The 72089-nt window shown below is 36.7% G+C and overlaps 2 protein-coding genes, 1 long non-coding RNA gene and 2 other non-coding genes across 6 annotated transcripts; 2 read left to right on the top strand and 3 right to left on the bottom strand.

The window, feature by feature from the left end:
- Positions 1-2434: 2434 nt before the first annotated feature.
- Positions 2435-3271, bottom strand: LOC145068409 (photosystem I reaction center subunit IV A, chloroplastic-like). The gene is made up of 3 exons (XM_079015372.1): positions 2932-3271; positions 2692-2757; positions 2435-2619 (listed from the first exon to the last, which is right to left on the bottom strand). The coding sequence occupies exons 1-3, from the start codon at positions 3169-3171 to the stop codon at positions 2518-2520; spliced, it is 408 nt and encodes a 135-aa protein (XP_078871498.1). The 5' UTR covers positions 3172-3271; the 3' UTR covers positions 2435-2517.
- Positions 3272-42006: 38735 nt separating this feature from the next.
- LOC145071204 (uncharacterized) lies at positions 42007-43503 on the top strand. 2 transcript variants are annotated; one of them, XR_013690297.1, is made up of 4 exons: positions 42007-42066; positions 42147-42267; positions 42406-42478; positions 43402-43503. It is a non-coding gene; the product is annotated as an uncharacterized LOC145071204 (long non-coding RNA). The 2 variants fall into 2 exon arrangements; XR_013690296.1 differs by lacking the exon at positions 42007-42066 and having other exon boundaries at positions 42090-42267.
- Positions 43504-54491: 10988 nt separating this feature from the next.
- TRNAL-AAG (transfer RNA leucine (anticodon AAG)) lies at positions 54492-54572 on the bottom strand. Its single transcript has one exon. It is a non-coding gene; the product is annotated as a tRNA-Leu (tRNA).
- Positions 54573-54670: 98 nt separating this feature from the next.
- Positions 54671-54751, top strand: TRNAL-AAG (transfer RNA leucine (anticodon AAG)). Its single transcript has one exon. It is a non-coding gene; the product is annotated as a tRNA-Leu (tRNA).
- A 4925-nt stretch (positions 54752-59676) lies between these two features.
- On the bottom strand, positions 59677-62011 carry LOC145068935 (uncharacterized). Its single transcript, XM_079015902.1, has 7 exons — positions 61860-62011; positions 60924-60958; positions 60690-60839; positions 60522-60595; positions 60332-60450; positions 60174-60257; positions 59677-59925 (listed from the first exon to the last, which is right to left on the bottom strand). The coding sequence occupies exons 2-7, from the start codon at positions 60928-60930 to the stop codon at positions 59817-59819; spliced, it is 543 nt and encodes a 180-aa protein (XP_078872028.1). The 5' UTR covers positions 60931-60958; positions 61860-62011; the 3' UTR covers positions 59677-59816.
- Positions 62012-72089: the final 10078 nt, after the last annotated feature.

Genomic DNA, 72089 nt, shown 5'->3' with positions numbered 1-72089 from the left:
TGCGACTTAGTGTATGTTGTATAAACCCTAGTGACTATGCGTCTTAGTGCCTTTTGTATAAACCTTGGCGACTATGAGACTTAGTGCCTAAACCCTGGCGACTATGCGACTTAGTGCCTGTTGTATAAACCCTGGCGACTATGAGACTTAGTGCCTAAACCTTAGTGACTATGCGACTTAGTTCCTGTTGTATAAACCCTGACGACTATGAGACTTAGTGCCTAAACCCTGGCGACTATGCGACTTAGTGCATGTTAAGTAAAGCCTGACAACGATGGATTTCGTGTTGATTCCTTAGGATGATCCTTAGGAATGAATGAACGAGGAATAGCTAATTCTTAGGGTAGATCCTTAGTAGTAAAAAAGATAATGGAGATGGGAAATTGGGTTGATTGTTTGATGTTTAAACATAATAATTATATTATTGTGGGTTGAAAACCCTATGTACTCACCAGGTTTCCCAACCTGACCCACTCAAGCTTATTTGAATCACAGATGCCGATATGAAGTTACATTACACTGAGAGATTAAAGAGGTGTAGATCACTAGTGTAAATGAATGTAAGTTCTGTTTATGCTTATGTTTCTGTATTGACAATGACATCTCAAATGTTTTGAAAATGAATAAAATACATTTCTTCGGAAATGATTTGATAACGTATTTATCATGTTTTACTGGGAACAAAATCCACAACATTTTTATTAAAAGAAGTACTCTGATTTTTATAAAGCATAAACAAAATCGGTCTTTTCTGGCGGTGAAAATGGGGATGTCACAGGAACCGTTGCCATGAAGGTCTCAGTTCCGCAGTAGAGTCGGTAGCGTGAAAGGTAGTCGGAGACTACTGAAAAGAACCTGTTGATAAAGTACGTTGACCGAGCATGCCAGCCGAGTCAGCAGGATGAGTCGGCCGTGGGGCAGTAGGTTGTTGTTTGCGAGGCTACTGATAGGCAACAGTAGTATACGAGGACTTCTAATAAGCAGCAGCAGGGTGCAAAGGGTGCCAAGGGGAAGCAGACTATCCGAAGGTGCTCCATTGCGAGGCAGCAAGAGGCCATCGCATCAGCGGGTACGAGAAGTGCAGAAAGGGAGGTTACAAAGGGCGAGATGCAGCAGCTGGTTGACCACACTGATCTTGACCCAACTGTCGGTGGTTGTAATGGGACTCGTTGTGATTGTTGTTGCGGTTATTTTTTGTTTCGGTTTCCGTTGTTGCTGCAGTTTGAAGATCGAGATGGAGATCTCGTGTAGAGAACCGTGGGTGTAGAGCCGTGATCGGTGTGTGAAGCATTGACTTGACAGGGTCAAGAGAAACACCGTTCTTCCAACAGGAGGATGGATCAAGTTTGGACAAGAGTGGGAAAAGGATCCTTGTGTCTAATCGTAGTGGACATGTGATCAAATTTTGGAGAGACACCATTGAGAAAATGGGACAAAAGCGTTCGTTCGGGTAATGGGAATCCAATATTAGCAAGTAAATCAGTTGTGACCTTCATTTTTTCATAAAATTCATTAACAAAATGATCTCCCATGGACATGAGACGAGGTTCATTGTCCGGTTCCATAACCCTAGCTTCTTTGTTGTCCTGAAATAATGCTTTAATTGATAGCTAAAGAGAGTTTGCAGCGGACCGTGTTTAGTGACTATGTTGAGAAGGGATTGGGTCAAGGTTCCATATATCCACATCTTGACAAGAGAGTCAAGTGTATACCATTCTTCATCATCGGCATTTTCAGGTTTGGAGGATCCGTCCAAATGGCCAAGGACTCCAAAACCAGTATCGTGGGTTTGAAAGAGTTCACGCCAAGAATCGTGATTGAGTTGGTTCAAATCGATGATCAATGGGATGAATGTTTTGATGTTAGTGATGGCGTATGGTTTCACATTTGCTGAGGAGTGCTTGATTCTGGCATGGTGACAATGACAAGATGAAGTAGAAGATGGAGAACAGCGACTAAGAGGCAGCAAGAAAGAAAACAGGCGGCAGTAGGGAGGATCGGTGGTGAGATGTAATCACAGAGCTTGTTATTGTGTTGATGCCATTTTAAGGCTTGTATAATTTTCCCATAATCGAGACTTATATTACGGATCACTATAAATACAAAATACAATGCATACCCTACTGGGCCTATACAATTGTGGGCTAAATACATTGGGCTGATACAATACTACATATACACTAATACATTTAACCGCAATGAAGTTTTTGATTTGTTATCCTTCATTTCTACAATAGATCCATTAGAAATTTCTTTATCTTTTTTTCTTTTTTTGCACAAGTTAATACCGGGGACTGATAGCTACCATTTAAACTAATCGGTTCTTCACAACATGCACTTTAGTTTGATCCAATAAAAGTGTGTATGAAGTATGATATCTAAATCAATGGTTAGTGAAACCATATATTTGACCAAATCCAGGCACCAAAGAAACTTTAGATAATATGATACAAATTCATTGATTAAATATGTAGCAAAAGATTAAAATGGGAGGACAGGAGGAACAAGAAACTAAATCTAAACTTCTTGAATCTCATCCAATGCATAGTTGTTGGTTGAAACATTTGCATAATTCACTTTGGTAAAACGCACAACAACTGGGTATCGAGACTTTGGGTCCTGCAAATCATATGAACATCAAATCCCATGCTCAAAACACATTCATTATTCACACCAAGCATATCATCTTACCTGATCTACAGTAACAACCGATCCCACTCCCTTAAACCAGTACGACTCCTTCCTCAAGATTTTCACCTGCGTCCACGAAATCATATTATATATCAACCACTCAGCTCCTTTCGTTATATATATGCATGTATATATATATATATATATATATATATATATATATATATATATATATATATATATATGTGTGTGTGTGTGCGCGCGCGCGCGCGTGTGTTCAGTGTGTAAGTGTTTATATACCTTAGCTCCTCTCTTGGGTCCAATCGGCGGTGGCTTAGGCTTAGGCGTCTCTGCCTTGGCTGGTTCAGCAGTGGCAGCCGGTGGTTCCGTATCTTCAGCAGCCCTAACAACCAGTCTTGAAACTCTTTTGTCTTGGAAAGGTAAGGAAACCATATGACACTTGACGGTGGATGTGTTGGAAGTGACATTTGGTGTCACCAAGAATCTTGAAGCAGCAGATGCCATACTGCAACTTGCCATTATCAACGGATTTGAAGGTGTTGACTGTTTGAGATGATGAAGAAGCAGGTTAGTAATTGAAGTTCAAAGGTTTTGATTTGATGTGGTTTGAGGATTTTGAGTGAATGGTGTTGTTCTTGTTTGAGAGAGCCAGTAGTGTGTTGCCACGTGGGTAGTCATATCCTTCTTCTGGATAGATAATGTTGCCCCACGCCATTTGGTTTCTAAACTTAGCCCGCTCGCTACCTATCCAAATCTCTCGTTAGAATATACCTGATATTCCGATCATAATTCGTAGATTAAGGTTATATGTATAACTTTACAACATTTGTGTAAGCTTAAGTTATTTTCCAACTTTCTTATATCATAATTTTTGACAAACTAAAAAATTAATTTATAAGTATAACATTCCAAGGTGTTTGGGAAAACTTTTAAAATAATTTTTTTGTATTTTAACTTTTTTAAAAGCTAAGCTATTATAAAAGATCTTTTATAATGATTTTTTGGCAAAAAGAAAAAGTTATGGTTTTAAAAGTAGAATTTATGATTTTTGATGATTTTTGGTTTTTTAGTCTTTGCTCCTTCAAAAGTTAATCCAAACATATTTTAAAACCTATTTTTTGGGAAAAAAACAATAGATAAGAGTAAAAAAAAACTATAGATAGAGTAAATTACGCGAATGGTCTCTATGGTTTAAGATAATTTACGGGTTTTTGTTACGCGTTTGGTCCCTGTCTTACCTAAAAAAACTATTTTGCCCTTGATTTTCTAATTTATTTAAATAAATACACCCTCAATCCCACCCATTCACCTTATCTTACATATTCCACCATTTTTCTCTATTTAAATAATAGTGTTTTTTTAGATAAGACAGGGGACCAAACGCGTAACAAAAACAAACAGTAGGGACTTTCCGAGTTAAAAAAAATAAGTTATGGACTAAGCGCGCAAATTACCCCAAACTATAGGGATCATTCGTGTAGTTTACTCTATAAATACTATGTATGCTTAAAATTTGACAAAACTATAAAATTAGTTCCTATGGTTTGCGAAAACTATAAAATTAGTTCCTATGGTTTGCAAAAACTATGGATAGGGTCCAAAAAGTTTCTGCATGGAAAGTTCAAAATCGAAAAATTCATTACGATTATACCTTTTTATTTTATTTTTTGTAATTTTTATAATTATTCTAATACCATTTTAACTTAAAAATAAAAAGAAAAGAAAAGAAAAAAAAATTATCCCCCACCTACCCCCACCGTTTTATTTCTCTTTATCTATCTCTTTCTCTCTCACACATAGAGAGTACAAACAGTCACCTCTTTATCTTCTCCGACCATCCCTCCAAAAAACCTTAAATTCATAATTAAACCCACATACGGTGGCTCATAGATATGATGAAAATTCAAAATGCCCTAAATCCTTAATTAAGCTCTTTTTTTCGGCTTTCTCCGATTCCATGCGTACTACAAGAATCTTATGGGTTTACAACTGTGTTTATCATCTCTAATAGCAAGCTTCAACAGAAAGTATCAATCCTACCACATTTTTAGATAAACCAAGATTCAAGATTCAGTTTTTGAAGATCTTAATGACTTTCAAGAACATTTACCTAAATCTTTGAGTTGATAACATGTGTACAGGACCCTGCTGAGATTAGGGCTTCTTTAACGTAAAGATTCAAATCAAGATTACGATTCAAGAAGCAAAGCAACCGCACTTTGAATTTAAAACCCGATTGAAGATAAAAAAAAGAGCAATACATTCAAAATGCATAAACTTTAAAAACAGTCAACAAAGCTGATAAAAAGCATCAAATCAAACTCAGATCTCTACATACAAAATCAAAAACCTGGAAATTGTAGAGAGAAAAAATCAAAAACCACACACATCGTCGACCTTCCATTCACATCGGGCATTAGGAACTTACCACAACCACCATTGCCATCTCCGCAATTGCATCCACCGGTTGTAACACCCCAAATTTTTTTAAACTTTAATATTTTATGGTTTTAAAAACATTTGGGAGTTAACCCATATTTAACAAAAACCGGTCCCACAAAAACATTTACAAATTTAAAACAATAGGTGTTACCATTAAGCATCAATACAACCATAGCAAGCAAATAAGAATTACATCAATACAATTAATAAAGAACTTAACAAGTTCCACTTCATTCTCTATCACTTGACTTTTAGCTTCCATCTACCATTTTCTCTTCTTAAGTGTAACCTGAGATACATGACATTAAAAAAATACGTAAGACAATAATGTCTCATGAGCTACGTGGGTTTGAGACCCAAAACATTTATCACATTTTCATCAAAAACGTTTCATCTTTGCAAAACATAGTTTTAGACCATAAAACATTTTCAGTCATTTTCAAGGAAAACTCATTTCATACATTTCATAAATATCATTTCATATCTTCTCATTCGATTTCCTTTTATTTCATTTCAAAAGCCATATTTCCATATTTCATTTTCTTTTATCATTAATGGCTAATTCCGATATTATACAGTTGCCATTTTTATACTTAGGGTCTACGTCCAATAAAGGAACCACTCCCAAGTCTAAACCAAGGTGGAAAAACAAATCAATCCACCAAGGCATCATTTCCAAGGCTAAGGTACAAAGAACAAATCAATCCACCAAGGTATCATAATAGGACATCTATCTCGTGAAGGGGAGGCGCCACCCTGATAGATTCCTCTAGTGCCTCTTACGATATATCATGGTCCGGGCAGTTTTCATTTCATTACTTTCCAATTCCTTTCATTACTTTCCATTCCTTTTCATTACGTTACATTTCTTTTCATTACTTTCCATGCTTTAAACATTTCATACATTAGTATCATAAAATCATTTCAAAAGTAAAGCATCTATATTTCAAAACATTTCAATCATATTTGTAAGGCATTCGATCTTCCAAAACGTTCTTTTCTTTCAAAAACATTCATTCCGTTAAGGCACTCTTTCAAAATACCGTTTCCAAAAACATTTGACGCTTTCGTTTCAAAACAATTCATATATCAAAGCATTGAATTTCATTATCATAAAATCATTTTTCCATGTACCCCAAAGTAGGAAAAGGCCAACACGTACTCACCTCAATCACACGTAGGCTAGCTAGTCTTCTTCTAGTTCCTTTCCTTATAGAAACACTCTCAATCAACACCTATATAACATGGACACAAGTCATTAAAATAACCAAAATACCCCTCAAAGTTACCATTACTAAATTTTATTGTTTCATACTATTCCTTATGTAAAAATATGAATGTAGGTGAAAACCGCGTGTAAATCCGAGTCCTTATGCAAAAGTTATGAGGAAAATATTAAAGTTTTGTCTAGCCGGGCAATCTGTTGTATGTGCGCGGGCCGTGTGCATGACCATGCGGGCCGAGTCCCGTAGTAGCTCAAACACCCCCAAAAACCCACTTTTTGAGTCCTAAACTTGCTTGGCTGGTTTTGGTCTTTTAGGTAACCATTTATAACACTTTTAAAGGTTTCCAAGCACTACTAAAGGATGTTTTTGTTGGGTTTTGAACATTCTAACACTCCTAAGTGTACATGCAACCCTAAATACCTTGGATCTATGTTTTCTCTATTATACATGCAAATATGAACATCCAAGGTATTATCCTAATCTAGCATACAAACAATGAATATAACAAGATAGAATACATACCTCTTTTAACGTAGAATGACTTCATGAAGCTTGAGTGCCTAGTGCCCCAAGTGTGACACCTCAAATGGTTCACACAACATCATATGCACTTAGAAGACTTAGAGAGAAACACCACACTTCATGAAAATCGGCTAGCCCTTTCTTTACCTTACTTAGTGGCCGATTTTTCCAAGAGTATGATCTTTATATAGTTGTTACAATTAGGGTAAACCCTAATTGTCATGGCTTTCCATTTCCTTGGATCCATAGGTTCAAATACACCATGGAGCACCCATGAAGCATCATATGGGTTTTAGCCCAACTTGATAATCCATGGAGCGTTAGCCCACTATACAAGTATGGATGATTTACACAATCAACCCATATATTTAATTAGTATTCTTTTGATCACTTAATTAATTCTTGATCAATACTAATTAAATAATCTTATTAATATATTATAACTTAAATATATTAACAAGCCTTAAGTGTTATTTCTCTCATTATAGTCTATCCAAATGCATGATGCCATGCAACCCAAATGGACCATGCCGGGTCGGGTCAAGTCTTACCAATTATAGTTATGGACTTAGACATTAATCCAACAGTCTCCCACTTGGATAAGTCTAAAACTATTATTGCGTATGACTTCAAGAACCAACTGGCAATCGTAGCTCTCAAAAGCTTCCGTCGAACTTTGACCTCGCCGATGATCTCTGACCTTTGTCAATGACTTGTCCGTTAGATAAGGGATCATATATTCCTCCATTCTAAATATCATATGGACTGAGACATGGATTGTAAATCATTCTCTCTGTCCATCTGTTGTTTCCCGATTTCCGATTTATGACGACTGACTGATTGAACAAATCAAATCAGTCCTGGCTTGGCCAAGCACTCACATGTGTCATCGCTAAATCATCTAGGGGCCCACAGATTTCACTTTTATCCCGAAGGTAAAAGGAATGGATAAACTTCGACTCATATGGCTTGTTCTACTACTTGTTGAATCATACACAAAGGCACGTTTTATAACATCAAGTTACCAATGCGGTTTCGTGCAATCAATGTATAACCAACTCATAGTAACAACTCATATCTCTAGTTTTGAAGAATATAAGATATTATCGTCTCATGATCACTCGTGATAAAATCCATGAAGTGATTCAAATGAGCACGGGTTGAATCCAATACTCAGAAGTTATGAGCACTCATGAGCGTTGTAGCACAACTTTGTCCACCAACTTGGACCTCTACAAGCCAACCCATGACAGTCTTGATTCATATCTACTTCCAACATATGACCGACTTTGGATGGTTTGAATAACTTAGTCATTCCGAAAGAATAACCTAGTTATTATGGAAGTCAAAACATGCAAAGTGAAACACAAGAATAAATGAATCTAATATGGTATCAAAACCATTGAATATAAATAAAACACTTTCTATTTATCACCATATTGATTACTCATTATTCATTGTTTTGGTTTTATCAACTTTATACTTGAATTAAAAACACTAGTTGTCCCATGCTCCAAGCATGAACACTATGTTTTTCTAAACAATAGCTTTTCCATACACCAAGTATGCACTCTATGTTTATCTATGATCCTTACTTTGTGAAATAAACCACTTGACCAAACTTTCAATGATTCTAATTTCACACTCCCAAATAAAAATCTTGTTAGGCTTTAAACTTAAATGCACTACCCTCTTGCAATGAATGTGTACAAAGTCACAAAGACTTGTCAACAACCATTACAGGGTATTCCAATAAAGACCTACTCCATGGACACAACGCCTGATGTTCAAAGTATGCATTTCTTTGAACATGCTTCTTGCACTAAGTTCTTTCTAATCTTACACAGATTGCTTCTATCTATGGAGACAACTCTATTTCCCATTTTGACTACTACTTCTGAACAAGAGTTGCCTCTTTTCAGACTATGTCAATATGGCCCATTCAAAATTCACACTATACTTCCAACTGTCCTTGAGCAACCAATCTTTGGTAAACCTTAGATTGTCCTCGACAATTACTTAATCACTTTAGTCATATCCAATTCTAGACATTTTCCTCCTTAATGCCCCAAGGCATTTGGAAATTCAGAAAGAATAAATATTATTGCACAAGTAATCGATCTTGTACCCAAAGTAAATGGGACACGATTCATGATGTTTCACATAAAGACATGGTTCTAGACCAGTCTTTTGCCATCATAATTTTTTGTTTGCCATATTCTCAAAATTTTACTATGAAAAGGGATGTCGTAATCATAATCGAATTTTGAGAACGCAATATATAGAATTTTCTTAAGTTGAACCAATCCAACATGAAATTCATATATATATTCTTGACTAAAGGTGATTAAAATCTCAATATAAGCTCTTTAGAATGATTATAAACTCAATCTAAGCTTTTCATAATTGAAATGAAGTATAATTTCCTCTCCCTTAATTATAGCAAAACAACTTTTTCAACCCCTACAACCTCACAAATTGAAACTTTTGTTTTCTATAATTAACATTGCTAATTTGCAATACTTATCATAATTATCATGTTCCCACTAACATGATGATTATTAGCATAACACTTATGCTCCCACTAGCTTTGACATGTACACAGAAATCAGCTATTGACTTTTTTACCAAAGTTCAGATTTCTGATACTAGATTGCTTTGATAAGACTTTATCAAAATCATACACCTTATCTTAGATAGCTCACAGGTGTGTCTAAACAATTTCAAAACTATGAAAAGGGATCCCGTAATCATAGTCTTAATTGTTTAGACCTTTGTTATTTCTCATAAGTCCATGTTAGTGTGCCTACTAACAACTTTGAGAATGCAAAGATTACTATCTACTTACAAATCTACTTAGTGGAAGTGTTTCCTCGCCATCATTTTCATGAATCGGAGAGAAACCTAATGACACTTAGATTTTTATGGTGTATGAGTTCCTACCCATATGAATTTGTCAAAACCATAATCACAAGACAAGGTTAGTGACAAATCCAAACTCATATGGATTCAACTTGTGCAATCTTAAGTTCTTGCCATTTGGCAGCACAAGGGCCTGCCATAGCTTCCAAGTAGTTGTGCAACCAATTGAGGACTCTAAGAACTCATATGCAAAGCCAACTTTAACTGGAATGGGCACAGAAATGTCAACACGATAGGTTATACACCTCAAGTCGTGTGCTAGTGAATAATTCCAGGTTTTATTAGACCTTGAGATTTTCAAGACCTTTAAGACTCCCACTGTCCTCTTGACATATAAGACTCTCTTGTCACATATTCAAGGGATAGTTCAGATTCTTTATCAAGACAAACACTTCACACAACTGGTCTAAGTTGGTCTCTGTTTTATCCAAAACATCACAACTTACCAATTTCAAATGTACAAGAGTAGATAACCTTTTACTCTTACATTTGACTAGTGTTAATAAACTTTCTTTAAGATATGTCACTTAAGTTACAATCTTCGAGTATGACTCTAAGAATTGCTTTGGAATGAAGTATGACTCATCTTCTTGATTTGACCACTTCAACAATACATAGCTCCTCTTCTTAGCTATCAGAATGCACTTAGAGGATGAACCGTGATAAGGTCTCTTAATCATTAAAATGATCATATAACATGATACTAAAGTACTATCCCATCTTTATCCTTCTGCCTAATTTGATTCTTCTCATTCGTTCTGCCATACATCGAAAATTTTCCAATGTATCAGAATTACACTTAAGCCTGTAAGTATAACCATATTTACTAAACTTTAGTAAATCATGACGAATAGTCTTATCGATTATTTGTGGTGGGCTTGATCAGTGCACAAGAATGTGTACTCGATCCCTTAGTCCTTTACTTGACTCACACATCCATGTGAACAAGTAATCAGTCTTAATTTTCCAATGCTTGAAAGTTCTCATTCATCATACTATACAACTTGCATGATTCCAAGTTTCGGTCCAATTGAAACTTGGGTGATGAGAAATTTTCTTTATTTGGTAAATTTAGACACTACCACAAATGAAATAATCAATTTCATATTTCCAGTCTTGCTATTAATGGAATCTTATAAGCAACAAAAATTTTCACAGATGCCATTGTAAGGATATTTTAAAATAAATAAAATCAGAAATTTTCCTTTTATTTTAAAAACTTTGTGGAAGAACTTATCCTTACAATCCATATGAAAACTTGTTGTTATCTATTCCTAAGCAATATCTCATAACTCCTAAGAAGTAGCTCAATAATCCAATCTTCAAACTATGCGATAGAAATCCATCTACGCGATCAGATTCAGCATATTCTTTAAGTTTCTTTACTTTTCTTAGATTCTTAAAACACCAAGATGTGACCCAGTCAAATCATGTAATAAAAATCTCCAAATAGGAACTTAATAGAGTTAGACAATGGACTTTACCTGAAATAAAGTCAAACTCATTGACTTTACCATCCTTAGGTAAGTTTAGCAGCTTTGTAACCAAAGCCCTTTCCTTTGGCAACAGAAACATATGGACCCTTAGGTAATAGTACATGGGACTATCTCAGACTTAGCCTTTCTCTTTACCATTTTGTCAACCAAGTTAACTATGGCCAATCCCTTTCCATTGGGAAGAGAATGCTTTTCTGGATTTCCTGTGTCACCATTGTCCCTGTCATAAAGTTTTGGAAAGTTGATCTCCTAATCACATTTGCTTTACTAGCCTTCCAAATCATTGTTGATTCAGCAGTACCAAGCAAATAGATAAGATCATTAAGGGTCGTGTCATACTCTGTTTCATAGGAGTCCCAAAGGAACTCACTATGTGACTTAGAAAGTGATTGAACCACCAACTTTCTCAAGACTTTGACACCCAACTCTCCCGGCTTGTCAATATGTGACTTCATTTCCAAGATGTGATCACACCTAGAACTTGCCTTGCCAATAGGGCTTGAGTGACCTTGAACTTGTGGGTTAGGGAGAATAATTGTAGGAAGTGGAGGAATTGAAGTTCCAAGAGATTTGGGAAGATCATAGATGTCTGAACTAGACATCTTTTGGGAGATATTCAAGTTGAGTTGATTTAAAAGTCCTTAATATAACACCCAATATGAAATATTAAGGCTAGGACCCTACAAACTATTTTATAACTCAGAAGAGGGATGCCGTAATCCAAGCTATAAAATATTTGAAGGTAGGTAAATGACAATTTACCAATTTCCACCATGAAAAACGAAATATAATTAAGTTTTAATTGGATTTGAAACTCCTAGATCTTTTGAGATTCATTGAACTTTTCAATGGCATGTTTCAATCTCGAGTGTGCCCTTCAGGTTTTGTGACTGGGATGCCGAGGATCACAAAACAAGGTGTGAAGTAACCATGCAAATTACTTGGTACTCTTAAATGTTTATCACCCAACCAATGTGCCGGTAAACCACACACGCTCCACCAGCCTATGATAAACTTTAAGAAAACCCTTTTCCTACCTTGTTAAGTCAAGCCAGTGTGTCGGTAAACCACACACGCTCCACCAACTGACTTAAGCAAAGTACAAAGTGTAATTTCATGGGTTAGCACCTTATTCACATTTTTCCTAAGTAACTAAGATTGGGAATTATAAGTGTTTAGTTACTTAGTATTTATCATTAATACTTTTAATGAAGGGAGAACTTATAGTCTTTGTCCTACCCGTTCGGCTAACGACCCTCCACCAGTCAAGGAAGTGGTGGGTGTGAGTGGACACCTATTAAACTGTCATTTTATAGGCAGTAACCTTTTACCCCCCCCCCCCCCCTTATAGATCGGCTTCGTGAATAAGTCATACTAACGGTAAGACTGACTTTTACTCTTATACATACATATATATATATATATATATATATATATATATATATATATATATATATATATTATTAACTTATAATATTATAAAGTATAAGGATTGAATTTTAACTTTTAAAATTCTAAGGGCTTAACTTGGAATTAAAGTATTCGTAAGAGAAAAATTTTCAAATTCCAAAACTTGAGGGCAAGTTTTGAAACTATTCAAAACTAATTAATTCCATAACTTATGTGTTTAAATTAGTTTTAATTAAAAGACTCTTCAAGTTCCATAACTTGAGGACAAGTTATGGAAGACTTTAAACTATTAAAGAATGTAACTTTTCTTTATTTTGTAACTTATGGAATTAATTAAATTTACATATTTTATTACTTAATGAAGTGACTCTTGACTCTCCATAACTTGAGGACAAGTTATGGGGTCATAAAACCATTTAATGAAAACAAGAATCTTCATATTTGTAACCATTGCCAACTTTTATGAGTTTTAAGAAACTTTAATGTGACTTTTCATGTAACTTGAGGACAAGTTACACAAACACATTTTAGAATCAATTCTTAGATTAAAATGGATCAAAGACACATAATCAATCAACCTTTTCTATTAATCTAAGCAACTCATATGAACATGATAATTGGAATCAAACTTTTTCATGTAATTAGCATAACACTTAAACTAATACAAAACATGAATCTATTGACAATTATCTTTGAAATTGGATTAGTATGAACATTACCACATAAAAAAAATAAGTTTATAAGTCCAAAAACAGCTTAGGGTAATGTTCCTAATCCATTTCTAGCCAAAACAAAGTCGAATATATGCTGTCTGGAGCTCCTACTCGTCGAGTGTAGGAACCTACTCGACGAGTAGGATGATTTTCCTCATGGACTCGGCGAGTTCATCAGTGGACTCGGCGAGTCCAGTGCCCAGAATGCCCGAAATTCGACTTTTTCAGCAATTTGCATCAAGTATAATTGAAAACAAGCCTAGGCTCTGATAACACTGTTGGGTTTTGAGCATTCTAACACTCCTAAGTGTACATGCAACCCTAAATCCCTTGGATCTATGTTTTCTCTATTATACATGCAAATATGAACATCCAAGGTATTATCCTAATCTAGCATACAAACAATGAATATAACAAGATAGAATACATACCTCTTTTAACGTAGAATGGCTTCATGAAGCTTGAGTGCCTAGTGCCCCAAGTGTGACACCTCAAATGGTTCACACAACATCATATGCACTTGGAAGACTTAGAGAGAAACACCACACTTCATGAAAATCGATCTTTATATAGTTGTTACAATTAGGGTAAACCCTAATTGTCATGGCTTTCCATTTCCTTGGATCCATGGGTTCAAATACACTATGGAGCATCCATGAAGCATCATATGGGTTTTAGCCCAACTTGATAATCCATGGAACATTAGCTCACTATACAAGTATGGATGATTTACACAATCAACCCACATATTTAATTAGTCTTCTTTTGATCACTTAATTAATTCTAGATTAATTCTTGATCAATACTAATTAAATAATCTTATTAATATATTATAACTTTAAATATATTAACAAACCTTAAGTGTTATTTCTCTCATTATAGTCTATCCAAATGCATGATGCCATGCAACCCAAATGGACTATGCCGGGTCGGGTCAAGTCTTACCAATTATAGTTATGGACTTAGACATTAATCCAACAGTTTTATCATGTCTACACATTCAACTTAATTCATCAATCCCTCTATCAAAGTGTTATGTTCATAATGTTTACAAACACTCAAATGAAAGGGTTAAGAACTCAAGTTGCTCAAAAACACTCTTGAACCAATATGACTTATTCCCAAATCATTTAGTACATCATTGGGTGTTGTTAAGTACATATAACCACAATTTATCTCATTGCAATTACTTCATCCAACTATGGAATCCTCAATTCCATTCCATGTTCCCAAATTACCCTTGGGTCAAAACAATCATTAGAGCTAGAACTTCAATAGCAATCATTCATGTTAATGTTCCAATAACATATCTAGAGTGTCAATTCATGTTCATGAATGTCATTCACTTCTTATATGTCAATCAACATATAATTATCCCTAGATTTCCCAAAATACCCTTATGGACAATTATTCCATAAATTCAACTATAGATCACTTAATACTTCATGTTATTTCATTCAAATCATATTTTTAGTATCAACTCATGATTATGAGTATCATATACTCATCAAATGCTCACATTCCAAGAATTTCATTTTTTTCATCACAATTTCTCACATAACCATCTAAAACCCAAGTTTATGCTTGTCTCTACCATCATGGATGAATTTGAGCATTCCAATTGGCTTTATTTCTATCAAATATCATCTATGTCATAGAATCCAATCTCATTTCATCATCAATTGCATTATCCATAGTTTTGGGTTTTCTAGGGTTCATGGTTGACTTTTTACCCAAATCACCAAAACCATCAATGGAATGATTGGTTTGAGATTGGAACCATTGAAATCACCCAATGGAGGTTAAAAAACAAAACCCCAATCATCAATTCAATCCAAATTCGACATTGGGGTCCAACCCCAATCATGAACTCGAAAATAGAGTTAGAGGAGGAGAAATTATACCTAAAAAGTCTTTGATCCCATTTTCTTTTGCGTGGATACTCAACTCCCCACTTGAATCAAACCCTAGATGTAGAAGCATGAAGAAATCACCATTAGTCTCATATAAATCGCCACTTCCTTCTTCCTTTCCCTTAATCACATTTCTCCTCTCTTCAAATGAAGAGAACCCCATCTAACTAGTGATTATTTTCGACAATTGGTAGAAATGGCCCTAACCTTCCTTGTTCTCATGTTTAACACCATTTGATCAATAACTAAAAGAGAACTTACATATTTCACTTTGACCCCAAAATAATTCATTTTATCTAATTAGTTAAATGAGTATGTTAACACTCACAAAGTTTGCTATTTGTCAAAACTAGTCCCTCAACTTTACAATTTTTGTAAATTTTACCATTACTTCAATTATTTTCATATTTGCTTCAAAGGTTGACATAATGAGTCCTTGACCATCTAATTTTTTAACATTCCACATCCATTTAACCTTGGTGAGTCAACTCTTGGTCAAACATACTTTTCCAAATTGACACTTTGGGTCCCTTAACTTTGAAATGATAACATCTCAACCTTTAACTTTGCAAGCTTCATATCGACTAATGATATGATTATCCCTTGATTATTTATTTAAATAATTCACTTATTATTTATTTATCCATATTAACTTAAGAACCCGATCTTAAATTTTAGGATGCTACACTGGTGATTACAACTCATCTTAGATCTTTGATTGTGTGTGTGTATTGAACCAAGTTGAAAGCTTGAAAGAAAAAATCTAGTTCAAATCTTGTTAATTTTGATGGACCATATGACGATTAAGAAGAATAAAACCTAAATTAGTCGTAGGTATGGCGGTCCATAGAGTCGGAGATGTAGCCATATGGAGCGAAATAACTCTTCATCAGTGAGATGATTCCATCGAGGCTTGGTCTACTAATGGTTTAGGGAAGAACAATGGATCAAAAATGTTGCAGGTTCTTGATTTTTTATGTATTCATCGATGATGAAGGTTGGGTCAGTTTTTCCCTTTAAATTCTCAAAGTGTGTATGTGTGATGTGTGTGTGTGTGTTTGAGTTGTTGATCAATCAAATACATGTTATTTGTAACTTCAATGTGTGTTTGTATGTGATTTTCTTGTATATATATGTATGTGTTTTTCACTTTTCTTGCATATGAAATAAAGAAGACGAAACTAAGAATTCTGATCAATTGAGTAGTCATCCAGGTTGTTACAATTCTGATCAATTGTTACATATGAAATAAGAATTCTTAGATACTATGTTTACCAATTTGTTCCAATTCTGATCAATTGTCAGATACTCTGTTTACCAATTTGTTACAATTCTGATCAATTGACTAGTCATCCAGGTTGTCTCCTGATGTTGCATGATGATGTGTTATTTTTTATGACGTGACACTATTTGATGACATTATATTATGAGTGTCAAAAAAAACAAAAAGCAAAAAAACAAAAAAAAAAACATAATAATTTTTGTGATAGTTATCCAAAATATAATTTTTTTGTGAAGTTTCCAAAATACAGTGACTTTCGTGATAGATATACAAAATATAGTGATTTTATAAAAATAAGATAGAAAATGTATTCGAATAAACATACCATAGTTCATAAAGCATGTTACACGTTTATTTTTTATACAAAGCTTTGAATATTTATTCTAATGTCTATTTTTCAGAGTGAAAAAAGATAATAAAAAAAAATGATGAACTTTTTAATTATATATCGATAGAGTAAGAGATAGAGTTGTCTTCAACTATATATCATAATATATTGGCTTATACAAATATAAATCACATTAAAACTTAAAAATTGCCTTCAATCTTTTTGGATGGGACAAAATTACATTTTTTGTCGTGAGTTTTAACAAGTGAATAAACGTTAACAAGTGAATAAACGTTGTTTGTAAATGTCTACGTAATATCAAATAAATTATATTTTTTTGTCTCTTGTTTTCTAAATAGATTTAGTACAAAGAGTTGAAATATGTGTCTACATTTAAATCAAATAAATTCATCTCTTATAGATGTTATCTTGTCGTGCATTTTCTAGCAATTAAAATTTAACATATTTATCGTCGTCTTATATTAAACTCTAAAATTATTATCATTTAAAAATGAGAAAGTGCCGTTAATGATTAATCAATTATTCAAAGATTTGTAATTTAGTCATTGATAGCTATTTACACATATTTCTCGTGCTTATATTAATTAAAGTTTAAAAAGTGTTTATATTACCAATCAAATATTTACTCTAACATGGCATCCAATTATATTAAACATATAAGTATATTACACATTTACAAACAAAGCTTATTGATTTGTTAAAACTCAGTAAACAAAAATTGTAATTTTCTCCAACCAAAAATAGTTTAAGGCAATTTCTACACTTCAATGTGGTATCTTATATACATGTATAAGTCAATGCCTTGTGATATATAGTTGAAGGCAACCCTCAAAATAAATATTCAAATCTTGTATAAAAATTAGCGTGTAACAAACTTTATGAACTAGAGAATGATACGTTTAGCCAATAAAGCTCATTTCAAATACATTTGTTGTCTTACATATCAAAAAATAGACAAAACTGTAAAAATGGTCCCTATGGTATGCATTTTTTATGAGGTTTAGTCCAAACTTCGAATTTGTTGGCTTCATGGTCCTTTTAAGCTAGTTTGTTTGTGGTTTTGGTGCTTTGGAAAACTAAAAAGACTAAAATGCCCTTCTAATATTTTTTAATACTTTTTATATAATTTAATGTTTTATTAATAATAAACATGACCCCACCTCTCTCTCTCTCACCATCACCTCTTTTCATCCGATCTTGTTCCTTTCCAACTCAAACCACACATAGATACTTGCAATCAAAAGTCTACATAAATTGAGTATCGATACTTGCAATCAAAAGTCTACAAAATGAAGTATCGAGCACATACACCCCCATAACTGTTTCCAGATATGAAGCTTCAGAAGAAAAAGAAGCAAGATTTTGATGTTTTTCTCTTTCGACGGTGGAGGCAATTGGAAGAAGGGTCCTGATATTAAGAAGGGTGGAGAGTGCAGGTGAAATCAATGTCGGTTCAGGAAGGCGATGAACAAGCTGATATAGGTCTAAATTCAGTGGCACCGGAAAAACTTGACCCAGTTTGTTGTCATTTTATGCAACCGAACTCATACCATTGAAGCTGTTTGAAGAGCCACTGACAGCCATATCAAGATCGCCTTACTCTTCTTCTTGTGCTTCTCCTCTGGTGAACCACCGCCACCACCTTACTCTTCTCCAGCAAGACAGCCACCAACAATGCTTTGGGTGTGATTCTAGCATCCTGCTACTCCTCCATCCTTCCAATTTAACGCATGTGAAATCGAAGTCCGTAAATTTATGTGTTATGCTTTTATGTTGGGTTCAAATTGTTTGGTCTATGTGTTGTGGATATGTTTTGGTTGTTTTCTATTCTTTCTAGCTTTGTTTATAGTAACACGTCATATGGGTTTCACTTTGTTCATATGGATTTATTCATTTCTTCATCAAGAAAGTTGTAGGTTTGTATAGTGATTTGGTTTTATGTGTTCTTTTTGTTTCTTATTTATTTGAATGTTGTGTTTAAGAATCTGGTGCAAGGTGAATCGAGGCAAAAAAGAAACAACCTAGTATGGAATTTAAAGCTTCATAGTTTACATATGGGGAGGGGATTGGGACCCTTTGTTACAACTCGGCGAAGAATTTGATGACTATTACAACTTGATTATGGACTGTGTATATGTCCATCATCGATTTGTAGGTGTGTGTAAATGTGTGTGTTCCCATAAATACATTTCTTTGATGTTTTATTAGATTTTAAGGATTTAAGAGAGAGAGAGAGAGAGAGAGAGAGAGGTAGACCCTCTTATTTTTTATTGAAGTATTAGCTTTTAAAAAAATGAAAGAAAAATAGAAAATAAATATCCTAAAGGTATTAAAGTCATTTCAGTTTACTGAGGGACTAAATCCACAGCCACTACAAACTACATGACATTTAGTGGCACAATTTTTTTAGTAGCATATCTCTTTTGTGCCACTATATTTTGTTTTTAGTGGCACACTCTAAATGCCATTATAAAAATTAATGGATTTAATGGGACTTAATATTTTATGTCACTAAAAGTCATATTTATTAGTGGCATAATAAATTTTAATGCCGCTAAACCACTTTAAGCTATTAATTTTTGTTTGCCTAATTGTTATTCCACTAGCAATTTGTCATTTAGATTTTCGTTTTTTGTATTCCTTCCTTTCATTTAACTAGTAAGTTATGGTAAAAAGGTTAAATGCTACCAGAAATATGTTGAAATAATGTTATCACATCGTTGAACATGCATTTTTACTACGTCTCTGTGTTAATCTTCTTCGTCATCGTGCGAGTGGTTAATGAATGGAGGACTTTTTTTCTCCGCAGTGGAATAAGACGCTCACCTAGCGAAATAAACTCCGCCACCTAACGATGGAGGACTTTTGTGCGTCGGGGGAAGATGATGCTAGTAATAGATCAGAATCGTTGCTGTTTTCCCCAATTCCAAGTCAAAATCGCTACACAGGTTGCAACAACACTGGTATTTGTCCGTCGTACCCCAACCATTGCCACTTCTTAACGATGAATTCCGATTTTTGGCCTAAGCTTATAGCAGAGGAGATGGACGGTAAGTTTTTGAAATTTTTGAATCATAAAGGAGGAAATGATTCTGCGTATTGTGAAATTGAATCTAGAAACTGTAGTTGCAGATCTGATAGGATTCCAATGAATTCCAACGGTCTTGAATCTCAATATCATCTAAAACTTGTACTTATCATCGTTGTAAATGTTATCCTGAAGCCATAAGCGACTAAACAGATGATGGTGATGCCAGATTTGATATTTCGGCTAGGATTGCACCTACCGCCGCCTCCACATGGCATACACTCATCCCCAAAAGGTTTTGCCCCATCGATATATTTGATTTCGCGTTTGTATTTCCTCAGTAACTTCAGTTTCACCACCATCAACAAGGCAATTTCAACTGCACAATCCGCCATCCGTCATTACAGAGTCTATTGGAATAGTAAAATCCTCTCTCTATCGGTCCATCTACTTAACAAAAATCTTCACCGGAAACTTCCATTGCAAGGACAGAAAGAAACAACGATGATGCTCATCCACTTCCCTGGCCACCTCCACCTCTGAGACAAGTGTCTAGTCGTCAAAGTTTGGATAAATCAGATGGGAAATCGATGAAAGGGCAATCACAGAAAGGGAAACTCCTCAGATATGGTACTTATTGTAGTGTATATGAAGTAATCATGTAGCACCTGGTTCCTGGTACGTACTCCTTGTGATTAATATTTTAATTTTATGCATTTTAGCCTTGGACTCGGCGAGTTGAAGGACCAACTCGCCGAGTAGGAGCGGGATAAGGCGCGGGGTTTGAACTTTGTACTCGGCGAGTCGGTCCCCAGACTCGGCGAGTAGACCCTGTTTGGACAAAAAACCCTAATCCGGGCATTTGCACCCTATTTAAACGCTCTAACCTGGCCTCCTTAGTCCCTAACACTTCCAGAGAGCTGTAGAAAGAAACCCTAGCCCCCATATTGTTCTTGAGAGTGATTTTGGCTTTGTAGAGAAGGTTTGGATCTTAGAGGAAGGAAAAGGAGGTTGAAGTGTGCAAGGAGGGGAGGTAGATCCGGAATCTACACTGTGAGAAGCTTCCATTCAGGTAGAAAAGTTCTTACCTTGATCATTAGTTCATTAGATCCCCTTTTTGTCCCAAATTAGCGGTTTCAAGCCCTAAAACCTCAAATTCCATGTATTTATGCTTTAAGTTCTGTAAGGACTTCAGATTGGGATCTTATGGACATCCTAGAAGTATAAAGTCTCTGCGGTTTGGGTTATTGAGGTCCCTATTGAGTGTATGACCCCTTAAAGAGCTTGGATTTGCCTTCTTGAGCTCATAGAGCCATGCATGCACGTAAAGTTTGCAACTTTATGTGATAAGCATGCCCTAGGAGCATAGATCTATGGGTTAGAAGCGTTGCATGTCCCAGTTTTGGTCTGTATGCGAAGTGGGTCGAAGGGACTCGGCGAGTCCCAAAGTGGAACTCGGCGAGCTCTATGAAGATGGTCTTAGACTCGGCGAGTTGGATGAACAACTCGGCGAGTCCTATGAAGATTGCCTGGAGCTCGCCGAGTTGTTCTTCAAACTCGGCGAGTCATATGAACTTTCACTGAGTAAGAGGGGTTTAAGTGTTGAAGGTCCAACCCTCCGTATCTGCACGCGGAATTAGCAGTGTAACGTAGTCCCAAAACCCCAAATCCTCTTGCGGGATGTTCTGGTGAGGATTGGAAGCGAGTAGGAGATCTGCTCGTGGAACTCGGCGAGTTGCTTTCGGACTCGGCGATTCGGATCACGAGTCGGTTCCATAGTCCCGGGTAGTGAGTCAAGAGTGACTTAGTGAGTGGAAGGAGAGACTTGGCAAGTAGGATCGGGTTAGTGGGAGAAGGACTCGGCGAGTTTGTGTCACAACTCGGTGAGTCCAGTCAACTAGGAGTTGACCTTGGACCAGGGATGGGCCAGTCAATTGACCTAAGGATATTTATGAGTGGCTAATCTATGTTTATGGGTTTGTAGCCGGAGGATTACCGGTGCAGCAGCCAGACGTCTAGTGGTCGGACTTTCGGTAGCTACTCTTCGAGGTGAGTTTCCTTCCAGTAGTAACGGGTCTTAGGCACCAAGGCCGGCCCGATTAGACGATATGCTAGTATCGGAGTGTGGGCAGAGCCCGTATCTCATGGTCGAGTTTGATTATGATATATGCCAGTATGATAGATTTGTCTATACTCGTTGTCTGTGTGATACTTGTATGTTATGAATTAGCAGCTGAGTTTAGGCGAGGCCCGTATCTCTCTGATAGTGGAGTGTGGGTGAGGCCCGTATCTCTCAGATAGCGGAGTGTGGGTGAGGCCCGTATCTCCCAGATAGCAGAGTGTGGGCAAGGCCCATATCTCCCAGTTAGCGGAGTGTGGGCGAGGCCCGTATCTTCATGAGTGTAGGCGAGGCTCGTATCTCCTAGTTGTTCATTGTATGTTTGTATGGTATGAGGTATTATGGGGGAACTCACTAAGCTTCGTGCTTACAGTTTTCATTTTTGGTTTCAGGTACCTCTTCTTCGAAGGGGAAGGAGCAGGCGCGGTAACGGCCCATCACACACATGCCTCGTATTCCGCACTATGAGATCTTCCTGGGGATTTGTACTTTGACATTATTATGTTTATGAAAATGTTTTCCAGACATGTGATATCTTTTTATGAAATGTTATGATCGGTGACGCTTTTATTTCTAAATGCTTTACTAAGTATATGTTTTAAAAATGAAATTTTTGGCTCGTATTTTTGGGACGTTACAAGTTGGTATCAGAGCCCTGGTTTGAGGGATTCGGACACACCTTCGGGGGTGTCTGAACTCAAATCGAGGGATTAAAAGATTTTAAAGTAGAAAATATTTCCTAAAAAGCTAAGTAAAGAGTTTTAAGAAGAAGTGTGTGATGTGCGCGACCGGCCAAGCTCAAGTAAGTATTCCCCAAAGTACCTATACCAGCTTATGTTATGTTTATCAGTTTCAGTAGAACAGCATGCTAGAATAGGACTAAGGATCTGGGAGTGATGCCTTATGTGCCTGCTTTATGTGTTTCAGTGTATGAAAATTGCATGCTAGAATTGAGTAGACAGCAGTAGGATAGCCCGTTAGGGTTAGGCCTGATAGTATGAGCTTAGCATGGTATGCTAGTTTAGCTTTTCTCTATGTGGACAGATTTTCTTGAGAATGTTCCCTTTTTGTCTGAATGCTGCTTGCTTTGTGCTTCGTGGGACTCTGAAGTGATGGGAGTTAGACATTAGGTGAATACGTCTCGTCGCATGTGATCAGGGTTGAATAATCTTAGAGTGTTGGATTTGACCCTATTACGCAGCTCTTGTCTGAGTCTAACCGTTGAAGGGTCGAGTCTGATACTCGAAGGATTATTTGAGACTCACCACATGTGATGGTATTCAGGTAATGACTAATTGACATTACAAGGAGGCCTTCAGCAGCTGAGGACCGGGTAGGGTGGAGTTAGAGATTTTCCTGGGGCAAGCCTAGGATAAGTATAGCAATGATTAGCAGTAGTGAAAGGGACCTGGTGGAGTCAAGGCAGTCCTTGGAGAAGGTACGGATAGATGTGGAAGGTAGTATGGGCCCGTACTACTGAAAGCAGAGGATTCGTACCCGAACTAAGGAAGGATGAGACAAGACCAGGGAATTTGAAGTAAATGTGATCCCTTTAGGGGTATCAGTATCACTAATGGTTGTCTGTGTGTATTGCGGAATGGTGGTACTACGCCAGAGGCCAGCTGGTGGCAGTTCTGGAGAGGGATCGGGTTCGGGATCAGGTTCCGAGCCAGTAGATGAGAGGCTACGCGAGTTCATCGCGTCAGAGATCACCAGAGGCATCCTTGAGTCGACCCCCATCATTTTCGGGTTGATCAAGGAAGGGATAGTTGAGCTGATGGAGGACCGCCTCAGGGCGTTCAGGAGTGACATGGCATCTGGCCAGTCAGGATCTCGCACACTGTCCTTTAAGGACTTCGGGGGAAATGGTGCGCCGGATTTCCATGGGGCAAAGGACCCCATTGCTTCCAGACGATGGATTGCGGACATCGAGTCTGCACAGCTGACCAGCTTCTGCCCCGAGGGGTCAAAGGTGAGATATGCAGTTGGATGTTTACGAGACCGAGCTAGAGATTGGTGGGAGTCCGTCGGTGACTCATTGGGAGCCTCGGCTGTTGAGGCTATGACCTGTTCAGACTTTGTGACCAGGTTCAGGGCAGAGTTTGCGCCGGCTGTCGAGCTTCAACAGCTGGCCAGAGAGTTTTTAGACATGAGGCAGACTACGGAGACTGTGGTGGAGATCACCGCCAAGTTCCGGGAGAGGGCATTACTGGTGCCCCAGTATGCGGGAGATGAGGATATGAGGAGGACCCGCTATCATGACATGCTACGGGCCGACATCCGGGAGCATGTTAGCTTTTCAGCTTGCCCTACCCTGGAGTCCATGATTGCCAGGGCGAGGGAAAGGGAGATTGATTTGGAGCACATTCGAAAGAGAAAGGCAAAGATGGGGCAGGTGGTTGGGGCTTCGAGGAAGAAGCCCAAGGGATCAGATGGTAGGCCGAATGCCCAAGGGGAGCCGGGTCGCTGCGGAAAATGCGGCAGGTCGCATGAGGGAGCATGTAGGATGGGATCATCAGGCTGCTACAAGTGCGGAAAGGTGGGGAACTATAGCAGGGATTGTGCTGCCCCTGTATCGGTTGTTCAGACATCTGAGTTGTTGTATTTCCACTGCAACCAGAGGGGCCACAAGAGGGCCAATTGCCCCCAGTTGACGGCAGCATCAGCGCCAGTGAAGGCGCCAGCTCCAGCGACTCTGAGGATCACAGATGGCCGGCAGGGCAAGGCAGAGGCTCCAGTGGTGAGGAGTCGGGCATTTCAGCTGACGATAGAGGAGGCACGCGCCGCAACCGATCTGGTGACGGGTATGATTCTTTCCCTCTATCTTTTTTATGATGTTATGATATTGATATGTGCTCTGTATACGATCGTTCCATGTGAACGGTATTCCAGTTCAGGTGTTGTTTGATTCGGGGGCTACCCGATCATTTGTTTCTCTTGCGCTTAGCAAGAAGTTTCCTGAGTCTTCAGGCACGTTGGATTGCCCTTTAGAGGTGGAGATTGCCGATGATCGATCAGTGCGAGCATCAACAGTGTTCAGGGATTGTGTTCTTGTTGGATTAATGTCTAAGTCCATAACTATAATTGGTAAGACTTGACCCGACTCGGCATGGTCCATTTGGGTTGCATGGCATCATGCATTTGGATAGACTATAATGAGAGAAATAAGACACTTATGGTTATTAATATATTATAAGTTCTAGTATATTAATAATAAGAATAATAAGATTATTTAATTAGTATTGATCTAGAATTAATCTAGGATTAATTAAGTGATCAAAAGAAGACTAATTAAATATATGGGTTGATTGTGTAAATCATCCATACTTATATAGTGGGCTAATGCTCCATGGATTATCTAGTTGGGCTAAAACCCATATGATGCTCCATGGTGTTTTTGTACCCATGGATCATGGAAATGAAAGGCCATGTCAATTAAGGTTTACATGGTGTAACCCTAACTATATATGCATCTTATTCTTGACCAAACTCGGCACTAGTATCATGCTAGAGAAGGGCTAGCCGTTTTCATGAAGTGTAGATTTCTCTCAAGTTATTCCAAGTGTATTTGGTGTTGTGTGAACCATTTGAGGTGTCACACTTGGGGCACTAGGCACTCAAGCTTCATGAAGACTTTCTACATCAATGAGGTATGTACTCTATCTTGTTATATTCATTGTTTTGTATGCTAGATTAGGATAATACATTGGATGTTCATATTTGAATGTATAATAGAGAAAACATAGATCCAAGGTATTTAGGGTTGCATGTACACATAGGTGTGTTAGAATGCTCAAAACTCAACAGTGGTATCAGAGCCTAGGCTTGTTTTCTTGTTATACTTGCAAAAGTAGCTGAAAAATCGAGTTTTGATGTTGTCTGCCCAGCAGACTCGCCGAGTCCAAGGCAAAATGCATCCAACTCGCCGAGTTGGTTCGTGCACTCGACGAGTTGGACCCCCAGACAGCATAAATTCGACTTTTTTGGCTGGAATTGGACTAGGAACATTACCCTAAGATGTTTTTGGACTTATAAACTTGGTTTTTGATGTGGTAATGTTCATGCTAATCCAATTTCAAAGATAATTGTCAATAGATTCATGTTTTGTATTAGTTTAAGGTTTAGACTAATTACATGAAAAAGTTTGATTTGAATTATCTTGTTCTTATGAGTTGCTTAGATTAACAGAAAAGTTGAGTAAAATAGTTGTTTTCAATCCAAATTAATCTAAGAGTTGATTCTAAAATGTGTTTTTGTAACTTGTCCTCAAGTTATATGAAAAGTCACATTTAAGTAAGTCACATTTAAGTTTCATAAAACTCATAAAAGTTGGCAAAGGTTACAAAATGAAGAGTCTAGTTCTAATTAAATGGTTTAATGACTCCATAACTTGTCCTCAAGTTATGGAGGACCAAGAGTCTCTTCATTAAATAATAAATAAAAAAAAGTGTAATCTTAATTAATTCCATAAGTTATAAAATAAAGAAAAGTTAATTCTTTTATTAGTTTAAAGTCTTCCATAACTTGTCCTCAAATTATAGAACTTGAAGAGTTTTTGGATTACAAACTACTTTAAACACATAAGTTATGGAATTAATTAGTTTTGAATAGTTTCAAAACATGCCCTCAAGTTTTGGAATTTATAAAGTTTTCTCTTATGAATATTTTAATTCCAAGTTAACCCTTAGAATTTTAAAAGTTAAAATTCAACCCTTATACTTTATAATATTATAAGTTAATAATAATAATAATATATATATATATATATATATATATATGTATGTATGTATAAGAGTAAAGTCAGTCTTACCGTTAGTAGGCCTCATTCACGAAGTCGGTCTATAAGGGGTGTATAAGGTTACTGCCTATAAAATGTCAGTTTAATGGGTGTCCACTCTCACCCACCGCTTCCTTGACTGGTGGAGGGTCGTTAGCCGAACGGGTTTGACAGGACTATAATTCTCCCTTCATTAAAAGTATTAATGATAAATACTAAGTAACTAAACTCTTAATAATACTCAATCTTAGTTACTTAGGAAAATGTGAATAAGGTGCTAATCCATGAAATTACACTTTGCACTTTGTTTAAGTCGGTTAGTGGAGCGTGTGTGGTTAACCGGCACACTAACTCGTATTTAACAAGGTAGGCAAATGGTAACTTAGTGTTTATCATAGTATCGATGGAGCGTGTGTGGTTAACCGGCACATCGATTGAGGGGTAAACACTTAAGGATACCAAATAATTTGCATGGTTACTTCACACCTTGTTTTGTGATCCTCGGCATCCCAGTCACAAAACCTGAAGGGCACACTCGAGATTGAAACATGCCATTGAACAGTTCAATGAATCTCATAAGATCTAGGAGTTTCAAATCCAATTAAAACCTAATAATACATTTCGTTTATCTTGGTGAAAATTGGTGAACTGTCATTCACCTACCTTCAAAATATTTTATAGCTTGGATTACGGCATCCCTCTTCTAAGTTATAAAATAGTTTATTGGGTCCTAGACTTAATATTTCATATTGGGTGTCATATTAAGGATTTAAGATCAACTATCTTGAATATCTCCCAAAAGATGTCTGGTTTAGACATTTATGATCTTCCCAAATCTCTTGAAACAAGCTTTCATAAATGAAGATGATGTCCCATGGAAATCATACTTCTTTCACCTCCTCCAATTATTCTCCCTAACCCACAAGTTCTTGAAAAGTTTAAGGTCACTCAAGCTCTATTGGCAAGTAAAGGTCTATGTGTGGTCATATCTTGGAGATGTAGTCACATATTGACAAGCCGGGAGAGTTGGGAGTCAAAGTCTTGAGAAAGTTGGTGGTTCAATCACTTTCTAAGTCACATAGTGAATTCCTTTGGGACTCCTATGAAACAGAATAAGACAAGACCCTTAATGATCTTATCCATTTGCTAAGATCAACTTCCTAAAACTTTATGGACATTGATAATGATGACATTGAATATCCAGTAAAGCTCTCTCTTCCCAATGGAAAGGGATCGGCCATAGTCAACTCGGTTGACCAAATGGTAAAGAGAGAGGCTAAGTCCGAGATAGTCTCATTATCAAGGGTCCATTGCCAAAGGAAGGGGCATTAATTGCGAAGCTGCCAAATTTACCTAATGATGTTAAAGTCAATAAGTTTGACTCTACTTCAGGTAAAGTCCACTATCTGACCCTGCTAAGTTTCTACTCTGAGATTCTTGGTACATGATGTGACTGGGTCACATGGTGATGTTTTAAGAATCAAAGAAAAGTAAAGAAACTTAAAGAAAGAATACGCTGAATCTGATCGCGTAGATGGATTTCTATCACATAGTTTGAAGATTGGATTCTTGAGCTATTTCTTAGGAGATATGAGCTATTACTTAGGAATAGAAAAGGTGATAGCATATGCGTCTCGACAGCTGAAGACTTCGCTGTTTATAGCGATGCGTCTGGGGTTGGATTGGGTTGTGTTTTGACCCAAAGAGAAAAGGTGATAGCATATGCGTCTCGACAGCTGAAGGAGCATGAAAAGAATTACCCGACTCATGATTTGGAGTTGGCAGCGGTAGTTTTCGCTCTGAAAATATGGAGGCATTACCTCTATGGCACGAAGTGCAAACTTTTCAATGCTCATAAGATTCTCCAATATCTCTTTAATCAGAAAGAATTGAATATGAGGCAACGACGCTGGCTAGAGTTACTTAAAGACTACGATTGCGAGATACTTTACCACCCCGGTAAAGCTAATTTTGTTGCTGATGCTCTCAGTCGGAAAGTAAATCTTGAAAGTAAAAGGCCAAGAGCGTTGAGAATTGAAGTTGTCTCGACTATTTTGGAAAGTATAAAGAAAGCTCAAAGTGAAGCTTCTGAAAAGAATGACCGAAAGGAGGAACGTTTGGGAAAAACGTTGGTGTTCGGTGTAAACAGTCATGGACTGAAGGTGTTCCAAGATCGGATTTGGATACCTAAGACAGGAGGAGTCAGAGATCTTCTGATGGAAGAAGCTTACAAGACCATGTACTCGATTCATCCTGGTAGCACTAAAATGTATAGGGACCTGAAACCCTACTACTGGTGGCCGACGATGAAGCTTGATGTTGCAAAGTATGTGGCCGAGTGTGTGACTTGTGCGAGAGTCAAGACACAACATCAGAAACCGTACGGGAGTTTAGAACCATTGCCTGTTCCTATGGGTAAGTGGGAAGACATTGCTATGGATTTTGTCACTAAACTAGCCCGAACAAAGAATGGTCACGACATGATTTGGGTGGTCGTTGATCCATTCACTAAGAGTGCGCATTTCATAGCAGCCAAGGAGAAATGGTCTATGGAGAAGTTTGCGAATTCTTACGTGAAGGAAATTGTGAGGCTTCATGGTGTTCCGTTAACAATTGTATCGGATCGTGATAGCCGTTTCACCTCAAGGTTTTGGAAAAGTCTACAAGAGGAAATGGGTACCAAGTTATGTTTAAGTACAGCTTACCATCCGCAGACTGATGGTCAGAGTGAAAGAACAATACAAACACTTGAAGATATGCTGAGAGCATGTACTCTGGAATTCCTAGGTAATTGGGATGAACATTTACCTTTGGTAGAATTTTCCTGTAATAATAGTTTTCACTCAAGCATTAAGATGGCACCTTATCAAGCTTTGTACGGACAGAAGTGTCGTACGCCGTCTTGTTGGCTTGAGGCTGGGGAAAAGCAGTTTATGGGACCGGAGATGGTCCATCAGACTGTTGAAAAGTTGAAAATAATTAGAGAAAGAATGTTAGCAGCTCAAGATCGTCAAAAGAGCTATGCTGACAAGAAGCGAAGACCGATAACTTTTGAAATTGGAGATTCGGTTTTGCTTAAAGTCTCGCCGTGGAAGGGACTTATAAGATTTGGTAAAAGGGGAAAGTTGAGTCCAAGGTTTATTGGACCGTTTAAAGTTCTTCAGAGAATTGGGAACCAAGCTTACAAGCTCGAATTACCCGAAGAACTGAATGGAATTCACAACACTTTTCATGTGTGTTATTTGAGGAAGTTCACGGGAGAAGTTCCCGACATAATTCCAATTTCTGAATTGAGAATTGATGAGAACAAAAGGTTGATTGAAGAACCTGAGGCAATTGTTGACCGAAAGACTAAGAAGTTGCGACGCAAAATGGTTGGGTTAGTGCTTGTCCGATGGAAACACATGAATGGGCCGAATCTCACCTGGGAGACGGAGAGTGACATGATGGGTCGCTATCCGCATTTGTTTGTTGATGTGTGATTCCGGGGACGGAATCATTCTAAGGTGGAGAGAATTGTAACGCCTGTGTTTCCGGGCTTGCCATTTTTAGCAATGTAATAGTATAGGTTAACCTTTGTAACCCGTTTTGAAATAATAGAAGTGTATTATTTGAGTATTATGTGTTTTGTGCTTAATTGCTTAATTATGTGGTTTGATTAATTAAGAATAAAAATAAGCATCAAAATTTAAGTGTAAAATAAACTTGATATCTTTGGTTAATGTTGTAGTAGTTGAAACGAGGTTTTCGAATATATATAGAACGCCCAAATCTGACTTCGTATGAGGAAGTTATGATTTATTGAAGTTTCGACTTAGCGGTGTGCAGCCCGAAATACTCGATTTGAGATCGAGCGGTTTTTAGTCGAAACAATCTAAACGAGGATCGAAGGTCTCGTTATTGGTATCGAAGCGATGAAAAGTTAGGCGAGAACGGACGTCAAACGAAGAAGTTATGAATTTATAACGAAGTTTTTCTGTCCCGGCCTATTAAAAATAAATAATAAAAATAAAGTTAAAATTAGCCGACGGAGTCTAAACGAAAGTTGTAGAGCGTAGTCTCACCTTCGCGTGGATATAAAGAACGTCGAAAACGGAGTTCGTATGAAGAAGATATGAATTTCCGAAGTTTATTAAATAATTTGTATTTAATTTTAATTGGAAAATCTGGCATTATCCGAAGGGGAGTCAGCGATCTGATCCGAAGTACGCCCCGCGTACACCGAAGATGTCGACACTCGCAGCAAGTGGCTTCAGATGACGAACGCAGTGACGAATTCAGACCAGTACGCCCCGCGTACTCCGAGGCTCCAGCCTCCTATAAATAGGATGCGAGGGCAGCCGAGTTCTTTTGCTATTTTCTCTCTTCTCTCTCCCATTTTGCATCGATTTGCGTGCCAGAAATATCCCGAAGCCCCGGTATTATTATCGAGCCCCGAGGCAAGTCCCGAGATCCTGAAGATCCCGAGAAGTGCGGTTCCCGAGACGAAGCTCTGCCCGCGAGAAGTTCGATTTTCGTGAAGATCTTCCAGATCTGCTGACGATTACTACTTCTGCAAGTCGTAGTGTTGTCCGATCATCTTCTGATCATGTGAATGTATACTACCTTTCATAAACACGATAATAATACAAGTATGGTTTTAGTGTATTAAGTATATTGTTGTTTATATGTGTGAATGTGTATTCACTTTCTTCTATCTCATAGATATGATTTATTCTCTATGAAATACGTGTTATGTGTGTGTGTGCCTCATCTGTTATGTGGAATATGTATTGATTAAAGCATGCTATACAGGTTTTCAAAACTATGCATAAAAATGTATATTTTATCTACTAATATGTTAGGTAGAACATGGGTAGATAATTGGTGTGTAATAAACAGATGAGAGGCCTCGTTGTTGTTTGATTTAGTCATCTAGCGGAGTTTAGATGACGACCACGGACTTTTCTAGATAGTCTTGTGGAAACATTAGCAAGTTCGCCACCTGTAGGTGTTAATGAACTTGGGTGTTCATTCGCTGTACTCCATCCCCCTCATGGTTGCCTTATTTGACTTATATTGTTGAGGAACCCCCGAAGCATGTGTTGTCGCCCCGATGAAATATTCTTAGACTAGGTCCCTTATGTTAGTTGTTTTAGGGACATAAAGTGAGAATAACGGGAATGGGTAATTGGGTTATTGTTGGTTGGTGGAAATTAAATATGATTATTTATTGTGGGTTGAAAACCCTATATGCTCACCAGGCTCCCAAGCCTGACCCACTCAGTTTTATTTGTATTACAGGAAGTGGCGCGAGGGCATAAGATGGATGAACCATCAAGTTGTTTTGTTTACAAGTCTGTATATGTATATATTTGTTGAATGACTTGTAATGTTATCGTTTATGCTTATTGGTCTGTATCGGAACATGACACCCCGAGTTTTGATTATATAATGAAAATACATTTCTTTTATGAAATGCTTTGGTAAACATTGTTTTATCATGTTTTGTTTTTGGGAACAAATTCCGCAACTCTTTCAAATCAAAAGGATTTACTCTGAAATTATTTTAAATGCATAAATGAAAATCGGTCTTTTCTGGCCGAGATTTTGGGGATGTCACACATATGACTTCTTAGAGTTCTCAATTGGGTGCATAACAACTTGGAAGCAATGGCAGGCCCTTGAGCTGCTAGGTGGCAAGAAATTAAGATTGAGTTCAGTCCATATGAGTTTGGATTTGTCATTAGCCTTGTCTTGTGACTATGGTTTTGAAAAGTCACATGGATAAGAACACATACACCATTAAATCTAAGTGTCATAAGGTTTCTCTCCGATTCATGAAAATGATGGTGAGGAAACACTTTCACTAAGTAGATTTTAGCTAGATAGCAATTGTGATATTTGCATTCTCAAAGTCGTTGGTGGAGCGTGTGTGGTTTACCGGCACACTAACCTGGACTTGTGAGAAGTGGAAAAAAGTTCTAACCATTATGATTACGGCATCCCTCTTCATAATTGTTTGGACACACAAGTGTGCTATCTAAGGGAAGGTGTATGATTTTGATATTTTTTTATCAAAACAATCTAGTATCAAAAATCTGAACTTTGAAAGTCAGCTGATTTCTGATTACATGTCAAAGCTAGTGGGAGCATAAGTTTCATGCTAATAATCATCATGTTAGTGGGAGCATGATAATTATGATAAGTATTGCAAGTTAGCAATGTTAATTATAGAAAACAAAAGTTTCGATTGGGAAAGAGTTGTTTTGCTATAATTAAGGGAGAGGAAATTATACTTCATCTCAAATCTAAAAGCTTAGATTGAGGTTTTAATCGTACTTAGTCAAGGATATATATATATATATATATATATATATATATATATATATATATATATATGAATTTCATGTTGGAATGGATCAACATAAGGAAATTCTGTATATGGGTCCATTATTTGCGTTCTAAAATTCTATTATGATTACGGCATCCCTTTTCATAATCTGAATTATGAGAACTTGGCAAATTGAAATGGTAATAGTATAGCAAAAGACTGGTTTAGTCTTTATGTGAGACATCATGAATCGTGTCCCATATGCTTCGGATATAGGATCGATTACATGTGCTATATTCATCCTTTCTAAAATTTTCCAAATGCCTGGGGCATTAAGAAGGGAAAAGGTCTAGAATTGGATATGACTAAAAGGATTAATCAATTGTCGAGGACAATCTAAGGTTTACCAAAGATTGGGTGCTCAAGGACAGTTGGAAGTATAGTGATAATTCTGGAAGGACCATATTGACATAATCTGTAAGGAGGAAACTCTTGTTCAGAAGTGATAGTCAAAATGGAATATGGAAATGTTTCAAAGTTAGAAATTATTCAATCTGTGTAAGATTAGGAAACTTAATGCAAGAAGGATGTTTCCAAGTAGCTGATCTCCTTTGGAATACTTTGTAATGATTGTTTTCAAGTCTTTCTGACTTTGTGCATAATCATTACAAGAGGATCAATGCATATAAGTTTAGAATCTAACAGATTTCAGTAAATGTCATGAATTTGGAATTCTTGCATTTGCAGTAAGGATTTGGGACTGTGAAAAGAGGATCATTGGAGTTATGTTCAATTGATCTATTTCACAAAGTAAAGATCATAGACAAACATAGTATGCATACTTGGTGTATGACATGACTAGTGTTTAGAAAACATAGTGTACATGCTTGGAGCATGGGACAACTATTGTTTTAAATTCAAGAATAAAGTTGATAGCTGAAACAGTATACAATGAATAATGTGTAATCATATGGTGATAAATAAAAGGTGTTTTATTTATGTTCATAGGTTTTGATACCATATTGGATTCAATTATTCTTGTGTTTCATTTTGCATGTTTTGACTTCTAGAATAAACTAGGTTATTCTTCCGGAATGACTAAGTTATTCAAACCATCCACAGTCGGTCATATGTTGGAAGTAGATATGAATTAAGACTGTCATGGGTTGGCTTGTAGAGGTCTAAGCTGTTGGACAAAGGGCTACAACACTCATGAGTGCTCATAAGTTCTGAGTATTGGATTCAACCCGCGCTCATTGGAATCACTTCATGGATTTTATCATGAGTGATCATGAGACGATAATATCTTATATTCTTCAAACCTAGAGATATGAGTTGTTACTATGAGTTGATAGTACATTGATTGCACGAAAACACATTGGTAACTCGATGTTATAAAACGTGTCTTTGTGTATGATTCAATAAGTAGAACGAGCCATATGAGTCGAAGTTTATCCATTCCTTTTACCTTCGGGATAAAAGCGATATCTGTGGGCCCCTCGATGATTTGATGATGACAAATGGAAGTGCTCGGTCAGGCCAGGACTGATTTGATTTGTTCAATTAGTCAGTTGTCATAAATCGGAAATCGGGAAACAACAAATGGACAGAGAGAATGATTATAATCCATGTCTCAGTACATATGATATCTAGAATGGAGGAATATATGATCCCTTATCTAATGGACAAGTCATTGACAAAGGTCAGAGTTCATCGACAAGGTTAGAGTTCGACATAAGCTTTTGAGAGCTACGATTGCTGATCGGTTCCCGAAGTCATACGCAATAATAGTTTTAGACTTATCCAAGTGGGAGACTGTTGGATTAATGTCTAAGTCCATAACTATAATTGGTAAGACTTGACCTGACCCAGCATGGTCCATTTGGGTTGCATGGCATCATGCATTTGGATAGACTATAATGAAAGAAATAAGACACTTATGGTTATTAATATATTATAAGTTCTAGTATATTAATAATAAGAATAATAAGATTATTTAATTAGTATTGATCAAGAATTAATCTAGGATTAATTAAGTGATCAAAAGAAGACTAATTAAATATATGGGTTGATTGTGTAAATCATCCATACTTATATAGTGGGCTAATGCTCCATGGATTATCTAGTTGGGCTAAAACCCATATGATGCTCCATGGATGCTCCATGGTGTTTTTTTACCCATGGATCATGGAAATGAAAGGCCATGTCAATTAGGGTTTACATGGTGTAACCCTAACTATATATGCATCTTATTCTTGACCAAAATCGGCACTAGTATCATGCTAGAGAAGGGCTAGCCGTTTTCATGAAGTGTAGATTTCTCTCAAGTTATTCCAAGTGTATTTGTTGTGTGAACCATTTGACGTGTCACACTTGGGGCACTAGGCACTCAAGCTTCATGAAGACTTTCTACATCAATGAGGTATGTATTATATCTTGTTATATTCATTGTTTTGTATGCTAGATTAGGATAATACCTTAGATGTTCATATTTGCATGTATAATAGAGAAAACATAGATCCAAGGTATTTAGGGTTGCATGTACACTTAGGTGTGTTAGAATGCTCAAAACCCAACAGTTCTAAGGTTGTTTGAGGAGCGCTACTTGGTGGATTTGGTTCCCATTCTGTTGCGTGGGAACAAGGTGATTATGGGCATGGATTGGTTGAGCCCTAATGGGGCGGTGATAGATTACGCACAGCAGCTGGTGCGGATCAGGACCCCGAGTGGGGGAGAGTTGGTGATCCACGGCGAGAGGTCACAGCGTGGACCCACAGTATGTTCAGCAGCAAGGGCTAGGCGCTACCTTCAGCAGGGTTGCGCGGGATATGTCGCGTACGTTATGGATACCTGGGAGGCGGGTAAGGCGTCGGTGAGCGAGGTTCCAGTGGTGCGAGACTACGCTGATGTGTTCCCGAAGGAGCTTCCTAGAATACCTCCGGAGCGTCAGGTAGAGTTCAGGATCGACCTAGTTCCTGGTGCGGCTCCGATAGCCAAGGCACCCTATCGGTTGGCTCCTCCCAAGATGCATGAGTTGTCTACGCAGCTGCAGGAGTTGCTAGACAAGGGATTTATTCGACCGAGCAATTCACCTTGGGGAGCCCCGATCCTGTTTGTGAAGAAGAAGGACGGGTCGCATCGGATGTGTATTGATTACCGGGAGCTGAATAAGGTAACAGTGAAGAACCGTTACCCACTCCCGAGGATTGATGACCTCTTTGATCAGTTGCAGGGAGCATCTTGGTTCTCCAAGATCGATTTGCGTTCAGGGTATCATCAGATGATGTTCCGAGAAGAGGATGTACAGAAAACCGCGTTTCGGATGCGTTACGGCCATTATGAGTTCGTGGTGATGCCGTTTGGGCTCACCAATGCTCCTGCCGCGTTCATGGACCTCATGAACCGCGTATGTAGACCGATGTTGGGTCGGTCTGTGATAGTTTTCATTGATGACATCTTGGTTTATTCCAAGACGCGGGAGGAGCACGAGGAGCATCTGAGAGAGGTTTTGGAGACCTTGAGGAGGGAGAGCTTGTACGCCAAGTTCTCCAAATGTGAGTTTTGGTTGCACGAGGTGTAGTTTCTTGGGCACCTCGTCAATCAGAACGGGATTTCAGTAGACCCGGACAAGGTGGAGGCCGTGATGAGATGGGAGGTTCCGAAGTCTCCATCCGAGATTTAGAGTTTCCTGGGATTAGCGGGCTACTATCAGAGATTCATTCAGGACTTCTCCAAGATAGTCGTACCCCTGACGCGGTTGACTAAGAAAGTCGTGGTCTTTCGATGGGGGCCTAAACAGCAGGCAGCATTCGAGGTTCTGAGACAGAGATCGTGTGAGGCGCCAATCTTAGCCCTGTCAGAGGGCGTAGAGGATTTTGTGGTATATTGTGACGCGTCCATTTCAAGGTTGGGCGCGGTACTGATGCAGAGAGGTCATGTCATTGCCTACGCTTCGAGGCAGTTGAAGCCTCACGAGGCGAACTACCCGACGCACGATTTAGAGTTGGGGCGGTGGTCTTCGCCCTCAAGATGTGGCGACATTACCTCTATGGGGTTCGGTGTATCATTTACACGGACCACAAGAGTTTAAGGTACCTCATGGATCAGCCGAATCTGAACATGAGGCAGCGTCGGTGGCTCGATGTGGTGAAGGATTATGACTGTGAGATCCTTTACCACCCGGGGAAGGCCAATGTGGTGGCCGATGCGCTTAGCTGCAAGGTGGCGCCGATTAGGGATATTTGCATGCGGATGACAGTGGTGACCCCGCTTTTGGAGCGGATTCGGGAGGCCCAGCAGGAGGCCATGAAGGAGGAACATCGGAAGAGTGAGCGCATAATGGGTCAGGTTTCCTCCTTCGACTATGATAGCAGGGGATTATTATCATTACACCGCAGGGTGTGGGTGTCGTACCTCGGAGGCGTGTGCCAGGTCTTGATGGAGGAGGTGCACAAATCTTGATTCTCCATTCATCCAGGGGCGACGAAGATGTATAGGGATCTTCGTCTGGACTATTGGTGGCCCTACATGAAGCGGGATGTGGCTTGGTACGTCGAGCGGTGCTTGACTTGCAGGAAAGTCAAGACCGAGCATCAGAGACCGCACGGAAAGATGCAGCCATTGGATATCCCGTTGTGGAAATGGGAAGATATTACGATCGACTTTATCACGAAGCTACCCAGGACCGTGCGGGGAGTGGATTCTATATGGTTCATCGTGGACCGGTTGACCAAGAGCGCCCATTTTATCCCAATTCAAGAGAGCATCTCGGCCGAGAAGTTGGCCGACATCTATATCAAGGAGGTAGTGGCGTGCCACGGGGTGCCCGTATCAGTGATTTCAGACAGAGATGTGCGATTTACTTCCAGATTTTGGAAGAAGTTCCATGACGAGTTGGGTACTCGTCTGCATTTTAGCACCGCTTTTCACCCGCAGACGGATGGTCAGAGCGAGCGGACCATCCAAACGTTAGAGGATATGATGCGGGCATGTGTTCTGGATTTCAGAGGTAGTTGGGATACCTACCTCCCGTTGGCGGAGTTCTCATATAATAATAGCTATCATGCAAGCATCGACCGCCCTCCCTTCGAGATGTTGTATGGAAGGAGGTGCAGGACCCCGATATGTTGGGAAGAGGTTGGCCAGAGGGTCATGGGAAGCACCGAAGTGGTGCTCCAGACGACAGAGAAGATCCAGCAGGTCCAGAGTAGGCTCCAGACTGCCCAGAGTCGGCAGAAAAGTTATGCCGACAAGCATCGTTCAGACTTGGAATTCCAAGTCGGGGATATGGTTCTCCTGAAGGTGTCGCTGTGGAAAGGCGCCATCCGATTCAGGAAGCAAGGCAAGTTGGGCCCAAGGTTCATCGGGCCATTCAGGATTGTAGCCCGGGTGGGCAAGGTGCCGTATAGGTTGGATCTGCCAGCCGAACTCAGCCAGATCCACAGCACTTTCCACGTCTCTCAATTGCGGAAGTGTTTGGTAGACGACTCGGCAGTGGTGCCTTTGGAGGATATTCAGGTCGATGACAGCCTGAATTACATCGAGTAGCTTGTGGCGATCCTCGACAGGAAGTCGAAAGATCTAAGGAACAAGAGGGTGGAACTCGTGAAGGTGCAATGGAAGCACCGAAATGGGTTGGAGTGGACTTGGGAACCGGTGGAAGAGATGATGGAGCATTACCCCGAGCTGTTTCAGGATCGAGCAGCAGACTTCGAGGACGAAGTTTGAAATAAGTGGGGGAGATTTGTAGCACCTGGTTCCTGGTACGTACTCCTTGTGATTAATATTTTAATTTTATGCATTTTTGCCTTGGACTCGGCAAGTTGAAGGACCAACTCGCCGAGTAGGAGCGGGATAAGGCGCGGGGTTTGAACTTTGTACTCGGCGAGTCGGTCCCCGGACTCGGCGATTAGACCCTGTTTGGACAAAAAACCCTAACTCGGGCGTTTGCACCCTATTTAAACGCTCTAACTTGGCCTCCTTAGTCCCTAACACTTCCAGAGAGCTGTAGAAAGAAACCCTAGCCCCCATATTGTTCTTGAGAGTGATTTTGGCTTTGTGGAGAAGGTTTGGAGCTTAGAGGAAGGAAGAGGAGGTTGAAGTGTGCAAGGAGGGGAGGTAGATCCGAAATCTATACTGTGAGAAGCTTCCATTCAGGTAGAAAAGTTCTTACCTTGATCATTAGTTCATTAGATCCCCTTTTTGTCCCAAATTAGTGGTTTCAAGCCCTAAAACCTCAAATTCCATGTATTTATGCTTTGAGTTCTGTAAGGACTTCAGATTGGGATCTTATGGACATCCTAGAAGTATAAAGTCTCTGTGGTTGGGGTTATTGAGGTCCCTATTGAGTGTATGACCCCTTAAAGAGCTTGGATTTGCCTTCTTGAGCTCATAGGGCCATGCATGCACGTAAAGTTTGCAACTTTATGTGATAAGCATGCCCTAGGAGCATAGATCTATGGGTTAGAAGCATTGCATGTCCCAGTTTTGGTCTGTATGGGAAGTGGGTCGAAGGGACTCGGTGAGTCCCAAAGTGGAACTCGGCAAGTTCTATGAAGATGGTCTTAGACTCGGCGAGTTGGATGAACAACTCGGCGAGTCCTATGAAGATTTCCTGGAGCTCGCCGAGTTGTTCTTCAAACTCGGCGAGTCATATGAACTTTCACTGAGTAAGAGGGGTTTAAGTGTTGAAGGTCCAACCCTTCGTATCTGCACGCGGAATTAGCAGTGTAACGTAGTCCCAAAACCCCAAATCCTCTTGCGGGATGTTCTGGTGAGGATTGGAAGCGAGTAGAAGATCTGCTCGTGGAACTCGGCGAGTTGCTCTCGGACTCGGCGAGTCGGATCATGAGTCGGTTCCATAGTCCTGAGTAGTGAGTCAAGAGTGACTCGGTGAGTGGAAGGAGAGACTTGGCGAGTAGGACCGGGTTAGTAGGAGAAGGACTCGGCGAGTCTGTGCCACGACTCGGTGAGTCCAGTCAACTAGGAGTTGACCTTGACCAAGGAGTTGACCTTGGACCAGGGATGGGCCAGTCAATTAACCTAAGGATATTTATGAGTGGCTAATCTATGTTTATGGGTTTGTAGCCGGAGGATTACCGGTGCAGCAGCCAGACGTCTAGTAGTCGGACTTTCGATAGCTACTCTTCGAGGTGAGTTTCCTTCCAGTAATAACGGGTCTAAGGCACCAAGGCCGGCCCAATTAGACGATATGCTAGTATCAGAGTGTGGGCAGAGCCCGTATCTCATGGTCGAGTTTGATTATGATATATGCCAGTATGATAGATTTGTCTATACTCGTTGTCTGTGTGATACTTGTATGTTATGAATTAGCAGCTGAGTGTGGGTGAGGCCCGTATCTCTCTGATAGTAGAGTGTGAGCGAGGCCCGTATCTCCCAGATAGCGTTGTCTGTGTGATACTTGTATGTTTTGAATTAGCAGCTGAGTGTGGGTGAGGCCTGTATCTCTCTGATAGTAGAGTGTGAGCGAGGCCCGTATCTCCCAGATAGCGAAGTGTGGGCGAGGCCCGTTTCTCCCAGCTAGCGGAGTGTGGGCGAGGCCCGTCTCTTCATGAGTGTGGTCGAGGCCCGTATCTCCTAGTTGTTCATTGTATGTTTGTATGGTATGAGGTATTATGGGGGAACTCACTAAGCTTCGTGCTTACAGTTTTTAATTTTGGTTTCAAGTACCTCTTCTTCGAAGAGGAAGGAGCTGGCGCGGTAGCAGCCCATCACACACATGCCTCGTATTCCGCCCTATGAGATCTTCCTGGGGATTTGTACTCTGACATTATTATGTTTATGAAAATGTTTTCCAGACATGTGATATCTTTTATGAAATGTTATGATCGGTGACGCTTTTATTTCTAAATGCTTTACTAAGTATATGTTTTAAAAATGAAATTTTTGGCTTGTATTTTTGGGACGTTACAAATCAATCGGTATGTCATCTACAATAACCACGAACATAACTCAAAATACCTTTTTCTTATCTTCTGCTTTGTGCTTTATAAATTTAAATTTATTCTTGATGTGAGATCAGAAGTTTATGCGCAATGAAAGAAGTTTACATCATCCCAGACGACACAAAATCATATGGATGTATACGCCAATTAGAACATGTAATTCTTCTTAACCTCAAGTTTTTATCATTATTTTTTCATAATCAAGATTATAATCTATTTCTTCGCTTTGATTTACACATGAAGGTGAAACTGAATATGATTGAAGGTAAGGTAGTATGAAAAGTTTATTTAAAATTGTTACTTTTATTCACCTCAGGAAATAAGAGTTTTATGAACTTTAGAACATCGAAACATTGTATAGGATTTGGGTTCTGAAATCGTAAGTTTCTTTAAATTTCATTAATTTAGGCTCCATCCAATATTGAAAAACATATTTATTGACATAATTCTATCCTCTTTACAGAATATGTAGTTAGAAATTCCACACGTCATATTCTCTCGGATTGACTTATTTGCACAACAAGAAGATATTTAACATGTGATTATTACTCTTTACTCTTCACATACGTAACATATATTTCTTGATAATTGGAACTATAATGGATTAATGGTAGTTATATTAATATACAAGTATGATATATGTCTATTATATAGGGATATTAAAGGAGAAATTTTGCTTGCTGATGCATACAGGATGGTGAAGTTTGTAGACTTTGAATTGGCAAAATATGTGAGTTGAAAATAGTAAAAATATTTATTAAAGTTCGCTAGATTTAACAAAAAATCAATATTATATTCATCAAAATTCAAAAAGGAAGGAAAAAGTGTTCTACTTTCTTTCTTGTGTTCTAATAGTTATCCTATTTGTGGCTTTACAGCTTTCTCCACATTCAAATGATCTTTCCTTAAAGAGTAGTCTACATTGCATGGCTTCAGAGGTATTTCTTTGAAATTACAAATTTACCAATCCTATTTATAATTATGAAGATGATGAGTCATCTTCATCTCTTTTGTGTAGGTTTTGCAAGCTGTTTTGAGAAAAGATGTGAATATGGAAGATACAATTATGATTTACCATAGACATTTGGAGCTTCGGGTGTATGGTGATTGAGATGGTGAATGTCAAACTTGGGCTTCAGGTATGTGCTTTATTTTAACATTATGTTGTCGATATTTCAAATGCATAATTTGAAACTCTTTTTTGGGATTTTGTCAACAAAATACATCTTCCTAAGTGATATGTTGTGTTCTAAAGCCATTTTTGGTTTATGCTTTAGGTTGGCTATTCTATATGACTTATGGCATGCTACTATGAAACTTTCTTAGTGAACATGTTCTTCGAAGTTATAGGTATGTAGTTTTCACTAAATTAATATTTTTTTGAAGCAAATTACAATTTTGGTCTTTTAGTTTAGTTTATTTTCATTTTTGGTCCCTAAAGTTTCCTTTTAACAAGTTTGGTCCTTTATTAAGGTTTTCATAATGGTTTTGGTTCGTGCTCTAAGTAAATAACAATATCACAATCTCCTCTTTTCCCTTTCATATCGCTTTCCTGTTAAATGTACAATATAATATTGATATAAATTTAAAACAAATACACGTATTTATAAAAATAAAAATAAAGGGTAATATAGTCATTTTCCTTGGATGAGAGACCAAAAGCGTTACAAAAACTTCAATCAATTACTAAAATTTAGGACCAAAACCGAAAAACAAACTATATTAAGGAAAAAACGTGTAATTAAGTGTTCTTATAATATTTAAAAACTACATAACTAACAAGAATACAATGTGGTGAGCAAAACATATACATGCAAATTAGTCCATTATATTTCTAATTGGACCAACTTTTTAATTAAGAATGACCATTTTATTCGATATATCCACTTTTGCACTTATGAATAATATTTTTGGTGTACCTAATGGATTTTCTTAAATGCATTCTATTGGCTCATTCATACAAGAGTAGAAGAAGGTATGGGAGAGTTGGAGACTAATGGCATGTTATATGAGTATATATAGTAAAGTCGGCATTTTGGTAATTTTTTAAAATAGTAGTAGTAGTAACCTATGTTTTTTTTTTAATTTATTTCATTAGTTGACTAAATTTCATCTTTTGAAAGTCATCATAACGATGGTAATCAGTTTTATGTGCATTCGTCTTTTGTTTGTTATTATAGACATAGTTGATGTGTGCTTAATTCTATATTATTTATTTTTTAAATTGTCTTATTTAATTGTATTTTGAATTTTCTTTGTTTGTTTTTGGACAGGATATTGTTAGTATTCGGGAAGAAGTTCATCTACAATTAAGTTTCAAGTTTTTCCTTTATTTATTATTTTTTTTTTACTTTTGTTCATATTACTTTATGTTTAGCCTGTATTTGGTTACACGTTTAGACGTATGTTATTAATTATAATTCAAAAAGTTTAAAAATATTGATGAAAAACAATAGAATTCTTATTATTTTCTATATGCTAAAATCTAATTATTTATTTTATTTTAGATTTTAGATAAAAATTATGTAGATATTAGTAGCTTAAATTATAAAAACTCATGAGTATTTACCAGTGTAAATACAATTTATTTATTTATTTATTTGTATTGTGGCTAATAAAAAAGTGCCACTAAAAAAAGCATTCAATGGCACAAAATATGTGCCACAAAAAACTTTACTTTTATAGGGACAAATGAAAAAGGTGTCACTAAAAGCCTAAAAAACTGCAGCGACAAAAGCTAAAAGTGCTACTAAAAGGTTTTAGTGGGAGCGTTTCTAGCGGCATTTAGTATTTGTGACACTATTCTCTAAGAAGCCTTTAGTCGCATTTTTTTAGGTTTTTAGTGGCGCTTTTTGTATGCCACTAAATGACATATTTTTTGTAGTGAACGAAATTAGCTCAAAAGGATCACAAAACCATAAAGTCAAGGTTTAGACTAAACCTCGGAAAAAATACATACCATAAGAATCATTTTTGCAGTTTTGTCTAAAAAATAATCACTATATTTTGGATAACTATAATAAAAATCACTATGTTTTGTTTTTTTTTTCAACTTCGACACTCAGAATATAATGTCACCAAATAGTGACACGTCAGCATGTCATGTCATCAAAATTGGTACATCATCATAATGCAAGTCAGCAGACAATTTGGTTGACCTATCAAGTAGTCATAATTATAACAAATTGGTAAATTGAGTGTCCAATTTAAAACAAAATATAACGTAATATCAAAAACGAATTTTCGTGTAAATTTGATGACTTTTGAGAAATTTGCCCTAAAATTATGTAGTTAAAATTTGACAATTATATGTTGTTAAAAATGATTATGGTATTAACACTAACTATAAAATAATAATATTTACACTATTTTGATTTGTGAATTTGTATCTATTTAATTTGAACGTTGTGATAAAATGAACATCTATAAAAATCAAATCACTTAATGGGATCTACTTATAAATAAAATTAAATGTAATTCTTGATTTGATGTTAGTTTTAACTCTTGTTATGATTAAGTGATTTAAAAATTACTTATTTGACTATTTCTTAAATTATGATTAATTGATTTAAAAATTACTGACTATTTTAAAAAATTTAGCTTATTATATAAAATATCAATGTTTACAATATAATATAATTTATCATTTTATGTTATTATAAAATATTATTATTAATTAATTTAAAATTATTGATTATTATCAAAAAATTATAGAAGATTAAAATTTAGGTATAACCTTTTTTTGTATTTATCTTATATTAACTAATTATACTATAGATTAAAATTGTCTACCCTTAGCTACAGTAAAGTGGCTAAGGGATTGACATAAATGGTCCCTCAATTATTTGCGTAGGAATTGGTTAATTTGTCAGAAATGGTCCTTCTGTTTATGTTGTTTTGTCATCTTTGGACTTTCTTATGCCTTTTTTTTTGGGGGGTCTTTTTGACCATTTTTTAACTTCTATCTGCAGTCACCACTGTTTTGTCATCTTCGGACTTTCTTATGCCTTTTTTTCGGGGGTCTTTTTGACCATTTTTGAACTTCTATCTGCAGTCACCGCCCCTGTAACCCAATCATATTAGGATCAGTGTCAACAGGGTCACCGCCTTGATTTCATCGTCTTATCCTTCCGGTACTTTGAATTACCCTTCCGTTCTCACTCTTCGTATCCACCGCTTCTCGGTTCTTTCTTCACCACCGATCCAGACTGATCTGTTTTTCTACTTGTTCCAAGTATGTTTTTCCTTGCTTCCGTTCTGACCTCCACCGCTTCATCTCACTTCCGCTGTCGTGCTTTGGAATTCCGGTGGCTAATCTTATCGGCTTCCTCTATCCTTCATTGACATCCATCTACACCGCCTCACAGTAGTCGGTTGGCTGGGAAACTAGTCAGGCGGAGGAGAGGGAGGGTAGGTGCCCTGTCTCTAACACCGATGGCCATGTTACCACCGCTCCCCTCTTCTGTAATTTCTTATCGGGCCAGTTGATTCAAAAAGAGAGAAATAGGGGTTTTACTTAACTGTGTTTTTAGGTAATCGTGATTAATTTTGTTGTTTAAGATTGTGTGAAAATTGCAGGTTCCATTCGTTTAATTTTTCTTTAATAATTGTTCTTGGAATTATCTATATATGTTTGTTTGTAAAGTATTGTGATTGTAGGCCATGTCTCAGGTTGATGGAAGTCACATCGGTGTTCATGGAACTCTTGATCCCTTAATAATCAACATATGTAAGGATAATGTTACATATTAACATTATCCTTAATAATCAAGTTTGTGAGTTTTTCTACCCCCTCCAACGGCTTTGATCTCGCTGTACCCGCAACTGGAATAAACCGACATAGAGAGATTGCAGGACATCAAAGAGGGAGACATAAAGAAGTGCCATTCGACTGTTTCTGGTGGTGGTGTCGCAATATCGGTTGCCAGTGATGGTGGTCGAAAGCGCGGTCCTGGCGAATTTGGGGGTATTACCCCAGCTCCTTTCATCTCCACCGACATCATTCGATTTACGAGTTTCTGTATTGGTAAGCTACTAATCTAGTAATCTACTAATCTTCATTGTTATTGTTTATCAGATGCTTCTTCTATTTTCCATTTCATTGTCTCATTTCATCTCCTAGGGTTTTTTAAGTGTTTGGAGGAACGAAATTCGATCGGCTGCTACCGGTTCTGATCGTTACCCTGCTTCTCTACATGCCCCCTTGATGAGTTCTCCGGAGCCTCCCCCCTATATTCTTGGTACAGCATATGTCAAATGCTTTAGAATTTTATCCAGTTTACATCATGTATGTGTTTCAACTTCAATGATTATCTTAGATTGTCAAAGCAGATACGTGTCTGCCTTATATGATGATCATAGGAACTTGTGTCTCATCATTTGTAGCTGAATATTGTTGTAATTTCGTATCTGAGTTAGAGATGCCCTTTTTCATAGCCAAACTTAAAACATTTAGGAAAACGATTTATGTGGATTGGATCTAAATTGGAACCCAACAGTAAAAGAAGCTAAATCCTTCCAAAAAGAACACAAATAAGCTCTTTTAAGAGATGAACCGTCCACCTAAAAAAGTGTTTCTAAACTTCTTTTTATGATATCACTCCAACTTTTTCTTCTATCATCTTTTATGGAACCCATCGTTTGCTTTCTATGAACTTTTCAGATATATTAAACATTTAAACCACCTTGCTTTCATGAATAATTCCTTATCTTTCTTGCTTCTTACTACCATACCTGAAATTAATGTGGATCGTATCAAAACCTGAACTTTATTTGCTTAGTTGATCATTAAAGTCTGTTCCACATAATTTTTATCAACTATCTCTTACTTAATAAGGACCAATGACACCCACATTTAAAATTATCCACTTTTGTTGCAGAGCAACTGTTTCCATACCAGGGTGGCTATGGAGGACAATATGGTCAAACTGAACATCAACCTCATAGGTGTACAGTCTACTCTGTTTGCTTCTGTGATATAATTTGATCCTTAATTCACATAACTTTAAACGTAATTCTATGAGATTATATGTATACAGACAAATCTTGGATGAGGTTGAGATACGTGAGTTACTGATTAACCATGTTGGCCACCGATGCTGTTGGGGAAGCATGCCTGCTCGAGCATGGAAGATCCATTTTGTTGAAGACTGCAATGTCTATGTTGGAGCCCTTGAAACTTTTGTTGAAGAAAGAGAAGTCATCACTGAAACAGAACCATATCATGGAAACAACAACATTGATGGAAAAGATAAAGGCCCCGAACTTGGTGTTTGGGAACTGGATTTAAGGTCAGAATTCCCAGTTCTATTCATTCATCAAAAAGAATCCCGTGCCCAAATCCCCCATTCAGAATCCATCAACAAATGCTCAGGTAATAAATAACCCATCAAATATCATGATTTATATGTTTTTAGTGTTGGGTTTTATTTTTTACTTTTTTATGCAATCTTGGTCGGATGACAGATTGTGAAGGAAGAGGAGATATTATTTGTGGTAAATGCAATGCTGATCAGGAACCAGGAGTTTGGAAGCAATACGCGAAGTTGGGGTCAACTCAACCTGTGAATTGGTGCAATCTACATGTTTCGCTTGCTCCCTGAAGATTATAGTGTGTCGTGTGTGATTCAGGTCTTCTCCCACCACCGCACAAGTTAAATCCTCCCCTGCTACTATCTAATATGAGTTTTTAATGATCATTACATTATTATCGATGTTGATTATTTATTTATTTTGAAGGAAACAAGAGTTGTGATTATCTTAATTTTTTTCCAGGTCTTTCGAATTTGACAACTTTGACTTTCAATAGGAAGACAAACATCACTGCAAAATGAGTGTGCAGTAAGTGAGATTTTGTACTGTTGGGTTCATGAAGAGATAACTCAAATTTGATGAAGGTTTTTTTTTCTTTTCAGTTTCATCATTATCATATACATTTTTGTTTGATTATATTATAATGGAAGACCAATTTTATGGTTTAGATGATGAGAAATGTAGGGCAAGAGCAACCAATGAGACGTTATTGCTCCTTTTTTTTGTATTCCTTGCTTTTGGAGGTTTCAAAATGTGGTCAGTATTGTTAACAAAAAGCTACAAGGTTGATTGGAGCGTTGTATTACACATTACAAGTTCCATTAAATTTTTGGATAACCTATTAATGTTCTTTTTTTATGACTTTCTGTTTATGATGATAGAAAGGGCTTTCCTTTTTCATATATTTTCTACCCCTTCTTCAACCTCAGCTGCAGCGTATTCGGTACGAAAATGTACGTCGTCACCGATACTTAATCTAAAATCATAAGCAGTGACACACTAGCCAGCTGACAAAGACTGTTGTAGGTAAAGGTTATAAAGGGTACACACTTTCACATAGTAAAAAAAGCTAAAAAAAAACCCAACAAGGAAGGCGATACTCAGAGACTTGAAGAGACATCGACCCATGAAGTTGACGCCACTACTCCTTTGTGTTTCATTTTCTTTTAATTTCATTCAATTTCAACTTTTAACTATTTGGTTTGGAGTTTCAAGTAACACTCGATCATCATAGGAAAAAAGAACCCCAAAACAGACCATAGGTCATTTACATGTAAATGACTTTTTACATATTTCCTTTTGATTTTTCAATAGGATCAAAAAGCAGTCACTTAGGGATTCAAGAGGCATAGTTCTCTATAGCGCTCATCTCATCACCAATACGGACCATGTAAAAGGTCTTTTACAGGTAAATTATTTGTTTATTTACAGGTTTACATGCTTCTTGACTTTTTACATATTTCCTTTTGATTTTTCAGTATGATTAAAAAATAGTCACTTGGGGATTCAAGAGGCATGGTTCTCTATAGCATGCATCTCATCACCAAGTAAGAAAAACATAGTCATCTCTTCCATGTTTAGGAAAACTACTGCTTTATTTTGATTTATTTGACTATATTTTGTTGATATTTTGCAGTGAACTTACCTAAGTGACAGTAAACTTCACAACAAACATTGGTTAGCAACTCAATAATTTCCATCACTTAAAGCAATTGTAGATTTTTTAATTACATAATTGAAATGTAACACATATTTTGTATAAATATACTCAACTATAGTGCGTTTCTAGTGTTGGAATGGTTCCCTTCTCACTCAATCAATTTCTTATTTTATTGCAGGTTTAGGATTCTCGTGAAACAACACAAAAGGTAAAATTCAGTTTAATGAATACTTTTCCAGAAATAAGTCTTTCAATAGCATCTTATTATTCCATTTAATTCAAAATAGTAGCATCACATTTTAGTCTCAACATGTACTTGCAAGGATGTATTCAAAATAGTAGCATCACATTTCTTTGTGTGAGTGAATGAAAGTTGTATGTTATTATGTCCCAATAAACATTTCAGCATCTACTTGCAAAAATATAGTGGGGCCATTTTCTAATGTTTTTTTATCCCGTCATGAATGAAAGTTAAATGTGACTATATGTGCATAACATTACATTTATGTGAGTATCACTGTATGCATGTTGTTGTTTCAGATTAATTATTTATGCAGCAACCATACGATGTAATTTCCTTAGTTTAATAATTTTTATATCTTAATTATGGGACTATTTAAATATGATTTGCATAACCTTTATAGGAGCCATAGGGATATTTGGATGCAATCTTGCTAAGGAGGAGACCATTGTTGTTGTTTTATCTGGTAAGATTATGTGACTTCATAACCAGCTTCATCAAAATGCGCTTCATTGGACTGATGTTTACTGGGTTTTTTTTGCATATCTAAGAACAAAAATAGTAAAATAGGCCAATGTCTTCTCATTTTAATGTTTAGCTTTATGTAATTTGGATACTTTTTTCCGCAAAGGGCAATGTCCTTCATTTTTATTATTTCAAACATCAAAATTATAAAAGGGCGAATTGCAGAAAACAGCAACATACTTAACTGTGGCTACCAATTAAGACAATCTACTATAATGTACACAAAAACAACACCTTCCAACCCCCGCAACGCGGGGAGAACGCATCTAGTTATTATTAAAATTTTGAAAGACAATGAGAGTTTTTTCGAAATTTGAAAAAAAAAAGTAGTGCAAAGTAATTTTGCCTCTTTTTAAATACTTAATTTGCCCAATATAACAAGTGAAAGAGAGTTTTTAACCAAGATGGTGTTTTTGAAAAAATATTTACCAAACAGGTAAAGTTTCAAAAATATTTACCAAATAGGTATAGTTTTGAAATTTTTTTTTTTAACTTTTAGTTTTTTTAACTATTTTTTACTGTTTTTTAATATGTTTATTTTTGACATTTTGTAACTTTAGGCTAATAATGTTTATCAACCGATTAACTGAAATCGATGCTAATGATATATACTATATTTTGACTTTGGCTGACTCTAGCCTTTCAACAGGGGATTGAAAACAAAAACAATTTCATTTTCATTTGGAGGGATGTTTCAAAATAATTAAACAATTTAAATTTCACTTTGTTGGCCACTCTTAGTGTTTTTAACTTCTAAACTTTGAAGTTCAATTGCTTTAATGAAATGTATTTGTGCCTTTGTGGTCTATCAAAAAAATATGTTTGTAATTGTTGAATAAAAAATGTAGGCAACTGTTAGTGTTTTAGGTTTCAAATGCATTAAAGAAATTGCAAATGTGTTAGTTTTAAAATAAAATTGTCAAACTTTGATAGTAGTAATGAGTTACTCGAGTGTTAATTATAATTCACGGTTTGTGAAAGGAAAATCTCCCGAGCAATGGAGTGTCAAGTCAAACGGCAAGCAAAAAATTGAATTTCATGTTTTACAAAAATCGACCCATAACATCAAAATCTCACCAAATTGTTTGCTGATTTTTGCAAATAAATATTGTTGGTTGAGATTTAAAAAATTGTTTGTTATAATCAGATTTCTAAAGAAAATTGATAAACATTTTTAACAAAAAGTTAAAAAAATATATATTTAAAGAATATGTAAAAATAGTTAAAAAACTAAAAGTTTTTGAAAAATATAAAACTTTGCAACTATACATATTTGGTAAATATTTTTGAAACTACAAATATATGATAAATATTTGTTTCAGAAATACTCATTTGGTCAAAAACTCAAGTGAAAGGGCATAATTAGTACTCAAATAAAAGTTCAACTATTAAAGTTGCCATCACGAATAACCGTTCCCAATTTGGCGCCTAATTGGCCTTTTGCGGTTCAAACATTGAAATCAGGGTTTTTGCATCCTAAATCTCAAAGCAACGATGCGTCAGAACACCAAGAAATTCAAACCTAACCCTAGTAAGACTTCACGACACAGCATCAGGAGTTATTCAATCAGAGATATCATTGGAGATCGTCGCTTTAACCATCAATTTAGCCATGCAAATCCTCATGGAACTAAAGGTAATTTGGTAAAATTCGAAATCAGTTCGAGATATTTTCTGCTTCCTTTATATGATCTTGTTACATGGAATACATCGTTTAAATATGTATTGCGTTGGAAAAGATTAGCAACAAGAATCGTGTTTTCCGATTTTGTGACATGTTTATGCTGTAAGGTATGGAAGAGCTGATTAACACCTTCGTTTCGCGTTTTTAAGTATTGATAGATGAGTATGGTGTTTGGTGATAGGGATAAAGAAGGTAAAAAGAATGAAAGTTGATGACACTGAAGCTCATGATCTCCCTAATATAAGACGAAGGTCTTCTTCCAATCAATGTGAAGTTGCGGAGGATCCCAGACGTAAGTTAGAATCTTCTACAAAATTTAACCATTTCAATTGAAAATTTTGGTTAGCTTTCCATTCTAGAATTTAGTTACATTTCTACTTCTTATGCTATAAGTAGTTAGTATAAATATCTAAATGTAGTGTTTTTTCTGGATTTAGGGAACCATTTTAAGTTATATGTATAAGTATTTATTTTTGTATTCTTTCCAATGGAAAATGAATCATAGCTCTTGGAATAGTGGCAGAATTAACTAAGAATCTGTATTAATCATTACAAATTCATGGTATCTGCTTAGTTGAATGTCTATCTAATCAAAGATGTGGAGGGATAGTTGTGCCATAGTCACTCAATGATGAACTAGGATTATGTCTGGAAATTGGAACTAACTTTTCATTGACACTTGGCTTATTCTATCCTTCCACATTTCTCACAGAGGGAGGGTATGAGTACCTAATGGTAATGACTTTCTGTCTTTAGGTTGTTGTGGAGATTTTGCAGCAAAAACTTCTGAGTATGCATTCTTCAAGAAAATTAAGCAGACTACTTCTAGCAACATACATATACATCCGAAATCTCATGATAATCAAGTAAACAATGTGCAACAGAGTGATCATTCCACAATAGAAGGTTCTTACTTTTACCTTTCTGGTATCAGGGACAAATAAGACATGGTGTTCTTCACTGATATTTTTGCTGCTATGTCAAAGTTTTCCTTAGGTGATTATGTCACAACTTTCCATCTTATAAGAAGTTATGTTTTGCAGAGATCCCTAATGTGCAAAAAGAGAGTGTTAAATATGCCAGATCTTCATTGCCTGTTGAGAAAGAACTAGATGATGCCCACTATTCCTTTCTTTCACCCCCATTTTGTGGATCAAAGAACTCGGGTGAGAAAATGTGACAATACATGCCTCATCAAATGATTAAGCATTAGTTTTAATCATTGAAATTAAGTTATAATCTGATGCAGATGTTAATAATGTACTTGAAGCCGGTGGTGTAAATGTTCTAAAGGTTGTTACACCTCGGGAGTATAACCAGCTATCTCCTCCATTAAAAATCTCGGGTAAACACTTATTAACCAATGAGATCAAGGAAATTTTATTTATTTATATGACAGAAAGAGTAACAAATAAACAAAATTGATATGTCTTATTTGATTTCTTCATTCATCTGCTAGAATTAATTAATTCAACCAAGTTATAGGCTGATCTCTTTTTTTTTTCTAGAAGTATACTGAGCATTTCTTTATCCTAATTTACACTTCCAAATATCTTCTTGATGATTTGTTCATATTATATGATCATAACATGCAGGGAATAAAGGAGTGTTTTCTGTGAAGAGGGAGAAGTTACGTTGCAGGGTTGCAGATATATCATTAAATGAATATGATGATGTCAATGAACTCTCTTCAAAGGGGTTAGATTAGAATTAGATTCAATTCATCAACAACAATCTTATTCTTCTTCATCATCATCCATGACCTTTATATCTGATTAGTAGCTATTTCTCTCAGGATTGATTTAGTTTCAGCTCTCATCAGTAGGATACTCCCAGAAGACCATGAGAAGAATGTAAGATCTTTTATCTTATTCTTAATAATAGACGAAAAAAATCTATTTTTCTATTAGCTAAAAAGCTGGTGTATTTTGTCAGTGTCAAGATCTGTCTCACCATATATCATACTTAGATGATGATTTTCCAAGATCATCATCATCATCATCAGAGAGACGACACCTGGAATGGAATCATGATAATGGTTTGGAATTTTCTTTTGCTCCAAAATCTGGTTTTCAATATGATGCTCTGGAATGGAATCCTAATCATTCAGACTCTTCAAAATCTAGCATTCATTATGATCGGTGTTATTCAGAAGCTTACAAAAGAAAATGGATAAAGTCTGGGCATATATCATCATACTTGGATGGGATTCCCAGATCATTGGAATGGAATCCTACAGGCTCAAAATCTAGTATTTGGTATAATCAGAGTTTCAGAATTCCAAAAGATGTTGAGGATTTCCATTTTGATAATGACCCTACATTCTTGGAAAAGCCAGTGCCTTTGTTGTTAGGTTGGGAGGAGAAGAGTGAGAGAGATGAATTTCAGAGAGAGATGAACACGTTTTCAAGCTCACAAAATGATTATGATGATGATGAAAACCAACTTTACATGATGCATGTTGAGAGACACCTAAAAGAAGACCATTTTGTGTCATCATCATCACTCATACAATTACCATACACTCCAAAACATGTTATGCGAGTAGAAGATTGCAGCATAAACAACCATAAGAAAGAGTTGATACGGTTTATTCATTCTGAGGATGAAAAGGAAAATAATTACAGTTACAGGGAGGGATTTGATGACATTGGGTATGGGTATGGGTACCCATTGCTGCTGCTGGGTGATGATGATCCATATTCAAGCGAGAAAGAACTAAAATTACACACATAGATTCAATCAAGCTTGTTAGTCACGTGTGTATAATAGTGTAGCTTCACCACTGTGATCTTTGTTTAGGAAGTTACTTGGAGAGTAAAGGATGTGTTTTTACTTTTTTAACCTTTAAGTTGTTTTTTTTTTCGAACCAATACAACTGAATAGTTGAAGAAAGATAGAATATAGTTTGGTTTTGTTATAAATATTAAAAATGTGATGATGTTGAGAGTGGGATTTGAACCCACGCCCTTTCGGACCAGAACCTTAATCTGGCGCCTTAGACCAACTCGGCCATCTCAACTTTTTTGTTGAAGCAAATGAGAACATAGTTTTTAATAATAGGGCTGATGTTTGAATTTAATACTAGAAAAATAAAATGTTTTGTCTTTCGAATCGTAAGTTGAGATGGCCGAGTTGGTCTAAGGCGCCAGATTAAGGTTCTGGTCCGAAAGGGCGTGGGTTCAAATCCCACTCTCAACATTTTTCATTTTTCGATTTTGTTGCCCATTCTACTTATTTACTTATGCCAAAAGTTGGTATTTTTCGAAATTAAAAAATATTTATAGTGTATTATAGACCATGTGATTTAAAATTCATTTTTATTTTACCAATGTTTTATTATTATACGAGAGAATCCAAGTTTTATATTTAAACTAAAATTGTCAAAATTTGCTCTTTCTAAGTCTTTTAAAAATTTTCAAGATATAGATACTTGGTTTTATCATATTTGTTGCAACTTAAAAGTGAATTTTTATGTGGAGCATTTTTTTTATACCTGTCAAACTTTAATTACGTTTCAAACAAATTACCAATAGTTTTTCATTAATTACGTTTCTAATATATATATATATATATATATATATATATATATATATATATATATATAGAGAGAGAGAGAGAGAGAGAGAGACTGCATCCTCGTCCGATAAGTCATTAAGCGAATTGTCAAACACATCAACCACATGTTCTAATTTCACAGAGACATTCTTCTTAACCACATGAAATGCATGGGATCGAAAGTCGGCGCCGAAAACGAAAACAGAAAAATACTCACCAAAGTAGAAGTCGTTGAGGAGATAGAACTCTTTCTTCCCGAAAGACGGCTCGTACCCCCTAATATCAAAAATCATTTACTCTACTTCGCTTCGAGGGTTCGTCATAACTTAGTGGTAAACACATAATGTAAAAGTAAAGGATCCCCTTCTACCCCCTGCATGAATATTTAACCACCTCTAAAATAGGTCTTTCGGAACATAATCTCACGTGACGGTATGTCATTAAGTGTCATAAGAATATATGTGTTAATTGTGGGTTTGCAAGTTAGTATAAGTGATGTTTCAAACTACTAAAAGTGTAAGAATAAATTACTTACCTGTAAAACGACTAGATCATCAAGATCATGTACCGTATCTTCTTTGGTGTTTAACTATCAAATATGTAGTAGTGGCCAGAATGTGTCGGAATGGGTTTGTACATACTTTTCTGGAATGTGTCAAAATAAAATCCGTAATTCGGTTTTCTAAATCGAGATCTGGAACAAGTCGAATTAGTCGGAATACGTATTCCGGAATGTAGTTGATGGGCCGAGCCAGGAACACAATTCGAAGTAGCCTTTGGAATTGTCCATTCCAAAACGATGGTTATTTTTCGAAAACAAATTTATAATGATTATTTTTTTAAATAAAGAGAAAAACATTAGATTACTCAATTTCCCATAAATAAACGGTCTTGATTGGGCTGTAGTTTTAATATGCATTTGTTTCTCCTAAGAAAAGGCATAAACAATTTGATAGGAGATATTTTAAAACATTACGGAAATCATCCATACAAGAAGCGACTTTAAAACATTACGTAAATCAACCATATTCTTCTACCTAATTTATGAATACGTGTGAGGAAAATATATTAAATGCCCACGCTCACTATCATTTACTCGTTGTCTTTTTTAGGCCAACGATATTTATGCTATTAGATGACAGTATTGCACATTACTAATCATTTGGAAAATAAAAACGTGACTGGCTTTGAAAGTAAGCATATTGATTTTTGGAGTTGGAATAAATAGCAAAAAAGAAGATCATGTGTAAATTGTAATGTTTATGATGAATTAAAATGGTTCTTCCTTAATAAGTCATTTTTTCCTAAACCTAAATAACTCCCGGTAGAGAAGCATCGTCATTCAGGAGCGAACGCAAGATTTTACAGTAGGGTTGCACGGGAGTTGAAAAAATAAATTTTTCGAAAAATTTCGAAAAATTTTCCACTATAGTCGGAAAAGTTAGGGGTTGTCGGTGTCACCGTAGACCACCCCTAGGTCCGCCCCTACATTTTCGTCGTCATCGCCATTGCACCAACCATTATCATCACCTCCTCCACCATCGTCTCAATATTACCCTCCCTCCTCATATCGACCACCACCATGAAAGACATATTTACCTTAACCTCTCTTCTAAGGTCACTCAAACTTCATGATATTTCACCATTTATTGTTGACAGAGGTGGGTGGGTTCTTCATCATCCACCAGAAGTAAAGGGAGAGTGGACAAGAACCGTGCACCTTGGTTCGATTGAAGGTGGAATCGGTACAACTTTATCCGATGAAAGTATTAGTTCTTCGGTGAAAGTAGATACAGGGAAGTCGGCATAAGCCACAATGTCTCTGATTTTGATAGTGGTGACTCTAGGACCGGTTGTTATTACAACTTTGACTACATTCATGTCTTGAGATAATTCACACAAACACTTTGTATAAAAGAATGCTTCTTTTGCTACTGAATAATTAATATCACAACCTACACACTACTATTGTAGCTGGATGGGTGGTGGCTGGTAGCCAAAAAAAAAGAGAGGTTAAAGCAATATCATCGAGGAGACCAAAATTAAGGATCACCTTTAAAATTCAATTTTGATTCCATCAAATGATCAAGTAGGCAATATTGAATTGATGCTAATTTGAATTTAGGAAATCATGTCATTTGGGAATCGCCTAATTTTTGTACGGGGACGTGATGAGATGAAACGCGAACTCTTTGCATCTTTGCAAAATTCAGGAACTCTAACATGAATCTGAATTCAAGAACTTGAAAGAATGGAAAAGGTTGTAAACCTTAATTTGAATTGATCAGTTATTTTAGGGTGTATAGATTTTGGTTTTTGTTTTAATTTAGTATTTTAGCTTTGGTTTTTGTCCTACCGAAAAAAGGCTGGTGTCATCGGAGGAGACTATAGGGGCTGGTCGGACTCTAAGGTGGGAAACGAGTGGGTTGTCGTGTTGTTCTTGGAATGTACATGGTATAAGTGGGCCCCTATTAAATAATATAAATATATATTATTAAGCATATGTTTGTCGCGCCACAACTAGCTGATAAGCAAGCTTATTTTTCGAGCCTTTTTATGTTGTCGTGTTTGGTAAGTAAAAAAGTGACTTATAAGTTAGCTTTTTGAAAAGCTACTTAGATTAGCTTTTTAGAAGCTTTTTTTAAATTTTACAAATATATCTCTGAATTAATTATAGAAACGCATACTTTTACATGTCATTTTATGTAATTTTATATTTTTCAGCGAGTTTTACCAAACGATATTTTTTAACAATTAGTTTTTCAACTATCAGCTAGTTTTTTATTTAAAAGCTAGTTTTTCAGCTATCAGTTAGTTTTTCAGCTAACAGCTAGCTTTTTAGCTCATACGCCAAACATAGCCTAAAAGTTAACTGAAAATATATAATCTACATTTTATAGAGTAAAACCTATGATGACCAAAACCAAAACTCTCAAATAAGAGCCATTTATACAAATCAAAACTATTTTGGATCTTGTGTAAAGAAAAGTACAAATTAGAGGGTCTGTTTCTACAATTTGTCTATATTAAATAATGTTTGCAAAAGATTTACTTGCACTTTTGTCTATAGAATATTACAAATGTATAAATTTTAAAATATATTTTTTATGTTAGAAATGACGAAAATTAATACAAGCTATTTTTTCTATCTTTTTTTATATTTTTACTTTCTTATTATCAGAATGTGTGGCAAAAACAAGTCTCCATGTCTCATAAAAATAATCTTGATCTGAAACGAATATCTACCTTTCATAATATGACGCAACAGTGGTGATTCGTTACTATAAAATATATTCTTTTAACATTGTCATAAAACATAATGAATAATTCTAATATCATTTTGTTTGGATGCTATTCCTTTGAATTTAAAGTTTAGCTTTTAATAATTACTAGAGTATTCCCTATAAATCTCTTTATATCGATTTAATTCGATATTATCTTAGGGTTTTCTCTACTTCTGTGACTCTGTAAGCTCAATGCACATATAAGTTTTTATACTTAAAAAGCTGCAACATTAGAAAAAGGTACTCGGAAAAAAACAAACATAATATGAAGCTTTGACTAAACAATCATAATTGATGTCACATGCACTATGTACCTTAGTGGTGCATCACAAAGGACTACTTTGGATGATTGTTGGATTTTACCCTGTTTCTCTAAGGGCAAAAGATATTAACATTCAACCTACATGGTTTTCTTATTATATTCATTTTCAAGTAGGGACGAGCGTGGTCCGGTGTGGTACTAAACCAGAACGGATCGTTTTGTACAGTTCCGATCCGGTACTGAACCAGAACGGATTGGTCTGTACAGTTCCGGTCTGAACCAGAACGGATTGGTTTGTACAGTTTTTTTAGACAAAATTTAAGACGATTACCAAACCCATGTGAAGTGTATTGGGACCAAATTAGAAGATACGGTACGTTTTATAACCCTAACTGAAACACAAAATTGAGAAATCATGTGCCGACAGATTGCAAAGTGAGTAAGGGACCTTTCGATATGATGCAAACAAATACTCGCAAAGGCGGCACATTGCTTGTGTATGACAATGGCGTTAATACGATTAGCATTTCATAAGTATGTGATCATGAGAACGAACCTTCAATCGCAATATAAGAAGCGTATTTCATTTTCTAGTTTAATGTATTGTACCTAACTGCCTATACACATGTTTTTATTTTGTATTTTTAAAAGTATATATTGGTTGGAGTTGAATCTAATTTGCAGCAAAAAAAAAAAAAAAAAAGATTATCCCATTGGTTTGGAAAAAAATTGTTTGTATATGATCCAAACCCGGTTATACCAGATAAAACATTTCCGGGCCCAATCCGGGTTTTGGTAAAAAATCGGTTTTCCATTTCCAAATAAACCATAACTTTAAAATCCTGATCTGATAAAATCCGACCCATGTACCTTTTTCGTCGTTCATCCCTTGTCTTCTTCCCACAAAACAATCAGATTTTGCTACAAAATATGTAGTAACTTTTTTTTTTATTCATTTGTAATTTCAGTTTATGACGATTTTTTAATTGTTAAACTTTTAATTAGCTTTATTTCTAAACAACTGCTCCAAAAAAATGTTTATTTAATCATTCAACCAACATTTTACCCATACAACATTTAATATTTGAATAAAAATAAACATGTTTTGTTTTTTTAAATAATTATTTTGGGTTAGGTAATCAAATAATAGTCTTTCCTACTTTCACCAAAACAACCATCTTTTTCCTGCTGAACCTTTAACACTCACTGCAACCGGTTCATCATCTTTTTTCCTATTTTCAAGTCCTTCCTTTAATGCCTCCATTCTTTTCCTGCATAACATGTGCAATGAAATCACAAAATTTTTTAAAATAAATAATATCATCAAGAATGTACGATAAGTGGTACTTGGTTGGACCACGAATGTTAATGTTACAGATTTTCAAGTCTTTAATGGTCATGGACCGATTGATTTTCCATTTGCAGAAAATATATAATATGTGGGTCGTTAATTATTAAATATATCAAATAAATAAGTATAGTGTACAACAATTAATAAAATTGGTACTGAATATTTTACTTGGTATCTGTAAGCCGACCATGTAAACTCCATCTTTGGCGAAACCCTTCTGCTCCTTCCATCCCACTTGCAAGAATCAATCGCCTACAAATGCAAGTTATAAAAAAAAAAAATTAAAAATAAAATATTTAAATCATTAACAATAAATAATAACATACCTCTCTAAAGTTGTGGTTTCGGACTCTAGTTGAGAAGCTCTTTCTTTTGCTTGATCTAAAGGCATTGATAACCCTAATCTATACTCGCTACCTTGAAGACGTTTTCTTAGTTCCTTATCCTAACATATTTAATATTTATCTTAGCAATTCAAAATCATCGCAAATGTAAAATAAAAAAGGAAAAGTATACCCTTTTCTCTGCACATTCTCGATACAAAGCGATCTCTTCTTGACAAAATGGCTCTATATCATTAACTTGGAGGCCTAAAGTATATAAATGAGAATAAACCACAAACAATAAGTTGTGATGAAAAATGGGAAAATTTAATTGATTGGGAAATGAAGATAAATAACTTACACAAAAAAAGGTTTCTCAAAATCCCATCACACAAATTAACACCTTCAAGAACATGTGAAGCAATTTCAGGTGGAATGATTGGTGATGGTGGTCCTAACATCAGATCATCTCCAACAAGAACCGTTTCCTCCATTGTTGGTTGAGAATCGACTGAACAATGAACATTCATTCCAAATTTCCAATCATTCCATATATTTATATGTAATGTAATAAAAACAAAATGAACCAACATACCATCCATGATTCTTCCTTTTGATTAATGTTGTTCTCTGTAAATACACAAAGTAAATGGAATCAGTAAATGTTGCAAACAGAGATCTAACTACATCTTAACAGAACAAGATATTTATTTGTGTGAACCTCTAACATCCGTAATTCCGTATATGTAAATAAACAATAAGAGTTATAATATTATAATAATAAATAAATAAACGTTGTTTGCTAAAAATGGGTTCATTTCAAAGTACACTGACTTAATAACAAAATTAATAAAAGTTGTGTGTTTTTTGCTTTAGGTAAATAAAGGAATTGGAAACTGCAACAGTAATACATGATTGGCTTTATGATTGAACAATAATCTTCCTATTATTTAGTATATTTGTAAAACCAGCCAACTTCTGTTGTTCCAACCTATTAAGCTTGAAACGTTTGTTTTATTATTTTATTTAGCTTTTGGTATTGGTGTAAATGAACATGACATGGCAGGGGGGTTTGTTATATAGGTGGACCTCTTTTTATCTAATGCTAGAATAACTTAATCAAACTACAAAAACAATCAAATATAGACATGAGACAAAACAACAAACAGTTGGTGTGCACCCTAGCAAAGGAATAAGTAATTGCTAATATTCACCTGTTCATGAATAGCATTTAAATTTCACATTTGGTTACAAGACAAGGAAACAAAAGAGCAAACAGTTGGTGTGCACCACAGTAAGAAACAACCGGTTAACAAATATGAGGCATATTAACAAACACCTGGCGTGCATGTTATCCTTATTTGAAAACAACGGCTAAAGAAATGTTGTATGCACGGTAACAAACCAAAGAGAAAGAAAATAAGAGAATCTTATTCTATATAAATCAGAGGAACATTTTGAAACCATAGAAAACCTTTCAGGGAAAAAAGGCATATAAGTATGGAAAGCCAAAACAGAAGGGGGACGTTACCTAAAAGGTCTTGCTGTTGTCAAGGATCGGTCGGTTTACATCGATTGGTGACAAGCGTGTAAGCGGAAGTAATGGATGCAAATGTGATGGAAAGTAATGGAACTAGAGTAGAATCGGAATCGGAAACCTAACCGATATATATAGTTAGGTTCCGGATACGGTACCGTGTAAAGACATAAGTAATCTACAATCGGATAACTCGGAAACATCAAAGTGGGTAGGATGGAACCGGACAAAGTGGGTTTAGAACCGAAAAAACCCGGGGAAAAAAAACGGATTTTTTTTATATGGGTTGAACTTTGAAAATTTTCATATTGATATCTCGATTTCGTGGGACTCTAAGTCATTGAATATGAATCCAAAATTGACAATATTATAATATAAAATCATATAAAAACTCTAAATTATACTCTGGAAAAAAAATCGTATGTTAATCCAACTTTAGACGAATGAGATACGTATGTTTTAACATTTTCATATAATACAAAGTATAAAAACAAATAGCTGAAAAGTAGAAAATTTTCAGTTTTGATATCTCAACTTTGAGGAACTGTAATCCATTGAATATTAAACCAAAAATGACAAAATTATATTCGAAACTCATGTATAAACTCTAAACTACAAGTTGGGAAAAATCGTATTTCAACCGACTTCAAACGAATTAGATATGCATGTTTTAAAATTTTCACAAAATACAAAAATGTTGAAAATCTAAAAACTTACAGCTTTGATATCTTGACTTTGAAGGAATGTAAATCATTGAATATAAACTCAAAATTGACAAAATTATAGTCTAAAATCATGTATAAACTTCGAACTACATGTTGGAAAAAATTGTATGTCAATCCGACTTTAAATGAATGAGATATTCATAATTTAAAATTTTCACAAATATCAATTTCAGCCCCTAAAAGTGATTCTGGTTACTAACACCGGTTCCGGTTCTTAAACCTGGTTTACCCGGACCCAATGTGCTCAACCCCAGATTACCCGGAACCGGATAAAACCATTCTTTAAACCCAGAGCCAGAACCGATTCTATATGTGAATAATTGTTCCGATTCCGATTCCGGTTTCAGTCCGATTTTTCGGTTTTAAATTCAATCCCTAGTCCTGACTATACAAAAAGGTTAGGGTGAAGAATAAGAATTAAGAAAACAATGTTGTCCAAACCATATGTGATAAAATTTTAACTATCAAAATTAACAATTTGGATCTCATTGGATTGATTAGATTGGATATTTGGATTATAACTAAAATTTAATTATCATTTTGGATTTCAAATTTGTTTTGATTTACAAAGGAAAATTTTAATAGTTCAATCAAATCGAATAATAATTGTTTTTATTTATTTATTTATTTTGTTTATATATATAAATAAAAGAAAAATAAATATATAGTTGTTATGTATGTAATATTATGTATTGAACCATTAAATTTGGACAAAATTGCAAAAATGGTCCCTGTGGTTGACAAATTTATGTGTTTTTAGTCCAAAACGAAATGTTGGTGTACCACTGATCCAATTTTAAATACGTTGTGTGGTTTTGGTCCATATGGTTGTATTTTCTTGTGTTTTTGGTCCACGTCCCACCTAAAATGACTAATATGCCCCTTAAATAATTATATTTTAATTTCTTTTATTTATTTTCCTATTCTTATAATAAAATGAAAAACAAAAACAACATAAACCCACCACACACACACATACTCTCTCTCTCTCTCTTTCTCTTCTTTTTTCTGTATGTCATCCTCCAACTGGAACCTCCACCAAAATAAAATCAAACCCACAACACCACCACCATACCTTCTGGAACACTAGCTTCATCGGCATGACTTCATCGGACCACCCTTTTATGATGGAGGACATTTTCCGGTTCCTACATCTCTAAGACCTCCATCTCATATGCCTTCAAGATGGTGCTGCCCCAAACGCACTTAAATCCCCAAATCAAATCCAAAAACTGAATTCCTCGTTTCAAATTCTCCTCTAAAATCGAATCCGAAAATCGTTTCCAATCTTGTTTCAGGAACCAAAATTAAAAGTCGGTAGTGGTGTAGAGAATGATAAGAGATAAAGTGAGGGGGTTCAATAGATTTTAGAGGAATGAGCTTGCAGTGGTAAGGTACGTAGTGGAGTAGAGAACAACTGAGAGTAAGACTTGAATCGATTGCTTGTCATTGGAGATGGAGTTGGGGAAGCTATGATGGTCTTCGATTTGATGGTGGTGGCAGACAAAAGGAAGCAGATGTGGACTAAAATGGACAAGGTGAAACCAATATTGGCGGTGATGGCGGTCTATTGAAGCTTGGTGGAGGTTGTATGGTTGTGGCAGTCGGCTGGTGGTGGGTAAAGAATAGGTATTGACCTAATTTTTTTTATCATCTTCTAGAATCGATCTCCCATCACCGAAGGCTCCATGTTTGGTGGGTGATTCGATTTGGGGTTTAAATTCCCCTGCTGTCTCTGTTGGCCCAGTTCATCACTCCTTCCCCAATGCATGAATAGATCAGTGGGGTGTGAAGGTTTCCGGCGGTATCGATGCTGGCGACTGGCCATGGTAGTGGGGTGGGGAGTCTAGCAACCAGGTCTTTGGAAAAGGTGGTGGTGATTGCGATCTAGGTGAACTCCGGCGACAATAGTTGTTGATAATGGTGGTTTCAGATATCGGTGATGAGGGTGGAGCCGATGATGAAGGGCTTCTTTAAGATAAGAGTGTGGAATGGGTTATTTGTTTTTATTTTTTAGTTTTAAGTTATATATATATATATATATATATATATATATATATATATTAAATTAGTTTATTATTTCAACAATTAAAGAAAATAAAAAATATAAATTATAAGGGCATAACTGTCATTTTAAGTGTATAGGGTCCAAAAACAATAGAAAGATCCAATTTTGGACCAGTGGTGCGTCAACATTTCGTTTTAGACCAAAAACACATAAATTTGTCAACCATAGGGACCATTTTTGCAATTTTGTCTTAAATTTGAGTTCATTTAGATTAGAAAGCACGATTTTCTTTTATTATTAGTTTTTCTAATAATTTTGAACTCATATTATTTCTAATTTCATGATTTATCTCGAGCATCTATGTATTTCAAATACATTGTTTTTATTAGATCTCTACTATCCTCCAACACATACTCTATGTATATTTGCATGGTTCTTTTTAATGGGTTATTAGAAAATGTTTATTCGGTTTTTTAATGAATACTTCCGATCTTTCATTATAGTTTTTGTATTAAATTTCAATATAAAGACTTACAGGTAGTTGGTAAAATAATTTTATATGCGATTTGTGGTGCAAAATTAAAGTTTTAAAACTCCATAAAAAATGTATACAAAGTCTATCATAAACTCTAATAGATGATGCAAAAAAAATGATAAAAATGTTTGCATTTTGTTAAAAATATGTAGTTTTTTATAGTTTAAAGTACATAACAACCATATATTTTATATTTTATAAGCTCTCTCTCTCTCTCTCTCTCTCTCTCTATATATATATATATATATATATATATATATATATATATATATATATATATATATATATATATATTTGTTTTTTAAATTAAATTAACAGTCATGTCTCAAATGAAAAACCTTAATTAATATAAGATTAAATTCATAAAGTAACCAAATATAAATCACTTCAATTTTCTGCAATTATATTAACTAAAAATTTAACTTATTAGATGTCAATCAAACACAACCTAAAAAATATAAACAGGCTTGTAAACCAAATATAAATCACTTCAATTTTTATAACTTTATACAACTAACTTATTCGATGCCAAACTATGCGTTAAATATAATTTAATTTAAGTAGATATATTTTAAAATCAATTTTTAAATTTCTAAAATATAAATCTATAATTTTAGTACAAACACATTTAGCTTACTAAATGATAATATATTTATCAATAAGTTGATTCATATTTTATACAATCCGATCAGATATGTAATTAGATTTTTTTTTATGTTTAAATACGCATTTTAAAATTATGAACTTTAATTAAAATCAACTATAAACTTAATTTTACATACATTTTATGATTATTGGTTTACTGAATAATACGTTACACACAATAGTACTATCTTTAGTTTAGGATGAATTAAAAAACAAAAATGTGGATGGTTGTTGGATTGTGGGTCCCCCATATGGAAAAATAGGCCAGTGCTCGTCTACAAAGTCAACGTCACTGTTTCAACGGCTCTGATGACTTCACACATTCCAATTCTTTAGTCTTAATTACTACACCGTCTCTCAGCTTTTTTGCCAGATTGTCTACTGAAAAATGACGAAAACTCCAGCCCCTTCTTAGCAAATACTGAAAAATACTACAATAATCTGAATCATCCAGTCTTATCGTCAAATCTCAATTTTTAGTTAGTGTATTTTTATTTTTTTAATATGATCGATCAACTAACACAGCAATCTGAATAATATAGTTTGGTAAGTTTACGTTTGCAACCGAAAACTATTAACAGAAACGTTAATTACATGAACAAAAAACAAAAGCTAGCCTAAAACTTTAGTATATTTTTTTATATGGGCTTTGTAAAAAGATGTTTATGTTTTGAGAGGGCATTCAACAAAAACAAGATATGCAATGAAAATAACAAAAGAGCATTGTTTAAATATCAGATTTGAAGTGATTAAGTATCAAGTATGTTAGGTTATTGGGTATGGGTCGGAGTCTGAATTGGTTATCTTCAACGAGACAAAAACACAGTCCCGTCCTAACGAGGCACCCTACACTACAAACAATGATAAAACGTATATAATCTAACACTCCCCCTCAGTTTGAGCAGGAGCTCACAAATGTTTAAATTGTTTCTAAAATTAAGAAATAGTTGTGTAGGTAGGCTTTTAGTAAATATATCAGCAAACTGGTGCACGGATGGAACATTTAAAACGTAAATATGTCAATGGCAACACGTTCCTTAACAAAATGTAAGTCAATTTCCACATGTTTTGTTCCTTGGTGCTAAACCGGGTTTGAGGCCAAATACATGACACTCACATTGTCACAAAGCACTATCATTGTGCGTTTTAGAGGGCAAGACAACTCGAGTAATATAATTTGAATCCAGGTGGCTTCAGCAACGACATTAGCTACCCCTATACTCGGCTTCGGCGGTAGACCTAGACAAAACGTGTTAACGCTTCGAGGACCAAGAAATGACATTGTCCCCGATATAGACACAGAACCCAGAAGTTGACTGGTGTGTCGAAGGACACCCGACCCAATCAACATCAAAATACGAAACCAAACGATCAACATAAGATGGACAAAAGTAGAGACCATGTGAGAGTGTGCCTTGCAAATAATGTTGGATCCTCTTGAGGGCAAGGAATTGTGGTTCGTGTGGATCATGCATGAAGAGGCAGATATGTTGAATAGCATAAGCGATATTCGGTCGCATGAAGGTCTGATATTGAAGGGCCCTAGCCAGGCTTCGATAAAGAGTAGGATCGTCTATATGAGTACCAAAGCCTAAAAATTTAGGCTTGGTGTTCATAGGGGTGTTGCATGAATTGCAGGTTGTCATATCGACACAAGTAAGAATCTCCTTGGCAAAGGAGATCTAAGAGAGGTTGAGACCAAAGGCGGTCTGAGTAGCAGAAATGCCAAGAAATAAGGAAAGAGTTCCACGATCGGTCATGGAAAATTCAGAAAAGATGCAAGAGATAACTTGCGTGATGATGATAGGAGCAGAGGCAGTGAGGATAATGTCATCAACATAAAGGAAAAGATAGTATGTACTGAGGCCGCGACGATAGACAAAGAGAGAACTGTCAGAGCGACTACTAAAGAAATCGGTGGAAGAAATGTATACATCGAAACTTTAATACCACGCTCGAGGGGCTTGTTTCAGGCTGTAGAGAGCCTTTTGTAAATGACACACATGGTAAGGAAGATCAAGATGGACGTAGCCTGGAGGCTGCTTCATATAGACCTCTTTGGTGAGATCGCCATGAAGAAAGGCATTTTTAGCATAAATTTGATGTATAGGCCAGTTTTGAGAGACATAAATGCTAAGAACGGTACGAATAGTAGTAGGTTTAATGACAGGGTTGACGTGTCATCAAAGTCAAGACCCAGTTGTTGAGAGAAACCTTGAGCAATAGTGCGACCTTTGTAGTGGTCAAGTTTTCCATTACTGTCAAATTTGTGGTGATATAGTCATCAATATCCGATAATGTCGGCTCTAGAGGGGCGAGGAACGAGATCCCATGTGTGGTTAGAGTGTAAAGCATCCATTTCAAAGTCCATTGCGGACTTCATATTTGGATCACACAAGGATTAAAGAGTGGAACGAGGAATAGGAGATATATTAGAAACCACAGAAAGGTTCATAAGTTAATGAGGCTTCATAGAACCAGTACGAGCATGAGTAACCATAGGGTGGGTGTTTGAAGGGTGTGAAGGAGACGGAGCCGAGGGGTGAGGCTGCTTAACCGAGGGCAGAGGTGAAGCAGGAGAGGTGCTCTTGGGTTCAGAAGTGGGAGGCGAGGGGGCGGCGGTAGGAAAAGTAGCCAGGATAGGAACGGTGTCATCATCGAAGAGAAGATAGTCATAGTCCTTGGTGGAAGGGGTTGATGAAAATATGATAATAGGAAATGATCTTCATAAAAAATGACATGGAAATGATGACATGTCGAGTAAGCAGGTCAAGGCAGCGATGATGTAACACCCGAAATCAGAAAGGTCAAGAAAGGAAAGGAAAAACCCTAAGTTGAAGAGGGTTGACTCGTCGAGTCCAGGGAGAAACTCGGCGAGTCGGAGCGGGATCCGGGTGTAAAGCAATTGACCGACTCGGCGAGTCGGCAAGTGGACTCGGCGAGTCAGGTCTAGGTTTGGAAACCCTAATTTCGGGACTTGGTACCCTATTTAAGCATCTTATTCTATTTCCTAGGGCTCAGTTGCAGCCCTATAGTCCAGAACCAGAAACCTTAAGCCTCCATTGTTGCTCATTCAAGTTTTCTTGCCATTTTGGGTGATTTGAAGGAAGAAGGAAGAAGGCACACATTGGGGATTCAAGAATTGGCAGTAGATACAGAGTTTGTGAGGTCTTCCAGAGCATTTGAAGGTAATGAGTCGTGACCTTACCTCTTTTGCATTTAGATCAACCTTCATCATAGTATTTGGGGCTTTTAGGGCAAGTTCTTGAGCCATTTCGAGTTAGAAGCCCAGATCTGAAGTTGCTACTTCAGATCTATGTGTATCTTGGCCTAGAGAATCATAAAGCATCAGTTTATGGGTTGATTGTTGAGCCCCTTTGTCTCAAACCCTAAGTTTATGGTGTTTGGTGCCTAGATCTCCTTCTCTACACGTAAAGTTTGCAACTTTACGTGGGGAATAGGCTTGGGAAGGGTAGATCTGCGGTATGGAGTCCATGCATGACTCAAAAGTCCTCTGCATGTATGAAGATCTGAATAGACTCGGCGAGTCCTTCGAGTGGACTCGGCGAGTAGCTTGAAGATGAGGAGGAACTCGACGAGTGAAATGAACAGCTCGTCGAGTCGGATGAAGTTAAGTATGAACTCAGCGAGTTGGAAGAACAACTCAACGAGTTGGTTGAAGATTGCCTTGGACTCGGTGAGTCTATTAGTGGACTCGGCAAGTCAGGTCGCGAAACCCCAAACCCTTCGAGTTGAGACTCGAATCAGTGAGTCGGGTGGTGACTCAGCGAGTTGGTCAGGACAGGACTTGGAACTAGCTAGACTCGGCGAGTCATAGACTGACTCGGCGAGTCGAGTCGCGAATAGAAAGACCCTGAGCATATGAACTCGGCGAGTCATTAGGAGGACTCGGCGAGTAGGGTTGACCTGGAAGGTTGACTTTGACCAGGATTTTGACCTTGACCAGAGTTGACCTAGTTGACCTTTGGAGGTCAGTTGGACTAAGTGTTATATGGATATTGACAGCCCGGAGAGCTAGAGGAACAGCGGTTCAGGAGATTGTCGAGTAGCAGCCAGAGGTTTATCAGCAGAGCTCAGCAGTTCAGGTGAGTTTTCTCCCAGTAGGAACGGGTCTAAGGCCACAATGCCAGCCCGTTTAGCTAGCAATAGTATCCCGATTTTGATCTGATGCAGTAGTTAGCATGTTTGATGCCTTCGTGGCTCAGACAGGATTTATGTGTGTTCATGCTAGTAGATATGTTTATGATATGTTCAGTCAGCTTCGGACGATCCGATGTAGGGGACAAGGTCCCAATCAGCTTTGGACTTCGGTCCGATGTAGTAGTTAGTATGTTTAATGCCTTCGTGGCTCAGACAGGATTTATGTGTTTATGCTAGTTGATATGTTTATGCTATGTTCATTCAGCTTCGGACTTCGTTCTGATGTAGGGGACAAGGTCCCAGTCAGCTTCGGACATCGGTCCGATGTAGGGGACAAGGTCCCAGTCAGCTTCGGACTTCGGTCCGATGTAGGGGACAAGGTCCCAGTCAGCTTCGGACTTCGGTCTGATGTAGGGGGCAAGGCCCCAGTTAGCCCGGACTTCGGTCCGATGCAGTGGGCAAGGCCCAGTATGTGCTTTATATGTTATTGTGTGGTATGTGGTAGATTGGGGGAGCTCACTAAGCTTCGTGCTTACGGTTTTCAGTTTTGGTTTCAGGTACTCGGTTTCAAAAGAGGAGCTCGGGAAGATTGCAGAGCACACACCATAGTCAGTTAGCCTGGGAATGTTTGACTCTGATAATGATATTATGTTTTGAATTTAATACTCGAAAGTTATGTTTGACTTATGATACATTTTTATAAATCTAGTTTTAGTAATGTTTTAAAAGAAATTTTTTTAGTCGTGATTTTTGGGTCGTTACAAGTTGGTATCAGAGCCTTGGTTTGAGGGATTCGGGCGCACTTCCGAGTGTGCCTGAACTTAAACTAAGGAAGTGGTATAGAGTTTTCAAAAGAAAAATCGTAGTTACAAAAGAATTTTGAGAAAAGAAAACAATTTTAGAAAAAGTGTAAAGAAAAGAGTTTTAGAAAAAGAAAAAAGAGTTTTGAAAAGAGAAAAGGGTGTGGTGCATGCAATTAGCCGAGCTCAAGTAAGTACTCCCAATTCACCCATACGAGTTATGTTATGATTATCAGTATCAGTTTCAGTTTCAGCTTCAGTAGAACAGCATGCTAGAATAGGACTAAGGATCTAGGATGATGCCTTATGTGCCTGCTTATTGTGTTCCAGCTTGATGAGAATTGCATGCTAGTACTGAGTAGACAGTAGTAGGATAGCCTGTGTAGGTTATGCCTGATAGTATGATCTTAGCATTGTATGCTAGTGCAGTTTCTTGTTATGAGAATAGTTTTGCCTGAGTAAGTTTCCTTTATCCGAATGCTGCTTGCTTTGTGCTTTGTGGGACTCTGAGTGATGGGAGTTAGCCATTAGGTGAATACGTCACATCACATGTGATCAGGGTTGAATAATCTCAGAGTGCTGGATTTGGCCCTACTGCGCAACTCTCGTCTGAGTCTAACCGTTGTAGGGACGGGACTTTTACTCGAAGGATTATCCGAGCCTCATTGCATGTGATGGTATTCAAGTGGTGGCTAATTGGCATTACAAGGAGGCCTTCAGCAGCTGAGGACTGGTTTGGGTGGAGTCAGAAGTTCCCTAGGGCAAGCCTAGGATAAGAGTAGCAGAGATCAGTAGTAGAGAAAAGGGGATTTGGTGGAGTTGAGGTAACTCTTGAGGAAAGTACGGATAGATGTGGAAGGTAGTAGGGGCCCATACTACTGAAAGCAGAGGATCTGTACTCGATTCAAGAGGGGCCAAGACGAAACCAGGGAATGGTAGAGTGTGTGAGAGGTCCCTCAGTAGTAGTATGTAAATTGATCAGGAATTGTTATCTTTTTAGCATGGTGTCATTGCACGAGATATCAGTTAGCAGTTCAGGCGTAGAGGAGGGATCTGGATCGGGCTTTAGAGACGAGCAACTTGATGATAAGATGAGGGATTTCATTTCCGCAGAGATTGTGCGCAACATCATTGATCAGACTTCAGTGATTTTTGGTTCAGTTAGAGAGGCCATCGTGGAGCTTATGGACAGTCATCTTGAGGCCTTTAGGGTCGGGATAGTTTCAGGGCAGTTTGGGGCTCGTCTAGAGCCCGGTTCTTATGGAGTTCGGGGATCCATCAGAGAGGGGGATTCCATTTCTGACTTTTTCCATCAGGGGTCAGGAGTGAGTGGGGCACCCTGCCTCCGGG

The sequence above is a fragment of the Lactuca serriola genome, chromosome 8 (genome assembly GCF_051521515.1).
Source record: "Lactuca serriola cultivar US96UC23 chromosome 8, Lser_US96UC23_V15, whole genome shotgun sequence".
In the NCBI taxonomy this organism is placed as follows: domain Eukaryota; kingdom Viridiplantae; phylum Streptophyta; class Magnoliopsida; order Asterales; family Asteraceae; genus Lactuca; species Lactuca serriola.
Note: the sequence above shows the minus strand (reverse complement) of the source record. Positions and strands in the feature narration are given on the sequence as shown.

Coding starts and splice junctions, on each gene's coding strand:
- LOC145068409 (XM_079015372.1), bottom strand. CDS start 3,171: ATGGCAAGTTGCAGTATGGCATCTGCTGCTTCAAGATTCTTGGTGACA. Junction 2,758..2,931: donor GACCCAAGAGAGGAGCTAAG/GTATATAAACAC, acceptor TCGTGGACGCAG/GTGAAAATCTTGAGGAAGGA. Junction 2,620..2,691: donor CGGTTGTTACTGTAGATCAG/GTAAGATGATAT, acceptor TATGATTTGCAG/GACCCAAAGTCTCGATACCC.
- LOC145068935 (XM_079015902.1), bottom strand. Junction 60,451..60,521: donor GAGAATGTGCAGAGAAAAGG/GTATACTTTTCC, acceptor TAAATATGTTAG/GATAAGGAACTAAGAAAACG. Junction 60,258..60,331: donor GAAACCACAACTTTAGAGAG/GTATGTTATTAT, acceptor TTGCATTTGTAG/GCGATTGATTCTTGCAAGTG.